Source organism: Hylobates moloch, unplaced genomic scaffold (genome assembly GCF_009828535.3).
Source record: "Hylobates moloch isolate HMO894 unplaced genomic scaffold, HMol_V3 SCAFFOLD_14, whole genome shotgun sequence".
In the NCBI taxonomy this organism is placed as follows: Eukaryota; Metazoa; Chordata; class Mammalia; order Primates; family Hylobatidae; genus Hylobates; species Hylobates moloch.
The window spans coordinates 89,127,103-89,188,733 of record NW_026652289.1 but is presented as its reverse complement, the minus strand read 5'-3'; the positions used below and the strand labels follow the sequence as shown (position 1 = coordinate 89,188,733).

General features: G+C 44.3%; 1 protein-coding gene, 1 long non-coding RNA gene and 1 pseudogene across 3 annotated transcripts; 2 read left to right on the top strand and 1 right to left on the bottom strand.

The window, feature by feature from the left end:
* The first annotated feature begins 2,646 nt into the window (after positions 1–2,646).
* On the top strand, positions 2,647–11,753 carry LOC116481601 (E3 ubiquitin-protein ligase HERC2-like). Its single transcript, XM_058427548.1, has 6 exons — positions 2,647–2,746; positions 5,524–5,697; positions 6,312–6,452; positions 6,545–6,669; positions 8,345–8,523; positions 8,620–11,753. The coding sequence occupies exons 3-6, from the start codon at positions 6,371–6,373 to the stop codon at positions 8,747–8,749; spliced, it is 516 nt and encodes a 171-aa protein (XP_058283531.1). The 5' UTR covers positions 2,647–2,746; positions 5,524–5,697; positions 6,312–6,370; the 3' UTR covers positions 8,750–11,753.
* A 9,403-nt stretch (positions 11,754–21,156) lies between these two features.
* LOC116482388 (C-terminal-binding protein 1-like) lies at positions 21,157–29,773 on the bottom strand (annotated as a pseudogene).
* Positions 29,774–29,827: 54 nt separating this feature from the next.
* Positions 29,828–38,057, top strand: LOC131381193 (uncharacterized). 2 transcript variants are annotated; one of them, XR_009209752.1, is made up of 3 exons: positions 29,828–29,954; positions 30,575–30,677; positions 37,683–38,057. It is a non-coding gene; the product is annotated as an uncharacterized LOC131381193 (long non-coding RNA). The 2 variants fall into 2 exon arrangements; XR_009209753.1 differs by lacking the exon at positions 37,683–38,057 and adding an exon at positions 31,569–32,395.
* The last annotated feature ends 23,574 nt before the right edge of the window (positions 38,058–61,631 follow it).

The window sequence follows — 61,631 nt, the reverse complement described above, 5'->3', positions numbered from 1 at the left end:
CCCCTGCACTTGCTTCTCGCTCCTTTGTTCTTTTCAAAAAGCTCTTTGAAGCTTCTACTCAAGTGTTACCTGCTCAGCAAGGCCTCCTAACTACGGTCATTAAAATAGAATCCCCCAACTCAACTCCCCAGTGCCCTTCACATGTTTTATTTTTTACCATAACATTTGCCACTTTTCCAGAATAATGTCTTTATTTCGTTTATTATTTCGCTCTACCTCTAGCAGGAGATAACCCCATGTGGGCTGTTGTACCCCTGCTCCTAGAATATTGTACGTGCTCAGTAAATGTTGGTTGGTTGAGTAAATGATACAAGCAAGCCACATGTTTACTGGGAGCCACAGTGAAGGCAATACGAGTTAAGTACCAAAGTAACCGTAACAGAGGGGTAGTTAGTGTCAACCAAATATGGAGGAGGAAAGGTAGGAGCAGGTTAGAATAGCAGCAAAGTGCTGACTGGAGTAGAACACAGAATGTGTGAAATATGGTATGGGAAATAAAATGTAGGCCGGGCGCGGTGGCTCACGCCTGTAATCCCAGCACTTTGGGAGGCCGAGGCGGGTGGATCACAAGGTCAGGAGATGGAGACCATCCTGGCTAACACGGTGAAACCACGTCTCTAGTAAAAATACGAAAAATTGGCCGGGCGTGGTGGTGGGCACCTGTAGTCCCAGCTACTCGGGAGGTTGAGGCAGGAGAATGGCGTGAACCCGGGAGGCGGAGCTTGCAGTCAGCGGAGATCGGGCCACTGCACTCCAGCCCCGGCGAGAGAGGGAGACTCCGTCTAAAAAATAATAATAATAAGATCTAAAAGGTAGGTTTGGAACAAATGGCGAAGGGTCTTTGTTACTAGGTTACACAATTTGGTCTTCTTGCTACAGACAGTGATTCTAAATTCTTCAGCAGAAGGCTGAGATTGGCAGAGATGAGGAGGCCTGGATTATAGTTCTGCTTCTGCTACCTCAGCTGTGTGACGAGTTACTTAACATCTCTGGACCTGGTTCCTCATTGTGGGCCCTTACCACATGTCTTTTTAATTAAGCCTTTGTTAAAATGAAATGTCACAATGCTGTGAAAAGTTTAATGCTGTCTATGTACTTCAGTTGGTGTAATTTTTTTCAATTTTTTCTTTTTTCCTTTGAGACGGAGTGTCGCCCTGTCGCCCAAGCTGGAGTGCAGTGGTGCAATCTTGGCTCACTGCAAGCTCCACCTCCCGGGTTCAAGCGATTCTTCTGCCTCAGCCTAACCAGTAGCTGGGATTACAGGCACCCGCTGTCACGGCAAATACAAGAAAATAATTTTTGTGTTTTTGTAGAGACGGAGTTTCACCATGTTGGCCAGGTGTGTTTTGTAGAGACGGGGTTTCACCATGTTGACCAGGCTGGTCTCAAAGTCCTGACCTCAGGTGATCCTCCCACCTCGGCCTCCCAAGGTGCTGGGGTTACAGGTGTGAGCCACCGTGCTCAGCCAAGTTGGTGTGATTTTTAAAGTTTGTTAACTTTGGTGATTTTGTTGCCTACTGATAATCATTTTGCAAAGCAGGTCCTAGTTTAGGTTTTCCTTATTAGAATACTAGTCCATTTTTGCCTGTTCTTTAATTATGTGTTTTTCACATTATTTAAGAAGGTGGACCAATTTCATAATTTTCTTTTGAGATGTATTTTTTCCACTTTTAACATACTTTATGTTTAATGAAAGTTCACATTACAAATATTAGTAAAATCAATTGTGAAAACTGAATTTGTTGGCCGGGCGCCACTCCTGTAATCCCAGCACTTGGGGAGGCAGAGATGGGTGGGTCACGAAGTGAGGAGTTCCAGACCAGCCTGGCCAACATAGTGAAACCCTTTCTCTACTAAAAACACAAAAAATTAGCTGGGCGTGGCAGTACACATCTGTAATCCCAGCTATGCGGGAGACTGAGGCAGGAGAATCGCTTGAACCTGGGAGGCGGAGGTTGCAGTGTGCTGAGATGGTGCCATCGCACTCCAGCCCGGGCGACAGTGCGAGACTGCGACTCAAAAAAAAGTTTGTTAAAATTTAGAGAGAACAAGCAGAACAAAAAAATTAGCTAGGTGTGGTGGTATGCGCCTGTGGTCCTGTCGATTTGAGCGGCTGAGGTCGGAGATCACTGCAACCCAGGCATTTGAGACAGCAGTGAGCAATGATCGCACCACTGCACTCCAGCCTGGGAAACAGAGCGAGACACTGTCTCAAAAAAAAAAACAAAAAAAAAAACCCAAAAATAACCCTTCCCCTCCCACACACAAAGAGAATAAGCAGAAAATCATAAGAGTCTTTAAAAGTGTTTAAAACGTCACCGGGTTATTTTTGGAATTTTTAATTCTCTTAGTCTTGGAGTCCTTGAGGATAGGCCCTTTGATCCTCTTTACAACTTCAGTGCCTGGCAGATATAGCTGCTCAGTGTTTGTTGAGCAATGGTCACAGTTGGGATTACTCCCCTGAGTCCCTCCAAGTAAACTGGGCAGGTGAACCACATGGAGCTTGTCATCTGTGGTTTGGGAACCTAGTTGAAGTGAAATTTAGAAAGTTTTACTGTTTATGTGTCTTTAATACTGGCCCTGCCTCATGGCTAATTCTTAGGAATAAAAAATATCTCTGTTGCAGGCTCTCCCGGCTGTGATTGACCTTCAGTTACAGAGAGGGAGCAGAGTGGGACCAGGTCTGAGAATAGTGAAGCAACTCATTCCTTTCAGGACATTCCCTCTGATGTCCTATTTTCAAACTGTAAGTCAGAATGAGATCACTTTATTTTCTTGGTGGCAGAAGGCTGCTTTATAATTTGAAGGCTTGCAAATTGTATGCTGCTTGTCATCCCCCAGCCCTCCACACATACACACTGGTACAGTTCCATGAGTGAAAAAACAAAACAACCAGATTACCTTATTTGGTGATATACCTCATTCTAGAAAGGCTTGTAAATCAAATTTGCTACCGTAAATGAGTGCCTTTTGTGGGGAAACCACCACAAAAAACCTAAGTAATTGTTTTTAAGGAACTTAAAGAGTTTACCTTGAAGGTAGAACAGTAATTGAGAATTAAATTTAAAAGGCTAAGTAAATAGTGGAAAGAAGAGAAAATGCCTGTGGGCTGGAGTTAATTGCAGAAGTCTTTTTAAGGTGTACCCTGGCCTTGAGTGGAGAGCAGGCTTTGGGTTGCAGGAGGAGGAGGGGAGGGCCTGTCTGAGGGTGTGAGGTTACTATGTTAGGAATGAAGTGGGCAGGAGAGGGGTGCCTGGCCAAGCGGACTTTCGAAAGCCGTATGCACATGATGGACCCAGCTGGTCAGAAAAGGCCTCTCTGCTTTTTGTGTTTGAAATTTCCCATAACACATAGATTAAAATAAAAGGGAAAGGGGAAAATAGATTTTAAATAGCATCATGAAGCATTATGTAAAGTAAATGTGGAATAGATCTCATATGATAGCCTTAGTAAGGTTAGGAATAATGTTCAGTGGCCTTAGGATTTTTTTTTTTTTTTTTTGAGACAGAGTCTCGCTCTGTTGCCCAGGCTGGAGTGCAGTGGCGCAATCTCGGCTCACTGCAAGCTCTGCCTCCCGGGTTCATGCCATTCTCCTGCCTCAGCCTCTCCGAGTAGCTGAGACTACAGGCGCCCGCCACCACGCCTGGCTAATTTTTTGTATTTTTAGTAGAGACGGGGTTTCACCGTGGTCTCGATCTTCTGACCTCGTGATCCGCCCGCCTCGGCCTCCCAAAGTGCTGGGATTACAAGCGTGAGCCACCACGCCCGGCCTGGCCTTAGGATTAAATGAGTAAAATTCCATTATATGTGTTGTTTTAATCGCCTCTTCACCTTGTCAGTGGGAGAAGGATTTCCATCCCACAGTACTGACACTGGGCAGACGAGATGGACGGAAGTTTCTTAGTCTTTCGCTCAGGATAGAATGGAGAGCCGGGGGCTGCGGGAGGCAGGCTGTGTGGTAGTGAGAGTGGCTGTGGTTCCTGCAGAAAGACTTTAATAATTGCTTTAAGAATTCCTTGGGCTGGCAGGGCAATGGGGCCTACTCCTTAGGCATAAGCAGGAACTGTACCTGTGCCTGGTCACTGTGATGAGAATTGTTTGGCATCATGGGGAGGGAAACTTGCCCTGAGGCCATTAAAAGCTCCCAGTTTATACCAGATGTCAAGGCAACATGTAATATTGGGTTTTAATGTTAGACCTTACACCACATGTATGTAACTTGTATTTAGCGAAAGTTAACATTAAGTGTTAGTAAATATTAGTAAATTAAGTAGTTACAAATCAGTTATTTGAAAGTCAGGTTCATAGTACAAGTAAAATCTGGGCAGGATGCAGAGTAAACCATGTCTTTGGAGAGGCCTGGCTTCTATAGATTCTCAAGAAAATGTCTATTATAGGAACATATTCTGGATCCTAAGATTAGGATATTTTGCTAACTTTGCAATTTCTTCAACAAGTAAGACTTCTCTACCCTAATCCCCACTGCCTCATACTTTTCATTTGTAAAGTATAGATTGCAGAGTGTTGGCTTCATTCCATCCATATTCATTTAACAAATATATACAAATGTCGGTCAGCTTTATGAGGCTTCCATACAACCAGATGCATGAGTTTCAGATGTAGAGTTGGATGGGTTTTGACAAGTGCACTCAGTTGGGTCATCACCATCAAGACATGGGGTGCTCCCGTAGCTTCCGGGGCCCTCTTTGTACCCTTTTGATCCCCACTTCCTACCTCCAGTTCCTGACAACCTGTGATCTGCCCTCTGTTTTTATTATTTTGCCTTTTCTATAATTTAATATAAACAAAGCCATACAGTGTATGGTGTTTTGTTTCTGGCATCTTTCACTTAGCAGATATCTTGAGATCCAGCCATGTTGTTGGGTGTATGGGTAATTCATTCCTTCTGTTGCAGATGGACCATGGTTTTGGGCCATCGTGAATAAAGCTGCAAGGGACCTTACAAGTCTCTTTTTTTTTTTTTTTTCAAGATGGGATTTTGTTCTTGTTGCCCAAGGTGGAGTGTAATGGGGCGATCTCAGGTCACTGCAACCTCTGCCTCCCAGGTTCAAGTGATTCTCCTGCCTCAGTCTCCCAAGTAGCTGGGATTACAGGTGCCCGCCACCATGCCCAGCTAATTTTTTATTTTTAGTAGAGACAGGGTTTCACCATGTTAGCCAGGCTGGTCTCGAAGTCCTGACCTCAGGTGATCCGCCCTCCTTGGCCTCCCAAAGTGCTGGGATTACAGGTGGGAGCCACCGTGACCAGCCTATCATACGAGTCTTTAACAAACACTGTTTTTATATTTCTACTGGGTACCATGCTTGGCATCGGGTTCCAACTGAACAAAAAGTCATGGAGGTGGTTAGGTGTTGGAATTCTCTCTTCCTTATTTTATAAAGTACCTGGAAGGTGAAACTGGCCTGATGCTGTGATGGTCTAAATTTGGATATTGAATTTCCTTTGCTAATAAGAAAGAACACCAAGAAGAAGGGCATTCATGTTTGTTCCCTTCCTCCCCAGGGCCTCTGGAGGAGCCTAAGGTGATCTCCGCCTTCTCTGGAAAGCAGGCCGGGAAGCACGTGGTGCACATCTCTTGCGGGAGCACTTACAGCGCAGCCATCACTGCTGAGGGGGAGCTGTACACCTGGGGCCACGAGAACTACGGCCGGCTGGGCCACGGTACATCTGCCCTGTGTGAGTGGGAGCGTGCAGCAGGAGGTGGCCTCTTACAGGAGTTAATAATGGCAGTCCTATCTGTTTGAAAGCTCCAGTGAGGACGAGGCCACTCCGATGCTGGTAGCTGACCTTAAAGGGACTGAAGGTCATCAATGTGGTGTGTGGGAGTGGGGACGCTGAAACCCTGGCTGTCACTGAGAACGGTACGTAGAGCTCTCGCCACCCTGGACAGGCCCTCAAAGACATGCATGGCAGCTTCCCTCGTGGAAGTGAGATGAGGAGTACAGTGGGCCTCACCAGGCCGCCCACCCTGTCATCCAGTGGATGTGGGGCTCAGTGGCATTGGTGAAGAGGCCCTGGTGGTTACTGGACTTGTTTGCCTGGGGGCTGTCAGCTGGTTAGCAGCTGCCGCCATTCCTGTGTGGGCATTTTATTTATTAAGAATGAGAGTTGAAATGGAATGATTGACACTCTGAATTATCTCTGGTTAGTATTATTACATTTCTTAACATTTGGCCACTCTAGATTCCCTGTGGTAATTCCTGCTAAGTCTTCATGTATTCTATAGTCTGATGCAACGGTATCTGCTTGCTTTTAATTTTGGTTTTATGTTTGTGTTCCTAACCAGACAGTGGTGACCCTGGCCAGGAGTGCGGATGTGCTGAGCATCGTGCAGTCAGCTGCCCAGGCCATGCTGCAGAGCGGCTGGTCCGTGCTGCTGCCCACCGTGGAGGAGCAGTCCCAGGCACTCTCTTCTCTCCTGCCCTGTGCAGGTGGGCTCGGGGGAGGAACAGGAGAGGGCGTGGGTCAGGGTGCTGGGAGGGGATGGCGTTTCACTCCAATTGCCACACACTTTCTATTTCAGTTTCAGGCAATGAAGTGAACATAAGTCCAGGTCGTCAATTCATGATTGATCTTCTGGTGGGCAGCTTGATTGCTGATGGAGGGTTGGAGTCAGCCTTACACGCAGCCATTACTGCAGAGATCCAGGTATGGCCTTGGAGGCACACGTGACCTGGTGGTGCGCTGAGATCGGACATACCACACTCACACATGTGAAGAATAACAGAAAACAGTAAAACACTAAACTTTTATCATACCCAAGTGTTTTTTAAATTAAAATTATTTTATGTGCTTATTTATTTATTTATTTTTGAGACAGAGTCTCACTCTGTCACCCAGCCTGGAGCGCAGTGGCATGATCTCGGCTCTCTGCAAGGTCCGCCTCCCGGGTTCACGCCATTGTCCTGCCTCAGCCTCCCAAGCAGCTGGGACTACAGGCGCCCGTCACCACACCCGTTTAAGTTTTTGTATTTTTAGTAGATACGGGGTTTCACCGTGTTAGCCAGGATGGTCTCAATCTCTTGACCTTGTGATTGGCCTGCCTCGACCTCCCAAAGTGCTGGGATTACAGGCGTGAGCCACCGCGACTGACCTTATGTGCTAATTTAAAATTTTCTTGAGATATGATTTAATTGTGATGAAATACTGCAGGTTGTCTATTTCAGTGAGGTTAACTGGTTGTAACCTGTTCCTCATGTAGACCATTCCTGTCACCCGGAAAGATCCCTGTGCCCCTTGGCACTTGCAGCCAGGATACTCCCCTGGCTTGAGATTAGATTCATTTTGCCTGCTCTGAGTGTTGCAGCAATATAACTGCGTAGTATGCACTCTTTCCTGTTTTGCCTTGGAGAATGATTTTCAGATTCACTCACACTGTTGTGTGTATTGTGACTTCGTTTTTGTTATTGGGAAGTTTTCCATTTTATAGGTGTAGTACTGTTAGTTCATTCTCCTATTGAAGGACATTTAATTGCTTTTGGTTTTTGTTTTCTTTTTTTTTTTTTTTTGAGACAGGGACTTGCTGTGTCACCCAGGCTGGATGCAGTGACCTGATGTTGGCTCCCTGCAGCCTTCTCCTCATAGTCTCAAATGATCCTCCCACCTCAGCCTCCTGCGTTGCAGGGACCACAGACATGTCTCCATGCCCAGCTAGTTTTTTGATTTTTTTGTAGACACAAGGTTTCACTGTATTGCACAGACTGGTCTCGAACTCCTGGGCTCAAGTGATCCCCGCACCTTGGCCTCCCAAAGTGTTGGGATTACAAGCATGAGCCACTGCGCCCAGGGTTTCTGGTTTTTGGCCGTGTAGAGCTGCCACGATTGTGCTGTGAACAAGTACTTTAGTGAACATATGTTCTCCCTTTGGGTAAACACTTGGAGTGGAATTTGTTAGTTCCTGGGCTCAGTGTGTGTTCATAGTTTCCCCAAGTGGCTTTGCTGTTTACATTTGAACCAGTGTGTGTGAGAATTCCAGCTTCTTGTCCTTACAAAGCAGCTGGATGCTGCCTGTGTGGGGCAGATCACATTGGGTTTTGTGAGAGCCAGTAGCAGGGTTAAAGATTTTAGGGATTTCACATAAGGAGGCTGGAAAGCATCAGCAGAGGCAGCCTGGACCTTGGATCTGTAAAAAGAAGACACTGTTTGAAACTGCACAACTGAGTTAGGGTTTCCAACAGGGCAGGTAGGGGGCCTGTGGGTAGGTGTGTGCATTAGCCACAGAGGCTGGGATAGCTTGGCATTGGGGTCAGGGCTCAGCCAGCCTATGTGCCTTCACACCTGCTAATGAGATCACTTGTAAACAATTTCTGTTTATGAATTACAGGATATTGAAACCAAAAAAGAAGCACAGAAGGAAAAAGAAATTGATGAGCAGGAAGCGAATGCCTTAGCATTTCACAGAAGCAGGACTCCATTGGATAAAGACCTTATTAATACGGGGATCTGTGAGTCTTCTGGCAAACAGTGTTTGCCTCTGGTTCAGCTCATACAACAGCTTCTTAGGTAAATCGTAGTAGCTGTATTGTATTGTATGTTATTTATTTACTTTTTTTGTTTTTTTGTTTGTTTGTTTGAGACAGTTTCACTCTTGTTGTCCAGGCTAGAGTGCAATGACGCGATCTTGGCTCACCGCAACCTCCACCTCCCGGGTTCAAGTGATTCTCCTGCCTCAGCCTCTCGAGTCGCTGGGATTACAGGCGTGTGCCACCACGCCTGGCTGATTTTGTAGTTTTAGTAGAGATGGGGTTTCTTCATGTTGGTCAGCTTGGTCTTGAACTCCTGATCTCAGGTCATCTGCCCACCTTGGCCTCCCAAAGTGTTGGAATTACAGGCCTGAGCCACCATGCCCACCCTATTTATTTACATAATAATTTTTCTTTTTTTTTTTTTTTTTTTTTGAGATGGAGTCTTGCTGTATTGCCCAGGCTGGACTGCAGTGTCACGATCTTGGCTCACTGCACCCACCATCTCCTGGGTTCAAGCAATTCTCCTTCCTCAGCCTCCCAAGTAGCTGGGACTATAGGCGTCCACAACCACACCTGGCTGATTTTTGTATTTTTAGTAGAGATGGGATTTCACCATATTGGTCAGGATGCTCTCAAACTCCTGACCTCAGGTGATCCACCTGCCTTGGCCTCTGAAAGTATTGGGATTACAGGCGTTAGCCACTGTGCCTGGCGTGTATTTTTTTTTTTTTTTTTTTTTTTTGAGACGGAGTCTGGGTCTGTCGCCCAGGCGGGAGTGCACTGGCCTGATCTGGGCTCACTGCAAGCTCTGCCTCCCAGGTTCATGCCATTCTCCTGCCTCAGCCTCCCAAGTAGCTGGGACTACAGGCGCCGGCTACCACACCCGGCTAATTTTCTGTATTTTTAGTAGAGTCGGGGTTTCACCGTGTTAGCCAGGATGGTCTCAATCTCCTGACCTCGTGATCCGCCCGCCTCAGCCTCCCAAAGTGCTGGGATTACAGGCGTGAGCCACCGCGCCCAGCCTGTATTGTATTTTAATGGGTGATGATTGGTTTTCATATTAAGATAGTGAAATCTAGCACAAGAATCTCAAAAATGTGTTTGGTGATTGAAGGAATATTCTGAAAATTACCTAGTATAGATGTTAAGATAAAGAGCAGACCCTTTTAAATATAGGTGAGAAGAGAAGTTGGAGGGTATGATGATACTCAAGAGTTTTTCACAGGCCGGGCATGGTGGCTCATGCCTGTAATCCCAGCACTTTGGGAGGCCGAGGTGGGCGGATCACGAGATCAGGAGATCGAGAGCATCCTGGATAACACGATGAAACCCCGTTTCTACTAAAAATAGAAAAATTAGCCGGGCATGGTGGCGGGCGCCTGTAGTCCCAGCTACTCGGGAGGCTGAGGCGGGAGAATGGTGGGAACCCAGAAGGCGGAGCTTGCTGTGAGCAGAGATTGTGCCACTGCACTCCAGCCTGGGCGACAGAGCAAGACTCCGTCACAAAAAAAAAAAAAAAACAACAAAAAACTCAAGAGCGAAAAAGCGGGTGATTCGTGAAAGAGATTTATTAGAAAATGAAACACGTTTGTACCTCTATTTAATAAAAATGTGCTTTTTGTAAACCTGGGCTCTTGGCTTTAGTTTCTGCACATAGAGAAAGCAAAGCACTGGCAGGTTGGATTAGGAAGCCGAGCACAGAGCAGGTAGCCCTGGGCAGTGGCTGCAGCTCTCAGCTGGCCTGTTCATGGGGCCATGGTGGGTCTCTGGCGTGGGGTGGGCCTGCTGTCCACAGCCAGAAAAATGAACTTAGTGGACACACAGTGAAATTTTGAAACAGGAAGTTTTTAGAGCAAGTTTCTCTCAGATTTTAGTAAATGCTATTTTGAAAAACGTTTTTCTGATGTTTTGTTTTTCTAATCTGATAATGCGTATTTCACACATTCTGGTCTTTAACCAATGGAAATAAGAGAACTAAATAAGAGAAGTGATCTCGGCTCATTGCAAGCTCCGCCTCCCGGGTTCACGCCATTCTCCTGCTTCAGCCTCCCGAGTAGCTGGGACTACAGGTGCCCACCACCACGCCTGGCTAATTTATTGTATTTTTTTAGTAGAGACGGTGGTTTCACTGTGTTAGCCAGTATGGTCTTGATCTCCTGACCTCGTGATCCACCCGCCTCAGCCTCCCAAAGCGCTGGGATTACAGGCATGAGCCACCGTGCCCAAACTTGTGAGGTTTTAATATGAATTATTAAAGCTGTGCTGGTTAGACAATTTGGAAAATGTTTCTTCTCCTATTTCTGACAGAGTTTATGTAAGATGTGTGCTGTTTCTTCCTTAAGCATTTGGAAAGAATTCACTTGTTAAGCCATGTGAGACTGTAGTTTTTTTATTAGGTGTTTAATTACAGGTTCAATTACATATATATGACTGTTTTGGTAAGCAGTGTTTGCTGAATCAATTTGTTCATTTTATCTAAAATTTCAAAGTTGTTCTATTATTCATTTATCTTTGTAATACTTATAAGGTCTGCTGTTAGAGTTTGTGTCTTTTGTCTGTTTTCTTTTTTTTTTTTTTTTTTTTTTTGAGATGGAGTCTGGCTCTGTCGCCCAGGCTGGAGTGCAGTGGTGCGATGTCGGCTCACTGCAAGCTCTGCCTCCCAGGTTCATGCCATTTTCCTGCCTCAGCCTCCTGAATAGCTGGGACTACAGGCGCCTGCCACCGCGCCCGGCTAATTTTTTTTTTTGTATTTTTTTTAGTAGAGACAGGGTTTCACTGTGTTAGCCAGGATGGTCTCGATATCCTGACCTCGTGATCTGCCCGCCTCGGCCTCCCAAAGTGCTGGGATTACAGGCGTGAGCCACCGCGCCTGGCTCTTTTGTCTGTTTTCTTAATCAATCTTGCTGGGGGTCATCAATTTTATTAGCGTTTCAAAAAAGCAAACTTTGATTTTATTCATCCCTTTACCATACCAAAAATGTTTTGCTTAATTTCCAAACCTGTAGTTCCACTGTGATTAAATATTTGTATAACCAAAACTCTTTGGAATTTGTGTCTTCTCAATGATTGAAAATATGATTAATTTTTATAAATATTGCTTCTGCATTTGAAAAGCATATGTATTCTGCATGTTGAGTGTAGTGTACCACGTATCTCAATTAGGTCCAGTGTGTTAAATGCATCCTTTAAAGATTCTATTTGCTTACTGATGTTTGTCTGTTTATTTTTCAGTGGCCGAGACACAGATATTAAAGTTTCCCACAATGATCGTGAACTTATTTCTTTTTTTCATTTGTTAAGCTTTGTTCTGTGTGTTTTAAGGTTAAGTTACCAGGCATAAACAAATTTAGAATTCGTTTTTCTCCCTGCTGGTTGCACCCTTTTATCATTAGGAAATACCCTCATTATCTCTCACATAGCTCTTCCATTAGAGTTTTTTTTAAATATATAAAAGAAAATAATGTCTTGGAACCACCAAACCTGTTATGCTAAGGGAGACGTAAGTTTGGGAGCTGAGTCATCCAACACTGCCATTCTTTCTCCCCAAAGAGATAGCTGCCATTTCACAATTCTGTGTGATGGCATTAGACATAAGCCAGGTCCCCACTGCCACAAAAGGCCACGTACCCTCCATATGGCCCCCCCCTTACAAATTGTTCACAGGGACATTCCTTGCTAGCCCCTAAATCTTTCAGGATCCATGTCCCCCTATAAAATAAGCATATGCCCATTGTAACCGTGGCTCTGCAACCTCAGTTGAAGACGTAAAACTGAGTTCTATTCAATCTGACACTGACAATGTTGATTACAGGCTTATCTTCCCGGGTACAGAACAGGAATACGATGAGATCAATCACTCTTCCTGCTATCCTGAGATGGCTGCATAATTGACTCTTTCCTCCCTCTTTGGAGATGTTTACCTTATCTTATGTAAAATGAAGATTTACTGAGCACTAATTAGAGCTTCCTAAGAATGTAACCACTGCTTCACTGCCTGCTCCCCCTCCCTTTCTTCTCTCCTACAGGCCTCTCCCCTTACATACTGAGTTCCCAAAACCCTCTTTGGAAAGCACAGGTCACAGGCGTTTCTGTGGCTTGTGTTTTTTCCAGGGGTATCGTCAAATTGTGGCTCCACAAAGCTCTGTTGATGCTGGCACTTGCCTCAGTCGGTCACTCATTTTTTGACTAACAGATAGAAATACAGTTACCCCTGTTTTTATTTACTTAGTCTTTGCTTTGTCCGTCTTTGACTGTCAGTTTTTCTTCTTTAAAAATAAATTTTCTTGTGTATAGTTAAGGCTTACAACATGATGTTACAGGTTATATATAGATTGTAAAAAGATTCCTATACTGAAAGAAATTAATACACCAATCATTTCACATAGTTCCCCATTTCCTTGTTGCTTTTGTGGCAAGAGCAGTTGAAATCTAGTCATTGAGCATGAATTTCACATACAGAACGATTTTGTTCCCTGCAGTTCTCATGTCATACATCTCTAGACTTGTTCATCCTTCATACCTGCTACTTTGTATTCTTTGGCCTCTATGTCCCCAATTCCTCCCCTCTCCCACCTCCCCTGGTAAACAATGTTTTACTATCTATCTATGTAGATTTATTTATTTACATTTTTACATCCCACATACAAATGAGTTTATGCAATATTTGATTTTCTGTGTATGCTTTATTTCACTTAGCATGACATCCTCCAGCCTCATCCATCTTGCAGCAAATGGCAAGACCTTGTTTGTTTTCCAGGCTGAATAATATTCCATTGTGTATGTGTGCCACAGTCTCTTTATCCATTTATCCGTTGATGGACACTTAGATTGTTTCCGTATCTTGGCTATTGTGATTAAGGCTGCAATGAACATGAGAATACAGGTATCTTTACAAAGTAATGATTTCATTTCCTTTGGGTATATGCCCAGAAGAGGGATTGCTGAGTCATATGGTAGTTCTATTTTTAATTTCTCTAGAAATCTTCATACTCTTTTACAGAACGGCTGTATCAATCTACATTCTCATCAATAGTATGCAAAAGTTCCCATTTCTCCGCACTCTTGCCAACATTTATCTTTTGACTTTTTGATAATAGTCATAAGGGGTGTGAGGTGGTATCTCAGTGGGTTTGATTTGCATTTCCCTAATCTACAATGCGTAACACCTTTCAGATACCCACTTGCTATTTTTATGTCTTCTTTAAAGAAAGGTCTCCAAGTTTTTTTTTTTTTAAACATTTTAAAAATTGGGTTATTTGAGTTGTATCAATTATTTATACATTTTGGACTTTTTTTTTTTTTGAGACAGGGTCTTGCTCTGTTATGCAGACTGGAGTACAGTGGCACAATCACAGCTTACTTGACCTTCTGGGTTCAAACACTCTCCCATCTCAGCCTCCCAAGTAGCTGTGACTACAGGTGCACATCACCATGCCTGGCTAATTTTTAAATGTTTTGCTGAGACAGGGTCTCACTATGTTGCCAGGCCTGGACTGAAACTCCTGGGCTCAAGTGATCCTCCCACCTCAGCTTCTGAAAGTGCTGGAATTAAGGAGTGAGCCACTGCACCTGGCTAAATGTTGGATATTTACTCCTAATTGGCTGGATGCAGTGGCTCACACTTGTAATCCCAGCACTTTGGGAGGCCGAGGTGCTTGGATCACTTGGGGTCAGGCTTTCGAGACCAGCCTGGCCAATATGGTGAAACACCATAATGGAGTTTTGGTTTCTTTAACTGGGAAATGAGGATTGTGACCATCCCTGAGCAGGAGAGGAGATGGGCTGATGTGTGTTGTGAGGCCCAACATGGTGAAACCCCGTTTCTACTAAAAATACAAAAATTAGCCAGGCATGGTGAGGCTGAGGCAGGAGAATTTCTTGAACCCAGGAGGCGGAAGTTGCAGTGAGCTGAGATCGCACCATTGCACTCCAGCCTAGGCAACAGAGCAAGACTTCGTCTCAAAAAAAAAAAGAATATTCACTTCAATAAATGGTGAGACCAGCTTTGCAAAGATGACAGTGAGAGAAGTCTAGCACGGCTGACTCCATCTTGCTTCCAGTGTCACGGGCTGGCTGTCTTTGCTCATTCCTGGGCATAGGGCAAATCAACCATGGGAGAAATTTAGTTCATAGTCTAACGTTGCCATTTCCAGTCCTCGGGGGTCCCCTCTTTCCACTCCACGCTTAGTTATCAATTTGTTACTCTGCTTTAAAATGTACGTATTTTTTTGTAATCCCAGCTACTCGGGAGACTGAGGCAGGAGAATCGGTTGAACCTGGGATGTGGAGGTTGCAGTGAGCTGAGATCACACCATTGCACTCCAGCCTGGGTGACAGAATGAAACTGTCCAATAGAACAAATATAACATGAAATGGTAACGTCTTTCTTTAAAACCGAAGAAAATATGTAAGGCAGATGTCTTCCTGTCACTTCACACAGCCTACTGCCATAGCGCCTGAGCCCCAGACCCCAAACTCACTGTCCTGCTCGGGGACCCCAGACTACACTGGCCATTGAGGGCACCCCAAGTACTCTCCTATCCTCACCTCGCTCTTGCAGTAAATGGCTAAATGAATAACTCAGAAGTGAAGCCAGAAAGAAAAAGAAAATGCACATGGGGAACAGGAGAGGCGAGCAGAGGCCACAGTCTGGAGGCCTGGGCTGATACACTGTGAAGAGATGTCTCCGGGGGCTGCCTGCGGGGCGCAGTCTGCCATTCAGAACACACCTAGAGAAGTCCTAACCATTAAAGAGCACCCATTCCTGAGTCCCCTGCCTGCCCACACAACTTTCCTTGAAAAACCCTAACCTCTGAGCCTTTGGGGAGGCTGATTTCAGTGATAACTCCAGTCCTTCCACATGGCTGGCATTGAGTTAATTCAACTACTTGCTGCAATACCATGGCCTCAGTGAACTGGTTTTGTCTGTGCAGTAAGCAGGAAGAACCCACTGGGGAATTACAATGGTATTGGGAAAACTGGATACCCACATGCAAAAGAATGAATGATGTTACCCCAGGTGGTTGGAGATGCAATCGTAGGGGTGTGGAAATGGTCCTCATGCACTGAGTCCACCTCTGGTTGGGGCCACAGGTTGAGTCCAGCTGGGGTGAGTCTGAAAAACATCCCAAAAGGCCAATCTTAGGTTCCACAATAGTGATATCTACAGGAGTCATTGGGGAAGACACAAATCTCGTGACCTCTGACTCCTGAGCAGTAAGGGATTGCAGAAACTATACCTGTGTTTTCACAGAATTCAGCCCCCCCCCCACCCCAAATCCTAATCTTGTGGCCTTTCATTCATCTTACAAAATTGGTTCAGCTCCTGGACAAGGACAGGATCAGTTTTAGGGAGGTTCTATTATCATCCTTGCTTCAATGTTAGCATAGCAGACAGGGGCAGAACCAGAAATTAACACATGTGAGAAGTTATACACCACAAATAGTACAATCCATGGAAGAACCAAGGGAGTGGTGATAGCAGAATGTCAGGAAAGGACTTTATAATGTGTAGACCTTAGAGAAAAAAGGAACTGAGACAAGAATCATTTGAATTCTTGGAAATAAAAAATGTAATTACCATGTTGGCCAGGCTGGTCTCGAACTCCTGACCTCAGGTGATCCACCTGCCTCGGCCTCCCAAACTGCTGGGATTGCAGACATGAGCCACTGCACCTGGCCAAGAAGTGACTATTCTTTCTCCATCCTCTTGATGCCCTTGTCGAAAATTAGTTGACCAGATACGTTGGATTTATTTCTGAGTGCTCTGTTGTGTTACTGTCAATTTTTCCATATCCTCTTTTTCTTTTTTTTTTGCTGCAAAAAGCTTTCTTCCCCTTTGGTCCAAGGCTTGGAAGAAGGCTGGAGGGTGCTCAAAAAGCTGCCTACTGGCTGGAGGGAGAGGGTCAGGCAGAAGCCCTGATACCAGGAGGTGCAGAGGAGCCCGTCAAAGGCTGCTGGGCTCTGGAGGCCCTGGTTGTGCTTGCGGGTAGGCTTTTGGAAAAGAGACTGGTGCAGGCGGGCCTGGGGGCTGGCCGGCCAGCAAAGGTAACTGCGGTGGTTGCCCATCGTCTTGATGATATTCATCTTCCCGTTTAGGAAATGGCTGTCCAGAAAGTCACAGAGATGATGGTCTGTGTGGGCAGATCCCAGGGCATGCAGATCCATAAGGGCCTGGTTCAGATTCTTCTCCAGGCAATGGTGGCTTTGATGGCATCCATGGTTTTCCCCACTCATCTAGAGATGGCTTCTGTGCACCTTGGAAGATGGTGCAGCTGGTTGGGCACTTCCAAGAGACACACTGTGCCCTTGTGCTTCTATTGAACCAACTCATGGAAGAAGCAGCCAAAGCCCTCCAGAGCCACTCATTGTGGTTGAAATAGAAGCCCAGGCAATGGTAAGTGCAGGAGACCTGCCAATGCACATGGACCAGGCAGCTGACCGCAGTTTCCTTCTCGGTATCATTCTGACGAATCTGGGAGCTCGTGGTTGGTCTGCAATAAGGAGCTAAACTTATTTCTAACAACAACGGTGTTGGCTGGTCCTGGAGGCAGGAAATGGCTGAGAAGATGGTCCTGGAGGTTGTAACTGGAGAGGAGATTGGAGGTTAGGAGAGGCAGGAAGAGAGGGAGTCCTCAGGTCTGTCCTATCCTAACACTGTTGAAACAAGGGACAGATGTGTGGGACCACTGGGAGTGCTGCCTGGACCTGCATTTTATTTATTTATTTATTTATTTATTTATTAATTATTGAGACAGTGTCTCACTCTGTCGCCCAGGCTGGAGTGCAGTGGTGCAATCTTGGCTCACTGCAACCTCCGCCTCCCGGGTTCAAGCAATTCTCCTGCCTTAGCCTCCTGAGTAGCTGGGATTACAAGCTCCCACCACCATGCCCGGCTAATTTTCATATTTTTAGTGGAGATGGGGTTTCACCATGTTGGCCAGGCTAGTCTCCCACACCTGACATCAGGTGATCCACCTCCCTCAGCGTCCCAAAGTGCTGGGATTACAGGCGTGAGCCCCCACGCCTGGCCTGGACCTGCAATTTTAATGTGTGTCTTTCATATGCAGAATACAGCTAAGAAATGAAAAGAAATCTGATATATTTTCATTTTTGTTATTTTGTTGTTTGGTTTTGGGGTCTTTTTTGAAACAAGGTCTCACTCTGTTGCCTAGGCTGGAGTACAGTGGCATGATCATAGTTCACTACAACCTCAAACTCCTGAGCTCAAGCGATTGTCCCACCTCAGCCTGGCGCTACATGTGCACACCACCATATTTGGCTAATTTTTAAATTTTATTTTCATTTTTTATTTTTATGTATTTTTTGAGATGGAGTCTCGCTCTGTCACCCAGGCTGGAGTGCAGTGACACCATCTCGGCTTACTGCAAGCTCCACCTCCTGGGTTCACGCCATTCTCCTGCCTCAGCCTCCCAAGTAGCTGGGACTACAGGCACTCGCCACACTGCCTAGCTAATTTTTTTTTTTTTTTTTTTTGTATTTTTAGTAGAGATGGGGTTTCACCGTGTTAGCCTCCTGACCTCATGATCCGCCCGCCTTGGCCTCCCGAAGTGCTGGGATTACAGGCGTGAGCCACCATGCCCGGCCTAATTTTATTATTTTTAGTAGAGATGAAGTCTCGCCATGTTGCCAAGGCTGTTCTTGAACTCCTGAGCTCAAGCGATCGACCTGCCTTGGCCTCCCAAAGTGCTGGCATAAGCCACCGAGACTGGCCTGACTTTCATTGTTTTATGCGTCATTCATCATCTTTTCTCCCCAGCACCTTTTTTCTCTTTTTCTTTGACCTTGATATTCTGAAGTTTCATTCTGTATGTGTGCGTGAGCATGTGCATACAGGCATACACACACAACTCTTTACAAGTTCTGTTCAGGTCTCAGTTCAGTAATTGCTGAATTGTTAATTTCAGTCATGACATTTTTTATTTCCAAGGATTCAAATTGATTCTTGTCTCAGTTCCTTCTCTATTTCTCTAAGGTCTACATATTATAAAGTCCTTCCCTGACATTCTGCTATCGCCATTCCCTTGGTTCTTCCACGGATTGTACTGTCTATTTGTGGTGTGTAACTTCCCCCACATGTGTAAATTTCTGGTTCTGCCCTTGTCTGCTATGAGAGGCTTCTCTAGGTGTGTTTTGAATGACAGACTGCTCCCCGCAGGCAGCCCCTGGAGACATCTCTTCGGAGCATATCAGCCCAGGCCTCCAGGCTGTGGCCTCTGCTCGCCTCTCCTGTTCCCCGTGTGCATTTTCTTTTTGGCTTCTCCTCTGAGTTATTCATTTAGCCATTTACTGCAGGAGCGAGGTGAGGATTGGAGAGTACTTGGTGTGCCCTCAATGTTCAGTGTGTTCTGGGGGTCGCCGAGCAGGACGGTGAGTTTGGGGTCTGGGGCTGGGTCGCTATGTCAGTAGGCTGTGCGAAGTGACAGGAAGACATCCATCTTGCACACTTCCTTTGTTTTTTTTTTTTTTTTTTAAAGACGTTACCATTTCAAGTCCATGGGGGTCCCCTTTTTCACTCCATGCTTAGTTATGAATTTGTTACTCTGCTTTAAAATATATGTATTTTTTGTAATCCTAGCTACTCAGCCGACTCAGGCAGGAGAATCACTTGAACCTGTGAGGTGGAGGTTGCAGTGAGCCGAGATCACGCCATTGCACTCCAGTCTGGGCGACAGAATGAAACTCTGTCTCAAAATACATTTTTTTTTTTTTTTACTATGTCTAATTATGTTCTATAGAAGAAAGAGATGTAGCATGTGGTCACGCTGCTGTCTTGACAGTGGAATTTTTGTTGTTGCTGTTTTTTGTCTTGAGACGGAGTCTCGCTCTTGTGGCCTAGGCTGGAGTACAGTGGCGCCTTCTTGGCTCACTGCAACTTCCACCCAGGTTCAAGTGATTCTCCCACCTCAGCCTCAAGTGATTCTCCCACCTCAGCCTCCCGAGTAGCTGGGATTACAGGCACCCACCACCATGCCCAGCTAATTTTTGTATTTTTAGAGGACCAGGATTTTGCCATATTGGACAGGCTAGTCTTGACCTCCTGACCTCAGGTGATCTGCCTGCCTCGGCCTACCAAAGTGCTGGGATTACAGGCTTCAGCCACCGCGCCCAGCCAACAGTGGACTGCTTTTGTCTGTCTACTCCGTGAAATAGTAACACCTTGCAGGCCAGGAGCTCAATATGGATCTAGACCAGAGTGAGGATGGCAGACGCGGAGTGGCGTTGGGCCCTGAGTTTGGGTCCTCCAGCTCACTCTGACCACACTGCGGGGGGTCTTCTCTTGTGCCTACTCAGCCCTCGACGCTGGTGTTGGCTGAGATGTCCACTCCTTCAAGGGTTCTGGATCTCTAGTGCAAATTCCATTGTCTCAGCATCAACTTGTCCTGGGCCCAGCCCACCCAGCTGACTGTGTCCTGTCTTGCAGTGGCCAAGCCGCTCTTAAGAGGGCTGCAGGCAGTTCTGTGAGGCCACTGCCTGAGGCCACTCTGCACAGTAGCCTCACTGTCTGTCTCTCTCTTTTTTTTTTATTTGTTTTTCTCTTTCTGGGATTTTTATTTCTTTAAAATAATTCATACAGATGGTTACAATCACAAACATGATTTTAACCAAAATACTGCTAGCCTACCACATCAGCAGGATGGCACTGGTGCAGGCAGGGATGCTGCCACCCTCTGTGTCCCCAGGACAGAAGTTGATGGGCAGTGGGCAAGCTGAACAGCACACAAACTTTTCCTCTTGGAGCTGCTTCATGATGCTGTCTTCATTCGGCAGGGGTTGTTGCCAAAATTAGGAAAAACAGCATTTGTTTTGTTTTTCTACATTATTCTGAAAATAAGACAAGCAGGTAGAAAAAACAATGCACTCTGTGGCATAAAAAAGAAAAACAGGACGGCTGGGCGCGGTGGCTCACGCTTGTAATCCCAGCACTTTGGGAGGCCGAGGCGGGCGAATCACGAGGTCAGGAGATCGAGACCACGGTGAAACCCCGTCTCTACTAAAAATACAAAAAAAAATTAGCCGGGCATGGTGGCGGGTGCCTGTAGTCCCAGCTACTCGGAGAGGCTGAGGCAGGAGGATGGCGTGAACCCAGGAGGCGGAGCTTGCAGTGAGCCGAAATCGCGCCACTGCACTCCAGCCTGGGTGACAGAGCCAGACTCCGTCTCAAAAAAAAAAAAAAAAAAAAAGAAAAAGAAAAACAGGAAGGATTATTCACTGTCCTGAGAAGTTTGCCAACTGCCTCATTCCGAGGCACGTTCCAACATAAAAAACAAACAAAACAAAACAAAACCAAAACGAAAAAAACCCCTCAAATTGACTTCCGAATGCTCCTTCAGGTTTTCTTTTTGTTGACAGCTAAGCAAACAGATCTTTGTAATGTTCTAAAAACTGTACACAGACAAGAACGTTCATGCGAGAATAACTACTGACTTCTTCTGCTTAACGAGGAAGGCGAAGGACACAGGGCAGAGCCCCCACAGGACAGACCACGACAACCGACATGAGGCCCAGCGCTGCCCCCTCCCGCCTCCTGACAGCCCGGACCAGTCTCTGCAGTGCCAGGGCCGCCACACAGGCGCCTCCTGCACACACTCTGGTCCCAGGGTTTCCGGGCCCTCCGCCCAGGTGCTGGGGCTGGAGAGCTCCTCCCGGGCTACAACTGGTCACTGGCGTGGTCTCTATCCGCCTTGGGCTTGACAGTTTGACTAGGAGAAGAAGCCCTTGTGGGGCGGGTGGGCCACAGGCGACAGGCCGTGGGACAGGGACACGGCGCTGGGGACGATACCTTCCACAGCAGCTGGGATGCCAGTGGGGGCCACGCCCACCACGCCCGGAGGGTACCTGTACGCAGCCCCGTTGAGCTCAGGGTGCACGACGGTGGGGTCCACGCTGGCGCAGTGGGTGGCGGCCGTCAGATGGTCCTTGTCGACACAGTTTTTCAGGCTGCCTGGGATCCGGCCTGTGATGGCTCTGGGGATCCCCCGCGCCGCCTCCTCTCGCATCTCCATGGATGCCTGCTCGCTGTACTACGCAGCGTGGGGTGTACAGAAGAGATTGGGTGCATCCTTCGGGGGACCTGGCTAAAGCTAAAGGGTTCCGACTGGTGCACGTCTAGGGCCTCGCCGCGGATCCGACCCTCCTTCAGGGCCTGGGCCAACGCCTTCTTGTCCACCAGGCCGCCCCAGACAGTGTTCACCAGGAAGGCCCCCTTGTCTCACTCTAAAGGACAGCAGCATTCCAAAGGAAAGCAGCAGCCAGGCGCAGTGGTTCACCACTGTAATCCCAGCGCTTTGGGAAGCCAAGGCTGGTGGATCACTTGAGGTCAGGAGTTTGCCATCAGCCTAGCCAACATGGTGAAACCCCATCTATACTAAAAATACAAAAATTAGCTGGGTGTGGTGGTGTATGCCTGTAATCCCAGCTACTCAGGAGGCTGAGGCAGGAGAATCGCTTTAACCTGGGAGGCAGAGGTTGCAGTAAGCAGAATTGAAGCCACTGCACTCCAGCCTGGGTGACAGAAGGACACTCTGTCTCAATAAATAAATAAAAAAATAAAATAAAGGAAAGTAACATAAACTGTGTCGTTTGTACAAACAGTTTAGGCACAGTGAGCCACTCTTATTAGGTAGGGAATGGTGACAGGCCTCTCTAAACCCAAGTTCCCAGATGCCAACTTTGCAAGCAGCCCTCTCTAAGGTCAGTAGTCTCAGACCTGCTATTCTAACTCCTCTGAACAGCATCCTAGACAAAATTCCTAATTCTTTTTTGTTTTTTCGCTATGGCGTCTTGCTCTGTTGCCCCAGCTGGTATTGAACTCCCAGGCTCAAGCAATCCTCCCACTTCAGCCTCCCAAAGTCCTAGGACTACAGGTGTGAGCCACCACACCTGGCCAGGTTCTACTTTTTAATATTTAAAATATGAAATAAGCTGGGCACGATGGCTCACCCCTGTGATCTCAGAACTTCGGGAGGCTGAGGCAGGTGGATCACTAGAGGTCAGGAGTTCGAGACCAGCCTGGCCAACATGGTGAAACCCCGTCTCTACTAAAAATCCAAAAATTAGCCGAGTGTGGTGGCAGATTCCTGTAATCACAGCTGCTCGGAAGCCTGAGGCACTTAAACCAGGGAGGTTGAGATTGCAGTGAGCCAATAACATGCCACTGCACTCCAGCCTCAGTGACACAGTGAGACTCTGTCTCAAAAAAAAAAAAAAAACACTGCAACCTCTGCCTCCCGGGTTCAATTGATTCTCCTGTCTCAGCCTCCCGAGTAGCTGGGATTAAGGTCATGCACCACCACACCCAGCTAATTTTTGTGTTTTGAGTGGAGACAGCGTTTCACCATGTTGGCAAAGATGGCCTTGATCTCCTGACCTTGTGATCTGCCCTCCTCAGCCTCCCAAAGTGTCATCCTAGGATTATAGGCATGAGCCATGGCATCCAGCCAAAATGCTGATTTTTATAATTCAATAATTCCATGTCTACTAATGGAATATATATATATTTTTTGAGATAGAGTCCTACTCTGTCACCCAAGCTGGAGTGCAGTGGCCTGATCTTGGCTCACCGCCACCCCAGCCTGCCGGGTTCAAGCGATTCCTATGCCTCAACCTCCTGAGTAGCTGGGATTTCAGGAGCGCACCACCATGCCTGGCTAATTTCTGTATTTTTAGTAGAGAAGTCTTTCATCATATTGGCCAGGCTGTTCTCGAACTCCTGACCTCGTGATCCACCCGTCTCAGCCTCTCAAAGAGCTTGGATTAGAGGCATGAGCCACAGCACCTGGCCGCAATCTTTGTTAATGTGCATTTTGGTATATACACTGAGACACACACACACACACACACGTATTCCAATATATATCAATGTATGTGATAGCCTCACCTAGGTGAAGATATAGCAGATTTCTTTTTTTTTCCTTTTTGAGACAGAGTCTTGCTCTGTCACCGAGGCTGGAGTGCAGTGACGCGATCTCAGCTTACTGCAACCTCCGTCTGCCGAGTTCAAGGGATTTTCATGCCTCAGCCTCCTGAGTAGCTGGGATTACAGGCATGTACCAACATGCCTGGCTAATTTTTGTGTTTTTGGTTTTGCCATGTTGTCCAGGCTGGTCTCAAACTCCCAGCCTCAAGTGATCCAAAAGTGCTGAGATTACAGATGTGAAACGGTGCACTCAGCCTTTCTTTTCTTTTTTTCTTTTCTTTTGCTTTCTTTCTTTCCTTTCCTTTCCTTTCTTTTTTTTTTTTGTGACTGGTCTTGCTTAGTCACTGAAGTGACAGGCTGCGGTGCAGTGGCACAATCATAGCTCACTGCAGCCTCAAACTCTTGAGCTTAAGCAATCCTCCTGCCTCAGCCTCCTGAGTAGCTGAGACTACAGGCGCACACCAGCATGCCATGCTAATTTTTAATTTTTTGTAGAGATGGGATATCGTTATGTTGCCCAAGCTGGTCTCTAACTCCTGGGCTCAAGTGACCCTCTCGCCTAGGCCTCCCAAAGTGCTGGGATTACAGGCGTGAGCCATTGCACCCAGCCAAGATACGGCAGATTTCTAGTACCCCGGAAAGCTCCTTCCTGATCTACACTTTCCCACAAAGGAAACTACTCTTCTGACTTCAATCATCATCAGTTCTGCCTTCCTGTGCTTCATCTAAGTGGGCTGGTACAGTGCACTGTCTCTCATACCTGGCTCCCTCTATTCACCCATGTCGTTGAATGTTCCTACCACTTCATTTTTCTTTTTTGGCTGTGTAGTATTCCATGATGTGACTGTATCACCATTTATTCACTCTCCTGTTGATGGACATTTAGGTGGCTTTCATTTGGGGCTCTTATGAATAATAATGGCAATGAACATTCTTATGTAAGTCTTTTTGTGGACATACGCACTCATTTCTCTTGTGTACATGCTTAGGATGGAATTTCTGAAGGTAGGCATAGATATAGCTTTAGTAGAAGCTGTCAAACAGGTTTCCAATGTGCTTATACAACTTTATGCTACTGCCAGCTTGACAGTTCTTGTAGCTCTACATCTTTACCAATACTCAGTATAACACAGCATTTAACTTTAAATAGAGATAAAACAATGGAAAGATCCAAAGAAGTGCGCATGTTCCTGAAGAACATCCAATAAAGGGCCTATTTTATTCATGTTTCTGGCACTGAAAACCACTGCATGGCCAGATCAGGAAGGAGGCCTGGTATAACTCCCAAGGAGGCATGTGTCCCTCGGGTGGGCTTCGTGTCCCAGAAACTCCGGGGAAGGGGTGGAGAGGCACCTTCTGGGCGAGCTGGTCTCCTCTGGCTTTTCTTGTCCCCTAGGGCTCCCTCCAAAGAGACAGAGCACAGCCTGGCCAGGGAGCAATATCTCCTACTGTGCTTTCTGTGAGCCAGCCACTCTGCCCTCTTTCAGGAATTACAAGGATGCAGGTCCACGGCATCCTTATTTATGTATTTATTCATTTATGAGGCATGGTTTTCCTCAGCTCTGTTGGATGGGTCTCTGTGAAGGGAGCTTGGTGGGGGCGAGTGGCCTCTCCCTGGAGGAGGCAGGCCTCTGGTCAGGATCTTTGGGGCTCCAGGTCTCATGAGTGGGGGCCAGGCTCCCTAGAGAAACCCTTCTTGGCTAGGGCTGGGGAGCCCACCAGAGTGACGCAATCAGTTCTCAGTGCCTGTGATGGGGCCAAGTGGTTTTGAGAAGCCGGTGTTCAGCTCCATCCTAAAGAGCACTCATGCAAGTTGGGGAGGAGGGCTGCGGTGCACAGCTCTGAGCTGAGTCAGACCCACCTCAGGACTGAGCCCAGCAGAAGGAGGCCCAGAGTCACCCACCATAAAAAGAGCAGATGCCTCCCCCGTGCTGGTGGAGATGAGTCTTGGGCATCAACTCTAATAATTTCTAACTGCACCCAGAAATACTGATTCACACAGCCAACTAGTGAATAATAGCCTTTTAGAGTTAAAAAAAACCTTGTATGATTTATTATAAATTAACATATGCATTTTACACAGACTAGAGGCACCGGGGTGGGCCAGCAGCAGCCTGTTCAGGGGCCACAGCAAGGAGATTGCATTTCCTTAAGTGCAATGGGAGTTACTGGCTAGGCTTTAAGGTTTTAGCCACAGGAAAGATGAATGTATTTCAGAGTAATGTGGGTGGATTCAAAATGAGGTTTAGAACTAGATCAATTTTTTTTTTTTTTTTTTTAGACAGAGTCTGACTCTTATTGCCCAGGCTGGAGTGCAGTGGTGCTATCTCTCTTTTTTTTTTTTTGAGACGGAGTCTTTCTCTGTCCCCCAGGCTGGAGTGCAGTGGCGCGATCTCGACTCACTGCAAGCTCCGCCTCCCGGGTTCACGCCATTCTCCTGCCTCAGCCTCCCGCGTAGCTGGGACTACAGGCGCCTGCCACAACGCCTGGCCAATTTTTTGTATTTTTAGTAGAGACGAGGTTTCACCGTGTTAGCCAGTATGGTCTCGATCTCCTGACCTCGTGATCCGCCCGCCTTGGCCTCCCAAAGTGCTGGGATTACAGGGGTGAGCCACCGCACCCGGCCAAGTATTAAAGTTTTTATTTGAAAAATCTCCCCTCTCCAAAGATCTCCCAGCATTTCTGCAGAGGTCTCTACCTAGGTAAGGAAAAGAAACAATTCTTGGCCAGAATTACAGTGGCTCACGCCTGTAATACCAGCACTTTGGAAAGCCAAGGTTGGTGGATTCCTTGATCTCAGAAGTTGGAGACCAGCCTCGCCAACATGGTGAAACCCCATCTTTACCAAAAATACAAAAATTAGGCAGGTGAGGTGGAGTGTGCCTGTAGTCCCAGCTACTCGGGAGGGTGAGGTAGAAGGATCACTTGGGCCTGGGAGGTCAAGGCTGCAGTGAACCAAGGTAGTGCCACTGCATTCCAACCTGGGTAACAGAGTGAGACCCTGTCTCAAAAAAAAAAAATTATTTGTGAGGGTGAAATTTAAATACCTTTGTGCATAGCTATCAGTTATTCTTTGTTTTAATATTTAGTTTATTGTGAAATATAACACATATAGAAATGTACATAAAACAACACACAGGGCCAGGCTCGGTGGGTCACGCCTATAATCCCAGCACTTTGGGAGGCCGAGGCCGGCGGATTACTTGAGGTCAGGAGTTTGAGACCAGCCTGGCCAACGTGGTGAAACCCCATCTCTACTAAAAATACAAAAATTAGTCGGATGTGGTGGTGCATGCCTGTAATCCCACCTACTTGGGAGGCTGAGGCAGGAGAATCACTTGAACCTGGGAGGCGGAAGTTACAGTGAACCAAGATCGTGCTACTGCACTCCAGCCTGGGCGACAGAGTCAGACTCTGTCTAAAAAAAAAAAAAAAAAATAGGCTGGGTGTGGTGGTTCACGCCTGTAATCCCAGCACTTTGGGAGGCCAAGGCGGGCAGATCACCTGAGGTCAGGAGTTCGAGACCAGCCTGACCAACATGGAGAAACCCCGTCCCTACTAAAAGTACAAAATTAGCATGGCGTGGTGTTGCATGACTGAAATCCCAGCTACTTGAGAGGCTGAGGCAGGAGAATCGCTTGAATCTGGGAGGCAGAGGTTGTTGTGAGCTGAGATCATGCCATTGTACTCCAGCCTGGGCAACAAGAGCGAAACTCCGTCTCAGACAAACAAAGAACAAAACAAAAACAAAAAACACAGTGTAACATGTTATTATAAAGTCACTGCTCAGGGACCAACTTGCCCGCTCCTGTGCCTCTAGAGGGAAACTCCCTCCCGCTGTTCTTTAGAGTTTTATATCTTAAGTACAGGAGTCAACAAACTAGGCCTATGCACCACATCTGGCACCCAGCCTTTATTTATTTTTTTAGATGGAGTCTCACTCTTTCACCCTGGCTGCAGTGTGGTAGCACAATCTCGGCTCACTGCAACCTCCGCCTCTTGGATTCAAGCAATTCTCCTGCCTCAGCCTCTTGCGTAGCTGGGATCACAGGTGCATGCCACCACACCCGGCTAATTTTTATATTTTTGGTAGAGACGGGGTTTCACCATGTTGGTCAGTCTGGTCTCGAACTCCTGATGTCAGGTGATCCGCCTGCGTTGGCCTCTCAAAGTGCTAGGATTACAGGCATGAGCCATGATGCCTGACCCAGCCTTTTTAAAAATGAAGGTTTCGGCTGGTGCGGTGGCCCACGTCTGTAATCCCAGCACTTTGGGAGGCCAAGGCAGGTGGATCACCTGAGGTCAGGAGTTTGAGACCAGCTTGGCCGACATGGTGAAACCCCGTCTGTACCAAAATACAAAAATTAGCCGGGCGTGATGGCAGGCACATGTAATGCCAGCTACTTGGGAGCCTGAGGCACAAGAATCACTTGAACCCAGGAGGCAGAGGTTGCAGTGAGCCAAGATCGCACGATTGCACTCCAGCCTGGGCAACAAAGGCGAAACTCCATCTCAAAAAAATAATAATAAAATAAAAAAGGATGTCCTTTTTTGTCTCTCAACCCCGTTTTTTATTTTTTTTATTTTCAGACAGGGTCTCGCTCTGTTGCCGAGGGTGGAGTGCAGGGGCCCGATCTTAGCTCACTGCAGCCTCAACTTCTCTGGCTTACGTGACCCTCCCACCTCAGCCTCCCAAATAGCTGGGACCACAGGTGGGTACCCCCATGCCTGCCTAATTTTTGTGTTTTTTGTAGAGATGGGATTATGCCATGTTGCTCAGGCTGATCTCGAACTTATGGGCTCAAGTATCTCTCTGCCTCCATCTCCCAAAGTGCTGGGATTACAGGCGTGAGCTACCATGCCCAGCCCTGCTTTAATTTAAAGTGTATTACACTTGATATTAGTACAGCCCCTTCAGCTCTTTTTTGGTTACTATTTTAATTGTATCTTTGTATCCTTTTACTTTCAATCTGTTTCTGTATTTAAAATGTGTTTAGAAAAATTAGAAAATATAGATAAAACATAACCAAGAAAATAATAACATCTTTCCTTCTGTTCAAAGTTCATTACTATTAGCCGAGTGCAGTGACTCACACCTGTAATCCCAGCATTTTGGGAGACTGAGGCGGTCGGATCACTTGAGCCCAGGAGTTCGAGACCAGCCTGGGCAACATGGCAAAACCCCCGTCTACAAAAAATACAAAAATTAGCCAGGCGTGGTTGCATGTGCCTGCAGTCCCAGCTACTGGCAAGGCTGAGGTGGAGAACCACCTGAACCCAGTAAGTCAACGCTGCACTGGTGCAGCCTCTGTCCCCCAGGCTGGAGTGCAGTGGTGCAATCTTGGCTCACTGCAACCTCCGCCTCCCGGGTTCCAGCGATTCTCCTGCCTCAGCCTCCCAAGTAGCTGGGATTACAGGTGCACGCCACCACACCTGGCTAATCTTTGTATTTTTAGTAGAGAAAGGGGTCTCACCATGTTGGCCAGGCTGGTTTTGAACTCCTGACCTCAAATGATCCACCTGCCCTGCCCTCCCAAAGTGCTAGGATTACAGGTGTGAGCCACCACGCCCGGCCGGTATTTTTCTTTCTTAGAGGCCGGATCTCACTCCCAGGCTGGAGTGCGGTGGCACGATCTCAACTCACTGTAGCATTGACCTCCCAGGCTCAGGCGATTCTCCTGACTCAGCCTCCCGAGCAGCTGGGATCACAGGTGTGTGCCACCACACCTGGCTAATTGTTAAATTTATTTATTTTTATTTTTTAGAGATGAGGTCTAAAAACTCTGGCAACATGGGATCCTCCAACTCCTGGCTTCGAGGGATCCTCCCGCTTCAGGCTCCCAAAGCGCTGAAAATTGCAGACGTGAGCCACCATGCCCGGCCTATATTGTTTTATATTTCTTCAATTTTGTTCTGTGGTCGCTGGAGGTCTGTTTCCTTTGATTCCCTGCACTGTGCCTCCACAGCTGAGCCATGTAATCTGCTCAAGACTTTTGCTGCATTCAGCTGAACACACAGGAGGAAGCTCTTTAGGCCCCAGCGAGCCGACCGCACAAAGATCCATTCTCATACCCGGGGGAGCTGGTCTCGCCACTGGACCCGCGCCCTGGATAGCTCCAGTTAATGTGAAAGCGAGCACCCGCCGCCGCGTGATTAAGAGCGCTGCGGGCCAAGCAGTGCGGCGGGGGTGCGTGCGGGCGTGCGAGCGTGCGTGCGTGCGGCGGAAATCCCGCCTTCCGGCGCCCGCTGTTGGCCTTGGCCGCAGCCAGGGCCCTCCAAGTAGGAAGATAAGCGGGATTGCTGGAAGCGGGAGAGTCGGGAGGAGCGGCGAAGGGCTCCTCTTCCCCATTGGTTGCGCCCGCGGAGCAGCCTCGTTGCGATTGGCCGTACGTGGGGGGCGGCAGTCCGGCGTGGGCCCGCCCCTAGGTCCGCGAGAGTCGCCGTGCTCGCGGGAGCCGGCTGAGCCAGCGGCTCCTGGGAGGTTGTGTTCGGACGCCGGCGGGGCGAGGCGGTCGGGGCCTGCGCGTCAGGTCCTGGCCTGGGGCACAGGGGCGGGCGGTGGCGGGGGCGGTGTGGGCGCGGGGCTGGCGGGCGGCCGAGCCTGGGAGGCGGGCGTGGGCGCGGCGGCCGCACCGGGGCCTGCGCGGACCGCCCGCGGCGCAGCCTCGGGCCTCTCTCCATCTCTTAAGTGGTGGTGGCTGTGGGTTTTTCTGCAGGCCGTCGTGTTGAGTAATTTGTTTCACGCACGCGCCCTGCTGTGGGGTAAAGCGGCAGATTCATGCTGCTGTCACTTGTCGTTAAAACGATGGGCTCCCTGTCCTGTGTGTGTACCTTTTGGATTTGAGGGAAGGGGAATGACATTGTGACTTGGCTTCCTGTGACCGTCCATTCTCAAGGTCTCGTCAGCGTGGTGCAGAAACTCGGCACACCCTGCCTGCCCTGGAAGGAGGCTTTCCCTTCCCCACTTCCCTCTCCCTCCATCTCTTCCCTCTTTCCCCTTCACTCCCCTCCCCACTTTCTCCCCTTCACTTCTCTCCCCCGTTTCTGTTCTCTCTCTCTCTCTTTTTCCTTTTCTGCATTAAACTTTTCGGGAGTGTCTTTGTAAACTATTAAAAAGCGTTAGGTCTTCAACATGTATGTTTACTTGCAGGCCTGAGACCTGGGAGGAAGCTGGAGAAAAGATGCCCTCTGAATCTTTCTGTTTGGCTGCCCAGGCTCGCCTTGACTCCAAATGGTTGAAAACAGATATACAGGTGGGGTTTGACATGTCTTTTTCTTGGTGTGTTTCTGCTTCCATGTTTAAATTTCTCGTGTAAGGCTTTTTTTAGGGTATGTAAGGGGAAGTCAGTTGTATCTTGCTGAGTTAGAGGAGCAGGTTTATTTCCTGTAACTTAAAATGTAACAGTTTTTATGGCTGTTTTTGTAGATTGTGCACGGCTGCCTTTTAATTAGTTTCTTGCAAGTGCAGGAAACTTGAGGTCTATTAATAGGCAAAATTTTTTTCCTATTATTACTGGTTAAGAAATTTGCCACACTCGTAACCATATCATGATGACTGTTTGTTACTGATAGTTTTTGAGCTGTTTAGTTAACTGTGGAGGGGAAAATTGGAGAAGTAAGTTGCAGTAATTATGGCGGCTAGAAAGTCACTCATTGTATGAGGTCTTGTGTTTGTGTTTCTGGAGAGACAAGGTTAGTTCAGTTGAGCTGTTTGGTTTGTATTTGTAACTCCTTATTAAGAGGAGTGCTCAGATTTTCACGTCAAGAATATAAGGAAACAATGTTGGCCTTAGATCCTAATTTTTTGATTTAATGAGGTAATTGCAAGCTTGTCAGGACATTATTAAATAAATAATAACAGTAATGTTTCGATAGACAATTCTTTACACCCAGTCTACTTTTATTTGGAAATGGCTTGGGAAAACTACTTTTGGAACTCCTTATCAGCAGCAAAAAGAAGTGTTTGAAATATTTTGTGTGTGTCTGTGTATTTTCCTACTCCCTAAGGTTAACCATTTTAAGTATTAAGTAATCTGCCTTGACTGTTCATCAAGTCTTGTAGGCTGTTAAGCAGTAGTTGATCATAGATACTTACACTGAAGTGTTATTGCCCCTTCCTAATTTTTCTTTTTCTTTTTAAACAGGTATTGAGTGTTGGTAGATATGAGAGTCCAGTGTTTAGAACTGTGTTGTGTGGCCAGGCGCAGTGGCTCACGCCTGTAATCCCGGCAGTTTGGGAGGCCGAGGCGGGTGTATCCCCTGAGGTCAGGAGTTGGAGACCAGCCTGACCAACATGTTGAAACCCCGTCTCTACTAAAAATACAAAATTAGCCAGGCATGGTGGTGTATGCCTGTAATTCCAGCTACTCGGGAGGCTGAGGCAGGAGAATTGCTTGAACCCGGGAGGCGGAGGTTGCAGTGGGTCAAGATCACGACATTGCACTCCAGCCTGGGCAATGAGAGCAAAACTGCTTCAAAAAAAAAAAAAAAAAAAAAAAAAAGCTGTTGTGGATGATGGGATTGTTATTCATAGTGTAATGTTACATAAGACAGAGCATAGAGAATTGGGTCAAGAATTGGTGTAGTTACTCTTTGGGTTTGTTTCTCTTTAAACATTTCCTTTGATTTAGCTATAATGGGCTGTTTTTGTCATTTTAAGTGGATGGGAGAGGTGAGAGATGAGTACTTTCATATTTCTGAAATCCTGAGATTCAGGCAAAGTTGTTTTAATAATTTTTATATTAGTGGTTATGTATTTTGAGAAACTTTTTGGAGTAAAGGACTTTACGTAATGAAGTTTTTTTCTTAATAATCGTAATTTAATAACTACTAAGCATGAGTTCCAGTGTCTTGATCTAAAACCAGTTTAATGCTGAATTGGATTCCTATGATAGGTTAGGCAGATAAACACACAGTGAAGCACCATTTATGTCTTAGAGGGCCTGTTGTTTTGACTTATTAAGTTTAATACACAGTACTTGGCCCTTGTTACACATTTCCAATATGATTAGAAAGTCTTTTTTTTTTTTTTTTTTTTTGAGACGCAGTCTTGCTGTGTCGCCCAGGCTGGCGTGCAGTGGCGCAATCTTTGCTCACTGCAACTTCCGCCTCCCGAATTCAAGTGATTCTCCCACCTCAGCCTTGGAGTAGCTGGGATTATAAGTGTGTGCCACCATGCATGCCCGACTAATTTTTGTATTTTTAGTAGAGACGGGGTTTCACCATGTTGGCCCGGCTGGTCTCCTGACCTCAAAGTGATCTGCCTGCCTCAGCCTTCCAAGTTGCTGGGATTACAGGCATGAGCCGCTGCACCCGGCCGAAAAAAAAGTTATCTAAATTCCTCCTAGGAGTAAGGGAAATGACTAGGTTTTGGATAGTGTGCACCAGAGGAAAAATGTGTTACAGGTCTAAGTAGCATGAAAAAAGTGATTGCTAACCTTTGTTTTATGTTCCACCAGCATTGCTTGTTAAATGCAAGGAATGAATGGTGTTGTTTTACCCTAAGGAATAAGACATGGGTTCCCTCTTTGGGGAGCTTCCCTGCAGACAGGAATTGCAGATGGAAGCCTTGTGCTCACAGGTTTTACCCTTATCTTGTTGAGGATGGCTCTCCCAGCTGGAGTGGGAAGCGCTCCACTACTTGAGAATTTTGTATTGGAAGCAGAATTGACACCTGGGTAATGAGTAATATATGGGATAGGAAGATGTTTCTCAGCCATAGGATTTAACAGATCTGTTTTCCACAGCTATTTTTGTTTGAAATGCCTTTAAAAATTTTAGTAACTTTAGAAAAGAAGAGTTTTTGGAGTGTGAAAACTTTTAATGCTTGTGTGTTACAGAGAGCACTTATCATCAACTTCTTGATCATAGACGTTATTTGGATACGTCAGGCCTAGGACCCTACATCCAGCAACCTCTAACGCAGCGCTCTTTTTATGCCAGGCATATATATCTGGTTATTACATATAAACAGTTTAATTGTTCAACACTTTCTTTTTTTTTCTTTTGAGGTGGAGTCTCACTGTGTCTCCCAGGCTGGAGTGCAGTGGTGCCATCTTGGCTCACTGCAAGCTGTGCCTCCTGGGTTCACGCCATTCTCCTGCCTCAGCCTCCCGAGTAGCTGGGATTACAAGCGCACACCATCACGCCTGGCTGTTTTGTATTTTTAGTACAGACAGGGTTTCACCATGTGGGCCAGGCTGGCTTTGAACTCCTGACCTCAAGTGATCTACCCGCCTCAGCCTCCCAAAGTGCTGGGATTATAGGTGTGAGCCACCGTGCCCAGCCTGTTCAACACTCTTTTCTGCTTGGTGTGGAGTTATTGAATCACCATGTTTTCCTTCACTGCTCTCGTGAAGAGTAATACATTACAGAGCTAAGAGGTGTCAGTCACATCACTTTTTATTTTTACAGTAAAAGTACTAATCTGATGTGATTGGTAGTTTTTTAGCAAACCAAAAAGTCAGTTAAGCAAAGGAACCATAAAAAACAGTACATGATACCTTAAAAGCTTTGTATTCTTAAAACACATGCCTGTTTGCCAGTTTTGTTGTAAGGTAAAGGGGCATGTCTTTGAGCATAGGTCCAGAATGGAGTTATCCTGCCCCTTCTTGCATAAGCTGCACTCAGATGAATTTCCTACAGTTTCTGTTTTTGGGTTCTTTTTTAAGTGGCACATGAAATTAGATATGCATGAAGCAATTTTTTAAAAAACTTTTTATTTTGAAATAATAATAGACTCTCAGGAAGTTGTAAAGAAACTAGAGAGGTCATTGTATATTTGCGCATACTGCCCCAATGGTTACATTTTGTGTAACTATAATACAGTGTAAAAACCCAGAAATTGAAGTTGGTACAATGTGTGTGCATAGTTCTGTGCTATTCTATCACGTGTCTATAAATATAACTACTACTACAATTCCTATGCAGAACTGTTTCATCACTACAAAGATCTCTTTCCTGCCTCTCTTGTGCCACCATCTGTAACTCCTGCCAACCACTAATCTGTTCTCCATCTCTATAATTTTGTTACTGTGAGATTACCAAGTGATATGTGACCTTCAGAAATGATTTTCTTTACTCAGCATAATGCCCTGAGGTCCGTCAAGGTTTGTTGAGTATATCAGTAGCTAAACTGGGACCATTTATTTGTCTCTTCATCTAATCATCAATTAAAAATGACTAAGCATATATGTGAGCTTTTAGAGTTAAACGTATTGTATATAAATATTGTCACTTCGGCTGGGCGCGGTGGCTCACGCTTGTAATCACGGCACTTTGGGAGGCCGAGGCAGGTGGATCACTTGAGGTCAGGAATTCAAAACCAGGCTGGCCCACATGGTGAAACCCTGTCTCTACTAAAAATACAAAACAGCCAGGCATGGTGCTGTGTGCTTGTAATCCCAGCTACTTGGGAGGTTGAGGCAGGAGAACTGCTTGAACCCAGGAGGTGGAGGTTGCAGTGAGCTGAGATTATGCTATTGCACTGCAGCCTGGCCAACACAGCAAGATTCCGTCTCAAAAAAAACAAAATTGTCACTTCATGCTTAGAACTATCAGTAGATGGCCAGGTGTGGTGGCTCAGCCTGTAATCCTAGCAGTTTGGTAGGCTGAGGTGGGTGGATCATGAGGTCAGGAGATTGAGGTCATCCTGGCCAACATGGTGAAACCCCATCTCTACTAAAAATAGAAAAATTAGCTGGGCGTGGTGGCAGGTGCCTGTAGTCCCCGCTACTCAGGAGGCTGAGGCAGGAGAATCGCTTGAACCCAGGAGGCGGAGGTTGTAGTGAGCTGAGATCGTGCCATTGCGCTCCAGCCTGGTGAGAGAGCGAGAATCCGTCTCAAAAAAAAAAAAAAGATCATTAGATAAAAAAAGTATAAACATGAATATCTTGATAAATTCTATTCTCAGGCTTTCAGGTTCATAATCCAGTTGATAGATGACATGTAGAAATAGAAGAATTTGTAAATATAGGTATCTTCATTGATGTTTTTAGGACTAGATTCTAAGGGTGCTCTTTACCTCTAATACCCAAATACTGCTGCCTCAATAGAACAATTTTTGTTTTCAAAATTCCATGATAAAAAAGATGTAGTAACCCTGTATACGACATTTTGTCAGGTTAATTGAGAGCATTTTGCAGCAAAAAAAAAGTTTTTTGTAGAGACAGGGTCTTGCTTTGTTGTCCAGGCTGGTCTAGAACTCCTGCATTCAAGTGATCCTCCTGCCTTGGCCTCCCAAAGTGCTGTGATTACATGTGTGAGTCACTGTGCCTGGCCTGGTGTTTTAAAGAACTAACTTTTAACTTTGGTTCTCGGAAAAGGCTAGTGATACTAGTTATAAAAAAAAAAAAAAAGGGAAAGGGTTTAGCCATAGGACTTTGATGACAATTCCTTATTTTTTATTTATTTATTTATTTTTTTTTGAGACAAAGTCTCAACTCTGTTGCCCAGGTTGGAGTACAGTGGCACTATCTCAGCTTACTGCAACCTTCACCTCCCAGGTTCAAGCCATTCTCCTGCCTCAGCCTCCTGAGTGGCTGGAATTACGGGCGTGCACCACCACACCTGCTAATTTTTTATATTTTTAGTAGAGACAGGGTTTCACCATGTTGCCCAGGCTGGTCTTGAACTCCTGAGCTCAGGCAGTCCACCCACCTTGGCCTCCCAGAGTGCTGGGATTACAGCAGTGAGCCAGTGAGCCCAGCAGATGACAATTCTTTATGAAGAAGAAATTGAGTAACCTGTTTAAGGTACTCAAGAAAATGTGAGTAAAGCATTTTTTGTTCCAGCAAAACCGACTTTTCAGATGAAAAACACACAAACTTCTCAATGAGCTGTAACTTAGGAAGTATTGTTCTCATGAGCCCTTCCTTAGGAAAGATCTTTGGACAACTGGATGACTGTAGATCAACCTGCAACTGATGATGGGCATGAAACAGTTATCTGTTAAACCTAGACTGCATGCGTGTTAAGGGAGAGAGCATGGCATAGCTATGTGCTTAGACATTGTAGATTATGGTTGTAACTGTTATGCAGTGTTTCTTCTGTTAATCTCATCCATCACAATTTTCACTTTTGTATTTTCACTTCTAGAGATTCCATTTGAGTCCTTTTTATATCTTCTGTTTCACTCCTTATAACATTCATGCTTTCCTTCTATTGGCATAGGGAGCATTTCTGTAAGAGAGCTTTTAATGTCCTTGTCTGTGAATTCTGTAATCTCTGATCACTTCTAGATCCATCTCTGTTGATTGATTCTGTCATTTGTATTGATTGATTGCCCTAGTTATGGGGGGATGGTTGTATGCCTGCTAATTTTTGATTGAATGCTAGATAGTAATTTTATGTTCTGTGCAGGATTTTGTTTTATTTTTTTAAAGAGCCCTTAGTTTTGTTCTGCCATACATGTAAGTTACATGGGGTCAGTTTGATCTTTTCAAAGCTTGATTCTGAGGTTTGTTAGGGCTGATCCACACAGCCTTTACTCTTGGGCTCATTTATCCATACTATGAAGGCAATACTCTTCTCAGGACTCCATCTGATGCTTGGTGTATGAGAAGATCTTTCTGTCCTTGTTTGTGGAAACACAGGCTTTTACCAGACTATGCATCATGGCGATGCTGCTTGTTACTTTCTAGTGCTGCTTTCCCCAGTATTCTGTAGTTTTCTTAACCTGTGCTTAGAGCAGTACTCAGACAGATGCTCAAGGGGCCCCTCAACTCATCTCTGGAGCTTGTTGTATTCTTGTCATTTGGCCTACGTATGGCTGATCTGTCTCCTGAGCTCAGCAAGTTCTTTGGGCTCTATTTGGGTTCCCCTTTCCTGTGCTGCAGCCTGAAAGCTGCTTCTGGGCAGTGTTTCCCTTCTCTGTGTTTCCCAGCTCTGGGCTGTCTGTTGTCCAGTTTTTGGTAACAGCTTTTCGGTATATTCTGTCCGGTTTTCTAGTTGATTATAGCAAGGAAGCAATTTCTACAGAATTAATCCTTTATAGGTGGAGGAAGCACAGGCCTTCCCAATCTGTTTTTAATCAAATCCATTGAGTTTTAAATTTTACTATTATATTTTTCTATTCCAGAATTTCCATTTTTTAAAAATATCAACTTTATTGAGGTATAATTATATTAAACACATCCTTTTAAAATGTTTAGTTTGAAATTCTTGACAGTTTCTTTAACTGTCACTTTAGGTACTTTTTTCTAGTTTCAACTTCTGTGTTAAAATTGTTAATATGATCTTTTTTTTTTTTTTTTTGACAGGGAGTCTCGCTCTGTCACTCAGGCTGGAGTGCAGTGGCACAATCTCGGCTCACTGCAACCTCCACCTGCTGGGTTCAAGTGATTCTCCTGCCTCAGCCTCCCGAGTAGCTGTGACTGCAGATGCCCGCCACCACACCTGGCTAATTTTTGTATTTTTAGTAGAGATGGGGTTTCACCAGATTGGCCAGGCTGGTCTTGAACTCCTGACCTCGTGATCCGCCTGCCTCGGCCTCCCAAAGTGCTGGAATTACAAGCGTGAACCATGCCCGGCTGTTAATAGGATATTTTAATTGCTTGACCGTATTAAAGGTAGTTATTTTAAAAGTGTGTTTATAAACCTTGTCCGACCCCATAGATTCCTTAGCCGCCTCTCTGTGTCCCTCTTGGTTGACTCATGCCTGTGAGCTGCCCTTTGGCTCCAGTCTCCGCTGTGATGTCACACAAGAGAGTTGGAGTATGGCTTCCTGACTGCCTACCAAGGTGCCAGTGACACAGCCTGGAAGGTGTGGCGAGTGTGGGTGTGAATTCCCTGTGGTATGAACGTTCACCACTTTACAAGGAGAGATGAGGGAACTCAATGTTTTTATTCCTCCCTTTTTTTCTTTCCTCCTTGGACTATTTTATGGTATAGTTTCTTCTTGCAAACCTTCTGGAAAAGCCACATATGCCTAATGAATGTGCTGGCTGAACAATTGGTTGTATTTGCAGCTCATTGAGAAGAGGTGGCACTAACATAGGGGTCAGCACATTTTTTCTGTAAAGCACCAGATAGTAAATGTTTATGTGGGCCGTACGTGCTCTTTTATAACAACTCACCTTGGCCATTGTCCTACGAGAGCAGCCGCCAAACGTGTGTGGCTATATTCCAGGAAAACTGTGGATACCAGAATTTGAATGTCATATAATTTTCATGTGTTGACATATGATTTTTTTTTTTTTTTTTTTTCTGAGAGGGCGTCTTGCTCTGTTGCCCAGGCTGGAGTGCAGTGGCACGATCTTGGCTCACTGCAACCTCCACCTCCTGGGTTTAAGCAATTCTCCTGCCTCAGACTCCGGAGTAGCTGGGATTACAGGCAAGTACCACCATACCTGGCTAATTTTTTTTTTTTTGTATTTTTAGTAGAGACGGGGTTTCACCATGTTGGCCAGGCTGATCTTGAACTCCTGACCTCATGATCCGCCCGCCTTGGCCTCCCAAAGTCTGAGATTACAGGTGTGAGCCACCGTGCTTGGCTGACATACGATTCTTTTGATTATGTTTCAACCATTGAAAAAGATAAAATCACTCTTTTTTAATATATATTTTTCCTTTTTTAGGAAATAAGAATGGCTCCTACATAGGCAGAGTAGGCTGAAATCACGCTTAGCTGACTGTGAAGTCATATACCGCATACTGTTGCTTTATTGATCTCCTTGTCTCGCTTTCCCACTTTCCTCACCCCATTGCCCGGAGCTGGCATCTGCTCAGCAGAGTGTCAACACTTCAGTTCATTCCTCAGGCTCTTCTTTCATGATAAAAGTCTTTATATTTCTGTTTTCAGGATCCACTCTTGGTCTATTCTATTGACTTCTATTTTTTTTTTCATTTTTCAATGATGTGGTCTTGTATCTTTGTCATTATTATTTTTGCTTGACTTCCAGATATTGTATATGCAATATTGTAGCAATAAATCGGGGCTCTGGATAACAATATCTTCCTCCAGAGAGGATGTTCTAGGCAATCCTAGGTCACTGCAGTCCTATTGGAAATTGAGAGAATGTGGAACTGGGCTGGTTTTCTGTGAAGGCTGGTCTACTTCTAACTCACCTGTATTTCTGGTGTGTGGCCCTTTGAGGTTCCAGCTCAGAGAATGGGGTCTGCCAGGCCTCTTTCTCCTGTGTGAGGGCCCTGGGAGTCTCTCAGAAGCTCTGTTTTGCTTCTCAGCCTCATCCCTGCTTGCTTAGGTTCTCTGGGCCTCTTTCTTCCTCTCCTGGGTCTTAGGCTTTAGGAAGACCTCGCTCCCTTGCTGCTTCTAGGATGTCTTCAAATGGAGGTACTTAATGTTCCTGTCTGACCTTTCTAATTGTTCTAGGAACCTGTTCTTAACATTTTTTCATATGTTGTCCTACGTCCAGTAGGTGTTTAGTATTTTTCTGTAGGTTTAAGAAAAAAAGCCATATACCTTTACTCATCTGCAATTATTTGAAGATTACTTTTCTGTCAAATTGTAAGGACATGAAAAAAACATTTTCTAACCTATTCGTTAATCAGATATTCATTTGTTATATTATTCTGTTTTGGATTTTATTGCCTGACTCTATAGTTCTCAAGTCATTTTAATAAATGCCTTAACGGGCTGGGTGCAGTGGCTCACGCCTGTAATCCCAGCACTTTGGGAGGCCGAGGAGGGTGGATCACAAGGTCAGGAGATCGAGACCATCCTGGCTAACATGGTGAAACCCCGTCTCTACTAAAAATGCACAAAAAATTAGCTGGGCGTGGTGGCAGATGCCTGTAGTCCCAGCTACTCGGGAGGCTGAGGCAGGAGAATGGGGTGAACCCGGGAGGCAGAGCTTGCAGTGAGCCCAGATGGCGCCACTGCACTCCAGCCTGGGCGACAGAGCGAGGCTCCGTCTCAAAAAAAAAAAAAAAAAATGCCTTAACGGTTTGCTTGCCTAGTCCTGATTGGTATTAAAGTATTGGTGGCCTACGTATGGGAGCATGAAGGCTTGCCCTGGCTGCCTTGCTGCAGGTGTGGGTGCATGTTATGGTGTTGGTGGGAAGCGAATAAGCCTTGGAGTTGGGCCTCTTCTCAAATCCCACCTCTCACAGCCTCAGTGTTGTGTGGCCTTTGGTGAAGTAATTGAACCTTTGAGCTTCAGTTTACTAACTTACAAAAAGTGAGCCTGTTACTGCCTCTTTTGCTGGGGTCTTTTGACGATGAAAGTGCCTTTACTTGCCATGTCATTTCAGAGGTGTAAGATAGGAATGTGAGATTGGAAGAGTTCTCAGCCCAAATAACCTAATTAGAAGCATCTGGGATCTGAACCAAAAAAGTCAAAAGTTGAAAACCTACTGGGCACGTTTAGGTAAGTCAGCTACTAATAAAAAGCTAATTGGAGACAGCTGTAGAAATAAATACTCTCACTTTACAAATGGAAAGTCCCATTCTTTTTTTTTTTTTTTTTTTATGAATAGAGTCTCTGTCACCCAGGTTGGAGTGCTGTGTTGTGATCAGAGCTCACTGAAACCTCAAACTCCTGGGCACAGGTGACCCTCCTGCTGTAGCCTCCTGAGTAGCTGGGATTACAGGCGCGTGCCATGCACTTGGCTAATTTTTACATTTCTGTAGAGACACGGTCTTACCATGTTGCCCAGGCTGATATTGAACTCTTGGACTCAAGCAGTTCTTCTGCCTTGGCCTCCCAAAGCTCTGGGATTACGGCGTGAGCCACCATGCCCTGCCTGTAGTCCCTGTTCTTATCAGTGCCATGGCTGTCTTCCAGTTGTTCCCAGGCTGCTGCTTCCTCAGTCAGGATCCTGTACTGTCTGTGATCTGGAGAGCTCTTCTCCTGGGCTTCACTTTTGCTTGTTCACAGTCTAACTCTTTGGAGACCTCCTCCAGTGAGGCTTGCTTTATTGCCTTAGTAATGTTCCACCTTTAAGGTGCCCAAATTGTTTTTTGAATGGTGCTTACCATTTATTTGGGTCATCAGTTCCTAGGAGGCTTCCACAGTGCATGTTCCGCCAGGAGTCCAGTCTCCACCTTCCAAAAAAGAATTCCTTGTCACTCAGAAGGACAAGGTCTGGTCTATCCTCTTCCTTCCCAATGCTACCCACATAATAATCAAAAGGTGGTGGTAATTATTCTTGTTTCCATGTAAACTGGGCTTCCTCCTTGGCTTAGTCTTTAAATGTTTCATCTTTTGGCTGTTTTTTTTTAAATGGTACCTCTGTAACACCAATGTTTCTCAATCTAGGCTGTACCGCAGAACACTGATGTGTGGAGCCCAGCCAGTCTGGGGCGATCTCAGAGTGCTTTCAGGGCTGGGCAGGGGTCTCCCTTCTCTGCTGGGGTGTTGGCATCTTCTCCAGGACATCATCTACAGTCCATTTGTTGACTACTCCCAGATTTGAGTCTCTAGCCCTGAACACTCTGCTAAGATCTGGATCTATATTTACTGAGGGTTTGTGGAGTGGGGAAGAGCTCCATGTTTATGTTCAGTAGTTAGTGTAAATCTTAGTGGTTAAAACGGAGCTAATTCTCATTCCTCTTCTGTTCCCTCCCTTATTTTCCCTTTCACATTTGATTTAACTTATGTGATTTGAAATAGTTTCTTTTTCTTTTTTTTTTTTTTTTTAAGTCAAGGTCTCACTCTGTTGCCCAGGCTGGAATGTAGTGGCACCATCACGGCTCACTGCAGCCTTAACCTCCCCAGGCTCAGGTGATCCTCCCACCTGAGTCCCCGGAGTAGTGGGACTACAGGTGCACACCACCACGCCTGGTTAATTTTTGTATTTTTTGTAGAGAACGGGTTTTACCATGTTGCTCCGGCTGGTGTTGAACTCCTGGGCTCAAGCAGTCTGCCCACCTTGGCCTCCCAAAGTGCTGGGATTACAGGTGTGAGCCACCGTGCCCTGCCTGAAATAATCTTAAAGACTGTACTTCCGTGTCTTGACTTTGACTCTCATCCTTTCTTTTTGGACCCCTGGTAGTAGCCTTTTTTGTTTGTTTGTTTGTTTGAGATGCAGTCCTGCTCTGTCACCCAGGCTGGAGTGCAGTGGTGTGATCTCCGCTCACTGCAACGTCCGCCTCCCGGGTTCAAGCAATTCTCTTGCCTCAGCCTCCTGAGTAGCTGTGACTATAGGCGCGTGCCACCACACCCGGCTAATTTTTTGTATTTTTAGTAGAGATGGGGTTTTGCCGTGTTAGCCAGGATGGTCTTGATCCCCTGACCTCATGATCCGTCTGCTTTGGCCTCCCAAAATGCTGGGATTACAGGAGTCAGCCACCGTGCCCGGCCAGTAATAGCTTCTTAATTCATCTTCTCTGTTTCTGTTTTCTGAAACACTTTAAGACACATGTCAAATGTCGTATTCTCTTGAGTGCCTAAAGATAGTCTGTAACTCCTGGAGCATGGCCCACATGGGGCTGTGAGTTCTGGCCACTGTTAGCCTCTTATCGTGTGCACTGTGGTAGGGTTTGGACTGAACCCCGGTGCACATATTCACTGCCCTCCTCTGACTGAATGAGTAGAAGAGTCAAACCTTTCCATTCACTCATTAAACTTCAGAGGCCCTGAATGCTTTCGGCTCACTTTTTAATTTTATTTTTTATATTATTTTAATTTTTTAAATTTAAATTAAAATTTTTTTTGACAGGGTCTTGCTCTGTTGCCCAAGCTGGAGTACAGTGGAGTGATCTCAACTCACTGCAGCCTCTACCTCCTGGTCTCAAGCAATTCTCCCACCTCAGCCTCCCAAGTAGCTGGGAGTACAGGCACGCCACCACCCCTGGCTAATTTTTTGTATTTTTGGTAGAGATGGGGTTTTGCCGTGTTGCCCAGGCTGGTCTTGTACTCCTGAGCTCAAACAATTCACCTGCCTTGGCCTCCCAAAGTGCTGGGATTACAGGTGTGAGCCACCATGCCCAGCCTTCTGGCTAATTTAAATTTTTTTGTAGAGACAGGGTCTTCCTATGTTGCCTAGATTGGTTTTGAACCCCTGGGCACAAGTGATTCTCTTGCCTCAGTCTTCCAAGGTGCTGGGATTAGAGATGTGAGTCACTATACCTGGCCAGGGCTCACTTTTTAGGAAGGAGTTTACCTCTCCCCCACCAGCTGATATTTTTACCAAAAGTCATATGTTTTGGTTCCAAGTATGTTTATGGCAGTTATCCTGTTAGTGATCTGAACAGAAAAAATAAGAGTGCTGAGAGAAAGCTGTTCCTTCTACAAAAACTGAAGGATGCTGGCTTGGTTTCTGTCGCTACAGAACAAGTTACCAACCACAAATTTGACAGCTTGTAACAACACGCATTTACACTCTCACAGTTTCTGTGGGTCAGGAGTCTGGCCATAGCTTAGTTCTATCCTCTACTTCAGGTGTCACAAGGCTGTAGTCAAGGTGTTGGCTAGGGCATGCTGTCATCTGGAGCTGAGGTCCTCATTGGTAGAATTGGATCCATCGTGGTTGTAGGACTGAAATCCTGGGCTCCTGGAGGCTGCCCCTTCCCACAGGCGGTTCATTGGCTGCTTGCTTCTTCAAATTGGAGACCATCTCTTCAGGACGGTGCAGGGGGATGGAAAAAGGGAGAAGCAAATGGAAATTAAAAAAAAGCATGGTGGTTATATCAGACCAAATAGATTTCAAGACCAAAACTATAAAAGGAGACCAAAAAGGTCATTATGTAATGATAAAGGGGCCAATTCAGCAAGATGCTGTAACTATTATAAATATATGTATATATGCACTCAACACGAGAGCACTCAGATACATAAAACAAGTGTTACAGCTAAAGAGAGAGATAGGCCTTAATACATTAATAGATGGAGGCTTCAACACTCCGCTTTCAGCATTGGACAGATCATCCAGACAAAATTAACGAAGAAACATCGAACTTAATCTGCACTGTAGACCAAATGGATTTAATAGATATTTCTAGAACATTTCATCTGATGGCTGCAGATTGTACATTGTTCTCTTTAGCACATGTATCATCCTCAAGGTTAGACCATATGTTAAGCCACAAAATAAGTCATTAAAAATTCAAACCTTGTTACTAAAAGCAGACAAGGACACATCAAAGAAAGAGTACTACAGGCCAATGTCTCTGATGAATATTGATGCAGATATCCTCAACAAAATATTGGAAAACTAAATTCAGCAATGCATTAGAAAGATTGTTCATCGTGACCAAGTGGGGTTTATCCCTGGGATACAAGGATGGTTCAACATATGCAAATCAATCGATGTGATACATCGTGTCAACAGAAGGCTAAAAACCATGTGATTATTTCAATTGATGCTGAAAAGGCATTTGATAAAATTCAACATCCTTTCATGATAAAATCTCTTAAAACTGGTTATGGAAGAAACATACCTCAACATAATAAAAGCCATATATGACAGACCCACAGCTAGTATCATACTGAATGGTGAAAAACTGAAAGCCTTTCCTCTAAGATCTGGAACATGACAAGGATGCTCAATGTGGCCACTGTTATTCAACATAGTACTGGAAGTTCTTGCTAGAGCAATGAGACAAGAGAAAAAAATAAAAGGCATCCACATTGGAAAGGAAGAAGTCAAATTATCCTTGTTTGCAGATGATATGATCTTATATTTGGAAAAACCTAGAGACTCCACAAGAAAATGATTAGAGCCAATAAATTCAGTACAGTTGCAGTATACAAAATCAACATACAAAAATCAGTAGCATTTCTATGTGCCAACAGTAAACAATATAAAAAGAAATTAGGAAAGTAATCCCATTTACAGTAGCCACACATGAAATTAAATACCCAGGAAGTAACCAAAGAAGATCATTACAAAGATCTCTGTAATGAAAACTCTAAAATGCTGATGAAAGACATTAAAGAGGACACAAAAAAATGGAAAAATACTTCATGGATTGGAAAAATCAATATTGTTAAAATGTCCATACTACCCAAAGCAATCTACCGATTCAGTGCAACCCCTAGCGAAATACCAATGACATTCTTCACAGAAACAAACAAAAAATCCTAAAATTCATGTTGAACCACAAAACACCCAGAATAGCCGAGGCTCTCGTAATTGAAAAGAAACAAACTGGAGGAATCAGATTGCCTGACTTCAGATTATACTACAGAGCTATAGTAACCAAAACAGCATAGTACTAGCATAAAAACAGACACATAGACCAATGGAACAGAATAGAGAATCCAGAAACAAATCTGCACATCTACGGAGAACTCATTTTTGACAAAGATACCAAGAACATACACTGGGGAAAAGACAGTCTTTTCAATAAATGGTGCTGGGAAAACTTGATATACAGAAGAATGAAGCTAGATTCCTGTCTTTTGCCATATAAAAGTTAAAAAAATTATGTTAAATATCTTCTCTGATCACAATGGACTATAACTAAAAATCGATAACGAGGAATTTTGGAAACTCCACCAACACATGGGAATTACGATATGTTCCTGAATGACTAACAGGTCAGTGAAGAAATTAAGAATGAAGTTAAACAATTTCTTGAAACAAATGGCAATGGCAACACAGCATATGAAACCTGTGGAATATAGTGAAAGCCGTACTGAGGGGAAAATTTATAGCTCTAAGTGCCTAAATAAAAAAAGTAGAAAAACTTCAAATAAATAACCTAATGATACATCTTAAGGAGCTGGAAAAGAAGGAGCTAACCAAACCCATAATTAGAAGGACAGAAATAATAACGATCAGAGCAGAAATAAAATGGAGTTGAAATGAAGAAAATAATGCAAAAGATCAGTGAAATGAAAAGTTGGTTTTTCTAAAAGATAAATGAAATTGACAAGCCTTCAGGCAGGCTAAGAGTAAAAGAAGACCCAAATAAATCAGAGGTGAAAAAGTAGGCATTACAACTGATATTGCAGAAATTCAAAGGGTCATTAGAGACTGTGAACAGCTAGCTATATGTCAATAACTTGGAAAACCTGGAAGAAATAGATACGTTTGCAGGCTGGGCATGGTGGCTCATGCCTATAATCCCAGCACTTTGGGAGGCTGAGGTGGGTGAATCACTTGAGGTCAGGAGTTCGAGACCACTCTGGCCAACATGGTGAAACTCCGTTTCTACTGAAAATACAAAAATTAACGAGGCATGGTGTTGCGTGCCTGTAATTCCAGCCACTTGAAAGGCTGAGGCACGAGAATCACTTGAGCCTGGGAGGTGGAGGTTGTAGTGAGCTGAGATCATGTTACTGCACTCCAACCTGGGTGAGTGTATCTAAAAAAAAGAAGAAAAAGAAATGGATAATTTCACAGGCACATACAGCCTTCCAAGTTTGAACCATGAAGAAATCCAGAACCTGAACGTACCAATAACAGGTAATGAGATTGAAACTGTAATAATAAAAAGTCTTCCAGCAAAGAAAAGCCTGGGACCCAATGAGTTCACTGCTGAATTTTACCAAACATTGAAAGAGGAACTATTACCAATCCTGGTGAAACTACTCTGAAAAATAGAGGAGGAGGGAATACTTCCAAACTTATTCTAAAAGGCCAGAATTACCCTGATACCAAAACCAGACAAAGACATAATCAAAAAAAGAAAACAGGCCAGTATCCCAGATGAACATTGATGCAAAAATACCCAACAAAATACCAGCAAACCGAATTCAACAACACATTAAAAAGATCATTAATCATGACCAAAGTGGGGTTTATCCCAGGGATGCCAGGATGGTTCACCATATCCAAATCAATCAGTTTGATACATCATATCAATAGAATGAAGGATAAAAAACCATATGATCATTTAAATTCATGCTGAAAAGGCATTTGATAAAATTCAACATCTTTTCATGATAAAAACCCGAAAAAAACTGGTTATAGAAGGAACACACCTCAACGCAATAAAAGCCATATACAACTGACACACAGCTAGTATCATACTGAAAGGTGAAAAACTGAAAGCCTTTCCTCTAAGATCTGGAACAAGACAAGGATGCCCACTGTCACCACTGTTATTCAATATAATACTGGAAGCCCTTCCTAGAGGAGTCAGATAAGAGAGAGAAAGGCTGGGTGCAGTGGCTCACACCTATAATCCCAGCACTTTGGGAGGCTGAGGTGAGTGGATCACTTGAGGTCAGGAGTTTGAGACCAGCCTGGCCAACACGGTGATACCCTATCTCTACTAAAAATATAAAAATTAGCTAGGCATGGTGGCGGGTGTCGGTTGTTCCAGCTACTCGGGAGGCTGAGGCAGGGAAATCACTTGAACCCTGGAGGCGGAGATTGCATGAGCTGAGATTGTGCCGTTATATTCCAGCCTGGACTACAGAGCAAGACTCCACCTCAGAAAACAAACAAAAAAAGAAGAAATAAAGGGCATCCAAATTGGAGATGAAGAAGCCAAGTTATTCTTGTTTGTAGATGATTGTTATATTTGGAAAAACCTAAAAACTTCACCAAAAAATGATTAGAACTGATAAATTCAGTAAAATTGCAGGATATTAAATTACCATGCTAAAATCAGTAGCATTTCTCTCTCTCTTTTTTTTTTTTTTTTTTTTTTTTGAGATGGAGTCTCACTCTGTGGCCCAGGCTGGAAAGCAATGGCGCAATCTCGGCTCACTGCAACCTCTGCCTCCTGGGTTCAAGCGATCCTCCTGCCTTAGCCCCCTGAGTAGTTGGGATTACAGGCGCCTGCCACCAGGTCTGGCTGATTTTTGTATTTTTAGTAGAGACGGAGTTTCACCACATTGGCCAGGCTGGTCTTGAACTCCTGACCTCAGGTGATCCGACTGCCTCAGCCTCCCAAAGTGCTGGGATTACAGGTATGAGCCACTGTGCCTGGCCAAATCAGTAGCATTTCTATATGTCAACAGTGAAGAATATGAAAAATTTAAATCAAGAAAAATAATTCCATTTATAATAGCTGCAAATAAAGTAAAATACGTAGGAATAAACCTAACCCAAGAAGTGAAAAGATCTCGGCCATGAAAACTAAGACATTGATGCAGAAAATTGAAGAAGACACACAAAAAAGGAAAAGATACTCCATGTTCATGGATTGGAAGAATCAATATTGTTAAAACGTCTGTACTACCCAAAGCAATCTACAGGTTCAGTGTAATCCCTATCAAAATACCAATGACATTCTTCACAGAAATAGAAAAAAAAATCCTGGAATTTATATGGCATCACAAAAGAGACAATAGCCAAAGCCATCCTGAGCAAAAAACAAAACTGGAGAAATGTCATTACCTGACTTTAAATTATACTATAATCACTTCCTGGTCTTTTTGGGCTTAGATCAAGTGCAAAGTTTACTAGAAAGGTATACCAAAACAGCATGGTACTGGTATAAAAACAGACACATAGACCAATGGAACAGAATAGAGAACCCAGAAACAGATCCATACATCTACAGTGAACTCACCTTTGACAGAGGTGCCCGGAGGATACATGAGGGAAAAGATAGCCTCATTGATAAATGGTGCTGGAAAAATGGGACACCCATATGCAGAAAAATGAAGCTAGACCGCTATCTCTCACCGTATACAAAAATCACATCAAAATGGAGTAAAGACTTCAGACTATGAAAGTGCTAAAAGAAAACACTGGGGAGACTCTCCAGGACATTGCACTGGGTAATGATTTCTTGAGTAATAGCGTCGTAAACACAGGCAACCAAAGCTAAAATGGACAAGTGGGGTCACATCGAGTTAAAAAGCTTCTGCACAGCAAAGGAAACAACCCACAAAATGAAGAGACAACCCACAGAATGGGAAAAAATATTTGCAAACTACACATCTGACAAGGGATTAATAACCAGAATATATAATTAGCTCAAGCAACTCTATAGGAAAAAAATCTAATAATCCAATAAAAAGGGGCAAAAGATTGGAATAGACATTTCTCAAAAGAAGATATACAGATGACAAACAGGCAATATGAACAGGTGCTCAACATGATTGATTGTCAGAGAAATGCAAATCAAAACTACAATGGGATATTATCTCACCCTAATTAAAATGGCTTATATCCAAAAGACAAGAACAAATGCTGGCAAGGATATAGAGAAAAGGGAACCCTTGTGCACTGTTGGTGGGAATATAAATTAGCACAGCCATTATGGAGATTAGCTTGGAGGTTCCTCAAAAAACTAAAAATAGGACTGTCATATGATTCAGCAGTCCCACTGGTAGGTATATGCCCAGAGGCAAGAATATCAGTATGTTGAAGAAATATGTACACTCTCACGTTTATTGCAGCACTATTCTCAGTAGCCAAGATTTGGAAGCAACCTAAGTGTTCCCAGCAGATGAATGAAGAAAATGTGGTATATATACTCAATGGAGTACTATTCAGTCATAAAAAGAATGGGATACTGTCGTTTGCAACAACATGGATAGAACTGGAGGTCGTTATGTTAAGTCAGGAACAGAATGTCATGAGCCAGACCCAGCAAAACAAACTTTGCATGTTCTCACTTATTTGTAGGAGCTAAGCAAATGAAAGTAATTGAACTCATGGAGGTAGAGTAGAATGATGGTTCATCAGCGACTAGGAAGGATAAAGTGGGGGTGAAGTGCAGATGGTTAATGGGTGTAAAAATGGAGTTAGATAGGCCTGGGCACAGTGGCTTAGGCCTGTAATCCCAGCTCTTTGGGAGGCCGAGGCAGGTGGATCATGAGGTCAAGAGACCCAGACCATCCTGGCCAACATGGGGAAACCTCATCTCTACCAAAAATACAAAAATTAGGTGGGTGTGGTGGTGTGAGCCTGTAGTCCCGGCTACTCGGGAGGCTGAGGCAGGAGAATCCCTTGAACCCGGAAGGCAAAGGTTGCAGTGAGCCGAGATCACGCCACTGCACTGCAGCCTAGTGCCAGAACGAGATCCGTCTCAAAAAAAAAAAAAAAAAAAAAAAAAGATAGAATATATAAAATCTAGTACTTGACAGCATTACGGGGTGACTACAGTCAATTTATTGTCCATTTAAAAATAACAGTATAATTGGATTGTTTGTAACGCAATGGATAAATGCTTTAGGTATTGAATACTCCATTTACTCTGAAGTGATTATTACACATAGTATGCCTGTGTCAAAATAGCCCATGTAACCCATATATATATATACACATACAACTAGTGTGTATCCACAGAAGTTAAAAAAAAAAAAAAAAGATGGGCAAACATCTGTGTCTCTTTTAATTAAAAATGGCTTTTTTTTTTTTGCCAGACAAGGGAGCTTCTGTCGCATACGCAGTTTTCAGAATGGATGCCTTCCCCCAGTGTCTGAAATGCTCCCTTTTCCTGTTCTGGGAAGCGTTTTCTGACTCACAAATGTTGACAAGCAAAGGCGTTTTTTATTTTGATGCTCACAGTTATTATAATTATTATAAATTTGGCCAGGAGTCCCTATCAGTCTTTGAACAGCTGCCTTTTTTTTTTTTTTTGAAATAAAGTCTTGCTCTGTCACCCAGGCTGGAGTGCAGTGGCACAGTCTCAGCCCACTGCAACCTCCGCCTCCTGGGTTCAGGCTCTTCCCCTGCCTCAGCCTCCCGAGTAGCTGGGATTATGGGTGCCTGCCACCATGCCCAACTACTTTTTGTATTTTTAGAAGAGACAGGGTTTCACCATGTTGGCTAGGCTGGTCTCGAACTCCTGACCTGAAGTGATCGGCCTGCCTCAGCCTCCCAAAGTGCTAGGATTATAGGCGTGAGCCACTGCACCTGGCCGTGAACAGCGTTTTCTTTGAGGAAACAAGATATTCCAGGCTCATCTTGGTCTGCCCTGGCCCTTGAATCTACTTATTTTCCCAAGAGCCCTAGTGTCTTTTATTGGGAAATAGTTCTGAGAGACCAAAATCTGGGTGCTTGCTCTCAGATTGCCATTGATTATAGTCCTTTCAAAAAACAGAGTAAGCAAATATATTCAAAAATAAAGTTCATAGATTTCCAATTTAAGTTGTTTTTCAAAATTTCTTTGATTTTTTTCCTCTTTTCCACTGAAAACCTTAATTATTATTATTATTATTTTTTTTTGAGATGGAGTCTCGCTCTGTTTACCCAGGCTGGAGTGCAGTGACACAATCTCTGCTCACTGAAACCTCTGCCTCCTGGGTTCATGCTATTCTTCTGCTTCAGCCTCCCAAGTGACTGGGATTACAGGCATGCACCAGCACACCTGGCTAATTTTTTATATTTTTAGTAGAGATGGGGTTTCACCATGTTGGCCAGGCTGGTCATGAACTCCTGACCTCAAGTGATTTACCTGCCTTGGCCTCCCAAATGCCGGGATTACAGGTGTGAGCCACCATGGCCAGCCTAAAACCTTAATTTCTAATAACATTTAATACTTTATCATAAACATGTTTTATTGTATTTACATTGCTTTATTGTGCAACATGAAGTAGTTCTAAAATTGTGACAATATTACCAATACCAATAAATATAAGATTTTATTTTTCATTATAGTATATTCTATTAATGATATATAGTTCAAAAGTCCCTTGACATACTTTTCTTTGTATATGCATGGGTTAATTTGCTTGTTGCCAGTTGTAGGTTTTGCTTTTTTATGATTTAATTGTAATTTTTAAGGATGAAAGTCATGTATGTTTCAGAAGTAAAGACATATAAAGTATACTCACAATGTTGTTTTTTCTGTCCTGCTGCCTTTGTCCATGTCCCCTCCCCATTTCCCCGTAGGTAGTCATTGGTACTTGCTTTTGGTTTATCTTCAGAGCACATGCACGTGTCCGCGTTTGTGTGTGTGTGTCTTTTTTTCTTTTTTTTTTTTTTTGAGACCGAGTCTCGCTGTTGTCACTCAGGCTGAGTGCAGTGGTGCGATCTTGGCTCACTGCAACCTCTGCCTCCTGGTTTCAAGTGATTCTCCTGCCTCAGCTTCCTGAGTAGCTGGGATTACAGGCGCCCGCCACCACGCCTGGCTAATTTTTTTTGTATTTTTAGTTGGGACGGGGTTTCACCATGTTGGCCAGGCTGGTCTCAAATTCCTGATCCCAGGTGATCTGCCCCGCTCGGCCTCCCAAAGTGCTGGGATTACAAGCATGAGCCACCTCGCCTGACCACGTGTCTTTTTTCTTTATGTTACTTAAGAGGTAGCATAGTATTTACACTACTATGCACCTTTTCACTTATATTTCTTGGATGACTTTCATGAAATGTAAAATGATTAAGTCACTAATTTAGTAAATCATTGATTTTATTACTGAGTTATTGAATACCTAAGGGGGATTGAGGTTTTTTTTCCCATATCATTCTTTAAAAACTGCAGTGTGAGCGTGAGCACTCTGTAAGCTTATCTCATTTATCGTTGCCAGCTTGCATTCACAAGAGATGGGCTCTGTGGTCTGTGGAATGAAATGGTTAAAGATGGAGAAATTGTATACACTGGAACAGAATCAACCCAGAACGGAGAGCTCCCTCCTAGAAAAGGTAAGGGCCTTTAACTAGTGTTTTTTATTTTGTAAAGACCGTTATAAAATGCATTTTATAGAAATTTTGTAATGTGCTATAGGAACAGGAGCTTTGAGCTTAACTCTTGGAAGTTTTGCTTTTTACTTTGGAGATTGTTGTCTAAAATGGTAGTTAATACAAGCTGCCCGGATTTTATTGTTTTATGTGAATTGAAGGCATTTTTATTGCAAAACCATCTTGCTGCATTTGTGGTGTTCTTTGGGGGTATATTAAACACTTTTTGGAAGCCTTTGGCCTGCAAGGAAATGCCGTTGAACGATCTTATTTAGCATTGTAGTTTTGCATGCTCAATAAGACTGTCATTAGGTTGTTCATAACAGTGGCTGTGTTTCAGAGTCCCCATTGAGGTTTAAAAAAAATGAGTGCTTGTATACACCCTAAACTTGTTGAATCTGAAAAGATCCTTAGTTGAGAACCATTGTTGAAGTTTGTTGGTCCCCCTACTTGAGAGTCATCAATGTGGATAAAGCTACCACTTTAGAAAGTATTTATTCTAAGTTGAAATAGCTCAGTTGGGAGAGCGTTAGACTGAAGAATTTTTTCTTTTTTTTTTTTTGAGATGGAGTCTTGCTCTGTCACCAAGGCTGGAGTGCAGTAGCGCGATCTTGGTTCACTGCAAGCTCCACCTCCTGGGTTCACGCCATTCTCCTGCCTCAGCCTCCCGAGTAGCTGGGACTACAGGCGTTTGCCACCACGCCCGGCTAATTTTTTGTATTTTTTAGTAGAGACGGGGTTTCACTGTGTTAGCCAGGATGGTCTCAATCTCCTGACCTCGTGATCCGCCCGCCTCGGCCTCCCAAAGTGCTGGCATTACAGGTGTGAACCACCACGCCCGGCAAGTATTTCTTCTTTTGTGGAATGAATTGGGATGGTGTCCACTTGAAAATACATGGGGACCGGGCGCGGTGGATCATGCCTGTAATTCCAGCACTTTGGGAGGCTGAGGCGGGCAGATATTTGAGGTTGGGAGTTTGAGACTAGCCTGGCCAACATGGTGAAACCCCATCTCTACTAAAAAATGCAAAAATTAGTCAGGCATAGTGGCGGGCACCTGTAATCCCAGCTACTTGGGAGGGCAAGGCAGGAGAATTGCTTGAAGCCAGGAGGTAGAGGTTGCAGTGAGCAGATATTGTGCTCCTGCACTCCAGCCTGGGTGACAGAGTGAGACTCCGTCTCAAAAAAACAAAAAACACAAAACAAACCATGGGAAAAAGTATTAGTCTCCCTTTTCAGTTTCAATGGTAAGCAGAGTTACCTGTGTTTTTTTTTTAATTTATTTTTTATATTTGTTTGAAAATATTCACACACATACACACACACACACACACACACACACACACAATAACTGACAGATGTGTACAGTGAGTGGCTGCGGACCCACCCCTGTGTTCTGCCACCATATTTGGCTCCATATCCTGCTGTCTGTCCATCCACTGTTTGTTTCACCTAGCTCCTTAGACGCTCATGTATGTAATTGATTCTAGTTCAACTTTGTTTTTGACTTTCAGGTAAAATTTATATATAATGAAATGCTTTGAGTTTACCATTTCACAAGTTTTGACAAATGTAACCTGTGTAACCCACATCTTTATCATGACTCTTGCTCAGAAAGTTCTCTGGTGTCCTGCCCCTTCTTCCCAGAGGCAGTAGCTGGCCTGATGTTTCTCCAGCATTGACAAATTGCACCTGTTCTAGAACTCCATAAATGGAATCATGTAGTCAGGTTCTTCTGTGTCTGGCTTCTTTCTACTCTGTGTAGTGCTTTTGATTTTCATCTTTTTTTTTTTTTTTTTTAAACAACATAATGGGTTTATATTTAATATAGCACTTCTCATCAGGAGGTGTTTTTTTTTTCTTTAACATTAAGTCTTTTCTCCATTTCAGTATTAGATACACTGAATACACTGTTCTAAATGATTTTTTTTTCTGCCCAGAGATAAAAGTTTCACTTTTTGGCTGACTATTGGGTATCTAAATACAATATTAACTTGGGAGATGACAAAAGTCTAATAAAAATACAGAGAACAGACTCAGTGATTTAGGAGGCAGTGATTACAACTGAACAGTGGCGATTTCCTAGGATTCTGGGCAAAATCCATTTATGTACCAATTTGTTCCCGTTTCATGGAATCAACTCAGAAAGTAAAACTCTCCTACTTACTAATTCTTGGAAACTTTCAGACACCAAAGCTTAACATTTAGTTTCAGTAGCACAAAGGTCTTCAGGGTGAGGTTTCATTCATTAGACCCTTCAAAGTCACATCTGTTCATTTTTTTCTTTCGTGTGTATACTCACAAGCAAGTACAAATGCCTGTAATACTGAGAACCACACCTTTTAACGAGACAGCAGTTGCATCACTGGCTTCCACTGCCTTGACAACAGGCAGCACCAAAAGCACTGACATAAGGACTAAGGACAGTTGTGTTGAAACTGAGGTCATGATGTTGGGATCTTGAGGGCTGAATGTTCCAAATAAATGGTACATATAGAATTCTCTCTGACTTGAAATTTTCCCTTTCTGGACCTCTGGATGCTGAGGCTAAGAGTGTCCATATGACAGTGTCTTCCAAGACAGGAATCAGCAACCTTTTTATTTTTTTTTTTATGTATCAGTAATTCATTCTGTATATTTTAAAAAGTTTTAACCTCTTGTTCCTAGCCCTCCAGTATTTGTTTATAAATTAAAACGTTTCCCAAAGTGTTTTCTGTGAAACAATAGTTCTAAAAGGTGCTCTAAGAAAAGCTAAGTACATAGCAAAATCCAAAGTATATGTTTTATTCATTACATTTGATGAATTTTTTTTGTTTGTTTTTTCTTCTCGAGAGGGAGTCTTGCTCTGTCGCTCAGGCTAGAGTGCAGTGGCATGATCTTGGATCACTGCAACCACTGCCTCCTGGGTTCAAGCAGTTCCCTGCCTTAGCCTCCTGAGTAGCTAGGATTACAGGCGCCCTCCACCACGCCCAGCTAATTGTTGTATTTTTAGTAAAGACGGAGTTTCACCATCTTGGTCAGGCTGGTCTTGAACTCCTGATCTCATGATCTGCCCACCTTGGCCTCCGACAAAGTGCTGGGATTGCAGGTGTGAGCCACCATGCCCGGCCCACATTTAATGAATTTTTTTGTCCTTTGTTCTTTTAAAAATCATAGTTGGAAAGCAGAGCATAATTGTTCTTTATGTAGATCCCAACTGATTGGGTTAGGGAGATGTTTTGACATTCAGTAAATGTTTTTCTTTTCCGTTGTTAAGACTATGAATATTTTTTATTTTCTAAGACAGGGTCTCAGAATTTGTAAAATTTGTAAAATTTGTAGCCAGATGTAGGGTAGGGGTGGCCTACTTTCTCTAAAGGGCCAGATAGTAAATATTTTAAGGTCTCAATGGACCCTATGGTCTCTGTCATAGCCATGGGACCTTGCAGCTATAGTGCCAAAGTAGCCACAGACAATACTACGTCAGCGGGCAGGGGACGTTCATTCTGTAAACTTTATTTATGGATACGAAAAGTCCACAGAATGTTTGCAAGTCACAAAATACTGTTTTTCTTTTGATTATTTTTCAATTATTAAAAAATATAAAATACGGTGGCCGGGCGTGGTGGCTCACACCTGTAATCCCAGCACTTTTGGAGGCCGAGGCAGGCAGATCACCTGAGGTCAGGAGTTCAAGACCAGCCCGGCCAACATGGTGAAACCTCATCTCTACTGAAAACAAAAAATTAGCTGGGCATGGTGATGCATGCCTGTAATCCCAGCTCCTCAGAGGCTGAGGCATGAGAATCATTTGAACTTGGGAGAATCACTTGAACCTGGGAGGCAGAGGTTGTGGTGAGCCAAGACTATCTCAAAAGAACAACAAAAGTAAAATACTTTCTCTGTTTTCAGACCATACACAATGAGGCTGTGGGCTGGGTTTGGCCCCTGGGCTGTGATTAGTGCTCCCCCTCCCCCCCGCGCGCGCACACACACACACACACACACACACACACACACACACGTAGGGCAGAGTCTGGCATTTAGAGCCAGCACCTGTGTTCTCTGAGCTGTCTTCCTGGCCGGGTTCTACTCTGTATTCTGTGACCTGAGGTGTCTACCTTGGTAAACTGGAGGCTGTTTTAGTTTGCATTCCCACTGACAATCTGTCACGTTTCTGTTGCTCTGTGTCTTTGTTAGCACTTGGTGTTATCAGTGTTTTTTAGTTGAGCCATTCTAGCAAGTCTAGTGGGATTTCATTGTGGTTTTAATATGCAATTCTGTAATGGCTAACGATGCTGAATATCATGTTCTTCTTTGCCACTCTTGTATCCTTTGTGAAGTTTCTGTTCAGATCTTTTGCACAGAAAAAACTGTATCTTGGAACCAGTAAAATAACCAAGGAGAGGTTGATTAAAGTTCTGTTTATAACCCTAGAAGATTCCTGCCCTAGGGATATGGGATGGCTGAACATAGGACACCGACACTGGACAGATGAAATAGCAGTTTATTAGTCACGCATGCTCACAGCCCTGGGGGTCGGGGACACCGCATGTCACACGGGGGCTGCACTTGGGAACAGAGTGAACCACGAGGGGCTGTGGGAGGCACATTTTGTAGTAAGAAGAGGGTGAGGTGACCTTGCTTCCATGGGAAGATGTGATTGGCTTGTTTGAATAACTCTGGGCCGGCAGGGATGAGCAGGCTGGGGTCGGGTCTCCGTGATGAGGAGGTTGTTTGGCTTTGGGATCTTATCCGTGGGAGCAGAGCTCGGGGAAGACTTGTGGTTAGGCTATTTGAGGCCTTCTTGATTTTACCAACGTCAAGGCAGCACGTAATATTTAGGCCACACAAGACATTCTTCTATATCTACTTTCTGTGGCACTTTTCAAAAGGTTTTGTCCTTAGTGTTTAGCAGTTGATTATGATGTGCCTCGTCATGGCTTCCTTTGGATTTATCTTGTTTGGGCTTTGCACAGATTCTTCCATCTGCCTAGGTTTATGTCATTTGCTGAACCCAGGAAGTTTTCAGCCATTAGTTCTTTGGATATTTTTTTCAGCATTCACCTTTTCTCTCCTGTTATTAACCTGTGGGGTCTGTGCTAATTCTAGGTAGTTAGTTTCAGAATTGAATTGCACTGTGGGACACACAGCTGGGTGTCGCAGAGAACTGGAGAATTGCTTGGTGCAAAAGTCCATACATTTGGTGTCAGAAGTGTTGTAAACAGAGGAACTGTTTCCTTCGAGATTTTTAGATACTCATTATTTGTAACCTGGATGGGACATCATGTCTTTCACCGATAGAGATACATTTTTCTAATTATGTTGTTTAGACGTTTAGTCACAGCCTTCTATGATGGAATGTGTTTACACTTCAAGGTTAAGGTTAGTTCTCTCTTCTCTTCGCTTACTATGTGTAAGGAGTTTTATGACAGTTGTTTTTGACTGAAACTTGACATTGTCAGTGGCCTAAAGTCATTTTTCTCAGCTTTTCCTTTGTGTCCCAGTGCTCTTGAATTATGCTATCAGTAACAGTGCCCCTGCATAGCAGTGCTTCCCAGTTGGCAGTGGAGTAGGGCCTTGTAAAGAGTTAAAAGATTTTTGAATCATACTCCTGTTCTACACCCTCCCTTTTCCCATGGATACACAAGCATTGGGACTCACTGGATAAAAGCAATTGGTATGAAATTGAAGTAGGTAAATAACAAAGACTTAAGTTTCTCAGTTGAGAAATGTACTAGGAAGCTGATGGAATATCATTTTGGAAGACATGCTTTAAATAATTTGTTATATTGGTTTCCTTTTTTTTTTTTTTTTTTTTTGAGACAGAGTCTCGCTCTGTCACCCAGGCTGGAGTGCAGTGGTGCAATCTCAGTTCACTGCAAGCTCTGCCTCCTGAATTCACGCCATTCTCCTGCTTCAGCCTCCTGAGTAGCTGGGACTACAGGTGCCCACCACCATGCCCGGCTAATTTTTTGTCTTTTTAGTACAGAAGGGGTTTCACCATGTTAGCCAGGATGGTCTCGATCTCCTGACCTTGTGATCCACCTGCCATGGCTTCCCAAAGTGCTGGGATTACAGGTGTGAGCCACCATGCCCGGCCAATATATTGGTTTCTTTATGAAAATTATACTGGGTCTGTTACAGGTATGGTTGATGTATTTTATTTTTAAGTTGTCAAAACATTCAGTTAATGATGTGTGTTGTAACTTTTTGGGGAGGGACGTGTGCAGAGACTAATGGTATGGCATTCTGAAAAGCGGTTGCAGATTAAAAAATTTTTAATTCTGCAGACGATAATGTCGAACCAAGTGGAACAAAGAAGGAAGATCTGAATGACAAAGAGAAAAAAGATGAAGAAGAAGCTCCTGTACCTGTATATAGGGCCAAGTCAATTCTGGAGAGCTGGGTATGGGGCAAGCAACCAGGTAATCTTGTGAATTTTGGCATTTTGGAAAGGTTGATCTAACACTCCCTTTCTAAATAACTTGGATGGATTCTTAGTATTTTTTTGGTAACAATTTATAGTAATTAAAAATTTTAAATATTGTGGTAAAACATACATACCGTAAAACTTAACGTTTTAACCATTTTTATGTGTACAGTTCATTGGCATTAAATATATTCACATTGTTACCCAGCCATCACGCTTGACTAATTAGAGACAGAATCTCACTGTGTTGCCCAGGCTGGTTCTGTGCTACTCCTGGCTTCAGGGGATCTTCCTGCCTCAGACTCCTGAGTTGCTGAGATTTCAGGTGTGAGCCATCGCACCTGGCACTACCTGTAACTTTTTGAGGAAGCAGTAAACTGTTTTCCACAGTGGCTACATTGTTTTACATTCTTGCAGCAGTATACTAAGGTTCCAATTTCTTCACGCCCTCACCAACACTTTTTCTTTTCTGATGATAGCCATCCTAATTTGTGTGAGTAGGTGCAGCATCTCATTGTTTTGATTTGTATTTTCCTGTTGATTAGTCATGCTGAGCATCTTTTTACATGCTTATTGGCCGTTTGTATACATTGACTGGAGAAATGTTTATTCAAATCCTTTGCCCGTTTTTTGTTTTTTTTTTTTTGGGAGACGGAGTTTGGCTCTTGTTGCCCAGGCTGGAGTGCAGTGGTGCAATCTTGGCTCATTGCAACCTCCACCTCCCAGGTTCAAGTGATTCTCCTGACTCAGCCTCCCGAGTAGCTGGGATTACAGGTGTCCACCACCGTGCCTGGCTAATTTTTTGTGTTTTTAGTAGAGACGAGGTTTCACTATGTTGGCCAGGCTGGTGTTGAACTCTTGACCTCAGGTGATCCACCCACCTTGGCCTCCTAAAGTGCCGGTATTACAGGGATGAGCCACTGTGCCTGGCCCTTTTGCCTTTTTTTTTTTTTTTGAGATGGAGTCTTGTTCTGTTGCCCAGGCTGGAGTACAGTGGCGTGATGTCGGCTCACTGCAATCTCCACTTCCCAGGTTCATGCCATTCTCCTGCCTCAGCCTCCCGAGTAGCTGGGACTACCGGTGTGCACCACCATGCCCAGCTAATTCCATTTTTTAGTGGAATTAAAAAACAAAAAACTGCATAAGGAGTTTTTTGTTTTGGGTTATAGGAGTTCTTTATCATGGATGGACTTTCATAATCTCTTCCCTTTATCCAACCTAGTAAAACCCATATATTTATTCTTTGCCTCCTTTTTTTGTGTGTAATTCAATTTTTTAAATGTCTGATGCATTTTCGTTCCAATTAAAAATATACATAGTATATTTCTTATAAAAATGTATAGATTATAAAAGCAGAAATTTCACCTGACTGCTCACCCCAATTTCAGCTTTCCTGTAAGAGTGAGCCACTGTTATCCCTTCGGTATGGATATTCAGACTTTTTTTTCCTTGCATGGACATACATATGTAAATGTACATATATAAAAATAATTTGTGACACCAGGCATGGTAGCTCACGCCTGTAATCCCAGCACTTTGGGACACTGAGGTGAGAGAATTGCTTGAGGCCAGCAGTTTGTGGCTGCAGTGATCTATGATTATGCCACTACACTCCAGCCTGGGTGACAGGGTGAGACCCTGCCTCTTAAAAAAAAATTCATATTTGGGGTTAATAGTAGTACCTACCTCGTAGTTTATTATTGGATCAGTACAGTAGGCCAGACAAAGTGCGTATGCTATTATCTTGCATGTAGTAAGTACCAGCATATGCTACCTGTTATCCAGAAATTTGCTGAAATGTGCCTTGTGTTTTCTCTTTCCGTTTTGATCAGTCTTCTAGAAGTTATCAGTTTGAGTTTTTTCAGAGAACCTGTTGTTGGTTTTGTTAATTTTGTTTTCTTTTTCATTGATTTCTACTTTACTCTTTATTATTTCCTTTTTTCTACTGGCTTTGGGTTCCATTTGCTCTTCTGTCTCTTCTAGTTTCTTAAGGTAAAGGCTTAGATCATGGACTTTAGATTTTTTGTCTTTTCTAACAAGTGTTCAAAACTATAATATAAATTTCCCTCTAAGCATTGTTTAGCCACATTTCACAAATTTGGAAATGTTTATTCATTTTCATCTTCATTCAGGTGAAAATATTTTCTAATTTCCCTTTTACTTTCTTCTTTTACCCACTTATTATTTGGAAATGTATTATTTCATTTCCAAATATTTGGGGATTTTCAAATATTTCCTGTTAGCAATTTCTAAATTAGTTGTAGTCAGAGAACATATTCTGTGATTTCAATGTTGAGGCATGTCTTAAGCCCCAGAATATGGTGTATTCTGTGGAATGTTTTGTGCACACGTAATAAGAATGTGG

Excerpts from the sequence above, each read along its gene's own strand:
- LOC116481601 (XM_058427548.1), top strand. The coding sequence starts at position 6,371 with ATGCTGCAGAGCGGCTGGTCCGTGCTGCTGCCCACCGTGGAGGAGCAG. Across the intron at positions 6,670-8,344 it reads CCATTACTGCAGAGATCCAG|GATATTGAAACCAAAAAAGA; the intron begins GTATGGCCTTGG and ends TATGAATTACAG. Across the intron at positions 8,524-8,619 it reads CTCATACAACAGCTTCTTAG|GCTAGAGTGCAATGACGCGA; the intron begins GTAAATCGTAGT and ends CTTGTTGTCCAG.